This window comes from Anopheles ziemanni, chromosome X, assembly GCF_943734765.1.
Source record: "Anopheles ziemanni chromosome X, idAnoZiCoDA_A2_x.2, whole genome shotgun sequence".
NCBI lineage: Eukaryota > Metazoa > Arthropoda > Insecta > Diptera > Culicidae > Anopheles > Anopheles ziemanni.
Window position 1 is genome coordinate 17,601,831 of NC_080707.1, and position 72,089 is coordinate 17,673,919.

The 72,089-nt window shown below is 41.4% G+C and overlaps 2 protein-coding genes and 1 pseudogene across 2 annotated transcripts in view; 1 reads left to right on the top strand and 2 right to left on the bottom strand.

Annotated features, from left to right (window-relative positions):
* Positions 1-25,227: 25,227 nt before the first annotated feature.
* Positions 25,228-27,772, bottom strand: LOC131291212 (uncharacterized; annotated as a pseudogene).
* A 1,491-nt stretch (positions 27,773-29,263) lies between these two features.
* Positions 29,264-30,220, top strand: LOC131291213 (uncharacterized). Its single transcript, XM_058320401.1, has one exon. It carries the CDS (start codon positions 29,264-29,266, stop codon positions 30,218-30,220), a length of 957 nt encoding a protein of 318 aa, XP_058176384.1.
* A 38,485-nt stretch (positions 30,221-68,705) lies between these two features.
* The window catches only part of LOC131291214 (uncharacterized), a 12,787-nt gene continuing 9,403 nt past the window's right edge, over positions 68,706-72,089 (bottom strand). Inside the window, exons 4-7 of the mRNA XM_058320403.1 lie at positions 70,957-71,243; positions 70,263-70,887; positions 69,363-69,539; positions 68,706-68,760 (exon numbers count right to left, since the gene is read on the bottom strand). Of these exons, the coding sequence (XP_058176386.1) occupies positions 68,706-68,760; positions 69,363-69,539; positions 70,263-70,887; positions 70,957-71,243 (1,144 nt within the window). The remainder of the gene's footprint in view (positions 68,761-69,362; positions 69,540-70,262; positions 70,888-70,956; positions 71,244-72,089) is intronic.

The window sequence follows — 72,089 nt, forward strand, 5'->3', positions numbered from 1 at the left end:
CTTTTACAGGTAAAGGTACAAACAGAACAAAATGTTAGTGTAGGGTACATTATTAATAGGAATTTGGGGTATAAAAAGATGGGTTTGTGAGCTGTAGAACAAGAAAAAACGACCTAATACATTCAAAGCAAACCAACCAAATTTCATTCTTTGCCATTGACTTGGCTTGTCTTTACCCTTTTACGTGATGTTCAACCACTACCCTGCTTCACATTTTTACGATACGATCATCGATCTATATTTCATTGAATGAGAATTTCATATATTTCTTACCACACATGATGCTGCATATGGCATAATGGAGACGCCTAGTAGGTGATAAACTATAAGCTTCACATATAAAGTACAGAATAACGTAAAGATGCGCGCGTATGCGCAAAAAAAACTATCATTTATTGTTACAAAACATTCTAGACTATCAGTGGGTATGCATCAGTGGGTATACAATCTTTCACAATCCTTAGCGATGGCGTAAGGTTAAAAACAGAAAATTGAAAAAATTTCCAGGAGTTTTGCGAAACAATGCTTAATATTTTGTGACATTCAATTTCAATTTACTTATACTGTCAACAATTACAAAGCATGATAATATACCTTTCCACAACTGTACTTGAAATTCGATTCCGGCCATTATTATAGGAGTTTCAGACCTTCAAAGTTGATGGATTTTTTTCAATTTTTCACGCAATTTTTTTCACAAATCTTGACTTTGACGGGCTATTTCTCAGAACCTGGAAGAACAGAGGCTCTATTTTTTGGGTAATTTCTTAGTTTCATCTTGTAGTTTATGAAAATATATTTCATTTTTCTGAAATCCAAAAATGAATTTTTGATTTTTATCCCGGCTTCGCTCCATCGTGCACTACCAACGATCCTTGATGCGGTAGTGCGCAGGTTTGAACATTTCTGTGGCGGAACGCATCTGGGTGACGGGTGGATCCTGACGGCGGCAGATTGCGTGATTTCGTTGTAAGTAGAGTGTTACGATTGCTGATGGTTGATGCATCAAGCTTTGTCTGCTCGTCGGTTAAAAAAAGTTACTTCAATAACAAGGTCAAGTAACACGTTCTTCCATTTATTTGCTTTAATATAAAGATGTATTTTTTTAACAAAATATACCGGTGGACTAATTTTAAGAATAAAGGGGAACTGGGTATACTAACTGATAGAAGCTGGTGATTGATTTGGTTGTTAATATAAAAAATAATAAACTTTTACTGTATCAGTTAATTTGTGAAGCATCTCCAAAAAGTTCATTGATAGACAAAAATAGTATATTTTAGAATCATGATGGAATTTAAAACTGTTATTATATTTCCATGCCATTATATTGATGAAACATGACAACTTTACTCCATGGATGAAAATAATGCGCTGCACCTGTCGTTCCAACCAGGCGTTACCAAACAAAAACACTCGTTCTCTTTTCATCGTTTTTCTTCTTTTATATTAATTGATACGATGTATTTGCTTAAAATTTCTACCCGCTCTGTTGGTCATAGTTCTTAATCCAACAACTATTTCGTTTTGAAAGAAGTTATGCAGCATTCAATCCGTTGATAAAATTATTCTCATGTTTTCGAAGTCGTGAAACAATGTGGTAAAACGATTCTTATTGTTGTTATTTGCCTGTAATTACCATCTGTAACCGTAAACTGCTGGAATCAGTTTGAATATATAAGGTGAGCAGGACAAAGCCTAGGGTTATGGCTGATTCGCACGTCGGCAAGTGGGAAGTGCAAGTGGCAAGTTGCCGGGTACCTACCCCGTGCGAATCAGGACCTAGCAAGTAGCTGGGCCCCGCTAGGCGAGGTCGCATGCAAGTTGTCCTCCACTTGTGTCATCAGGCCTCGGGCCCCCGCTAGGCAATTTCGAGCAAATCGTCCTCAAAAACGTCCTCCATGACACAAACATCGAGCAGTTTTGTATGGTGAGGAGGACAAGGAGGACGATTGCTCGAAAAACGTCCTCCTTTTGTTTCATCCCCATACAAAAATGGAGGACGTTTGTTCGCGCGGAGGACGTTTTGAGGACGATATTTCGAGCTGCCTAGCGGGCCTGGGTAAAGGGAGGACGTTTTTATATGGGAGCTTGCACGCGGTAGAACGATGGAGGACGTTCGAGCAGTCGAATAAAAAAGCAAATGGGGATAAATAAACAAAATAAACAAGTCAGACTCCTATTCGAAAAATTATGGAAAATTTATTGAATATTCACTGGACACTTACAAATTCAATCGGATATATTAAATACACACTTTGCAAAGATAGACTTACCAGAATGATGGCACAACTCATTACAATCACCAACACCAACCACTGTTAGCCGGTCTTCGACCAAGCCAGTAGCAAACACATTTTGCACTTTGAAAAGCTTCGAGGTGATGGATTCGCTAGAAGAGGGATCGAAGGATAAAAAAGTACATGTTAATTTACAGGAAAAGGTGTAAAAAGGATTGCCCGGTTGCGTTTTGCTTGACCTTATTTCTTTCTACCGTTAATTACGTTTGTCGGCAACGATACGATGTAGGAATTATAGGAACACATCGGGTGTAGGAATATCCGGGGCACAGTGTAAGTAAGCTTTCGTCTGTCCGGCGAATCATCTAAAAATGTATTTAGATTTCATTATACTGTACAAAAACTGGTACGGACTGAACAACGACATGCTTGTGCTTACCCTCTTTAGCAAGACCAGGATTGGCGACACCGGTTGCACCAAAACTTCCGACTCCGTCTTTGCTGCATCAGATGAAGATTCCCCGCTCACTCCGTCGACTTCCTGAAATGCTGCTTTTGCAGCAATTACTTTAGGTGCGCAACCGTGTTAGCCCGGCTAGCTCTTGACTACAAATGGCGCTTTGAACTTGTCAAATTTTCACCGAATCGTTGAGCAATTCTAGTACCTACACAAGGAAACACACAAGTGTACAGACACGGGCTACCATGTTTCACACACCATGTTGGATCGAAGCAGTACGTTCATAACACAGAAGAGGAAGATAGCAAAAAATAGCCTGGGCGTGTAAGGGAGAAAGCATGCACCGAGTCTTGTACACAACATCCAAAGTATAGGTCAGGGGTGGTTGCGGATGAAGGAAAGTACTCGAAATCGCCTAGCGGAGCATCGCTCGATTCTGACAGAAAAATCGGTTTTTGATCGCGTACCGTACATTACACTACTCTACATTAGGCGTACCATACCAAAAACTAGGTACGGTCAGCTCCAGTGTACCATACCAAATGCAACCCTGCACTTCTGGGTTGGCTGACGATGGTGTGCTCGAAAGACCTCAATGAAGTGCTCGACTTTTCATATTGGTAAGAACCCAATGGGTTTGTATTCTTTGGTATGCCGATGTCGGTATCACAGTTAGGTCAATAGCTGAATTTCTTTTCGCACGGTCTAGGCTTATAAACGTTTCCTCCCTGTTGTGCACTAGCATGAGGTTCGTTTCGTTGATCTCTTCCAGTAAGAATTTTCCCCTCGCGTCCGAGTATGTGTTGCCCCATGTCGTATGGTGGGCATTAAAATCCCCGGTTGAAACTGCTGTCTTGTAAGTTGTCCTATCCACGCTGGATACTATTTGTCGTATAGTTTTCTTGAATACTACTATCGGGGTTTTGGGGCTCACATACACGGACCAAACCACCATGTTTAACTCCCATACATAGCCATTTGCAACTTGTTGGACGTTGCTGCCCCTAGAAGCCTTTCCGTCTTGTAGCATTTTTTTATGGCTATGGCCGTTCCTCCATACCCATCATCTCGGTTCTCTGTTATTAACGAGTATCCTGGTAGTGACTCCTCTTTTCTCCTCCTCTCTCCTTCCTCCTTTTTCTGCCTCCATCCCTGTATGTTAGCTTGCAGAATGCTTATAGCATTGTAATTCTGCCCCCCGCTCCTCATCCGCGATGTGGATATCCTCCACATCCGTCATACGCGTCTCCTCAATTATACTCCCTTCTGGAGAGGAAGCTAGAAATTCTATGGTTACTGTTTCTTCAACTTGTATAATTGTTTGTGTATCGTTCTCACTTTCGTATTGTGTTTTTTCCTTCGTTTTTTCTGTGTTATTGTTTATGTTCATTGTTTTCTGTGTTTGTGGTTCTCTATTGGCTGTGTGGCTATTTGTATCTGTTTTGAGCGTGTTGTAATTTTTGTGTGTGCCGTGGTTTGTGTTCTCTGTAATCTGTGTTTGTGGTTCGATATTTACTGTTTGATTATTCTTGTTTTTTGTGTGAGAGAAGATTTGATTATTCTTGTTTTTTCTTCTCGTCAGAGAAGAACCACAACGTGCCTGGCTGCGCCGGGTGCTTCAGCCAGCTCAGCAAGTGCTTAGCGTTGGCAAGCCACTTTTCGCGCGTTTTTGCTGTTATGAGCTGTCCCCTACGTCGCTTGTACGACGCGTACCGCAGGTCCTCATTTAACGCCACCTTGACGGTGCTCGGGCCACGCCAACGTCTCGCGCCAGGGCCCGGATGCCGACGCCGGGATCGGCCGTCGCCCGCTGCTGCAATCCGGCCAGGAACGCGTCGGTCCGCACACAATCCGACCGCCTGCTATGCTGTTTGCGAACAATAACACTATCCACGTCTTCACCACACTCCTCGAGCTGTACGCGTATTGTTTTTACGGTGTTCAGCGAACACATCGCCGCCTTCCGAATTTCGGCATTCGTATGGCCGGCACGAACCATCATAACACACGTTACGCGCTTGTACAATTCGGACGGGTTCCACATATTTACGGAGCTAGACATTTTTTACACTTGTTCGCACAACTTTTAGCAATCGAATGACATATCAATCATTTCGATACGTCAACTCAACCCTGAGATATAAACCCAAAGGCCAGGTGTCAAATTAAGGCACACCCTGTCAGTATGTGTCTTACGGCTGCATTTGGCACAAGTTCTCTCGCCTCTGCACCATTTCTTAGTGTGGCCCAATTTCATGCAGTTAGTCATTGGCCTTGGTATGTACAGTTCCACTTTTACTGGGTACAGCCCAAAATCAACCTTTCTTGGCACTCGAGCAAGCTTGAATGTTAGGATGGTTAGGATGGGATTTCGCTAGGATAAAAGGATTCTCGTTAGCTAGGTCTTTGCCAGGTGTCGTAGATTCCATCAGCATAAACTGTTCGTTCTCGTACACAGCCTCATCATCGCTGATGTGTAATGCCTGTTTCCTTTTTTTCTTTTCCTTTCTTGGCTCTGCCAATAAGGCATAGCCGATTTTTAGGAGTGTCCTCCCTCCGGGGTCCTCCACCCCTATCACCTTCCTCGGCCACCCACTGAGATCGTTCGCTCTACCTCTTTTCTGTCGTATTTTCCTCTTTGTCCTCTCAACCCTCATCCACACGTCCAAAAAGTCCTTTTGTCTTCTCGTCTAGAAAAAACCTTTGTACACGAATCGATAGCACTTTATACACGTCCGGTCGCTTTGAAGCCCTCCTGTCGACTGAAACTAAATAACACGGTTAAAAGACCGCATATGTCAAAAAGTGGGGATTTCGAAAATTCTAAATAAAAAATTGTCCCTCCTTTTTTCGAACACCCACGTCTCTGTCCTTCGTTATTGCTCTGACTGCTACGTGTTGTTGTAGAGTTTCCTTTTCTGAAAGCATGTAGATTTTCATATATGTATTAGTTAATTTTTATTACATACCTGCATGTGTATCAAACCATCGACTGCATATTTCGTGTTCAGCTCCCCTAACCGCTAGACCATTCGATTGGACAATTCTGTTTAGTCAGTTGTCATTTATAAATGGAACAAGTGCATGCAATTCAGTATGTAGAACATTTTGTTACAAGTTTTTTATTCTGAGTATGTATTTTTTAAATACATATTCCAAACGCTCGCACGACTACAAAACAATAAATTCCAATACTTTCCAACAGCCTTCCAACAGCCAGATCTTTTATTTATTTTCAATCCAGTAATACAAAAACACCATTGTTACATTTACATGATGCAAATCTTTCAGTCCGTTGTCCGAAATGTGCTCCTGCTGGAATGGATTGTTGGCCAAATTTTTCGATGCGGCCTGAGCCACGGTCTAACTATCACTGTGTTAGGCCGCTAACCCAACTAACAATTGACAAGCATCTTTGGAACATTCTGTCTGATCTTTAGAACGTTTTTCCACCTTCCAATAAACCGCTACATTAGGAAGTGTAACCCAGCCGTTTGAGTTTTGACAACTCATGGAGGCGGCCATTTTTACCGACGGTCAAACCCGGTGAAAAAGTATAGCGATAGAAATAAAAAAAACGGTGATTTTAAAATAGTTTGTAGTTTCACTTGACGATCTTGCATCTCCCACTCTTTGGGATCAGCCACTGTATTTCCACCGGTCTCGCTTGTAATTAAGGTGCATCTATTATTGTACAACCTATTAGAGGGGAATATGGATCGTTTGTTCCCAATCTTTTTATAACTAGTATTGTTGTTATACTCACTTGTGTTGGTGTTTGCTGCTTCTGAGGCTCGAACTGCTTCGGACAAGAAGAGGTATGTTGTTGTCGGCTCACCAAATCACATGAGCCACGCTCCGCTTCGACGATTGGTAGCTTAAAAGTCAATATCTATCAACAAACATTTTCAACAGGTGATGACTTATTTCTTGGCACAACGAAAAGCACCAGTCGGCTGTAAAAGTAGCCGCAATGTATCTGTATGTACCTGTATGCTGATGCACGGCTTTTGCTTTGATTCAGTATGTGCTGCCAAAAAACGATTAAGTCTTTCTTTTTTATCAAGGTTTTCCAGGTGCGTCTTGTGGACCAACATTTGGATGCTTGCTATGGGTATTTCCGTGGAGATTTATGTCGGCGTATCACTTGGTGGAACATCGTTTTCATTGTGTGTTTCATTGATTTGGCTACTTTTCGTACTGAATGGTGCTTTTCGTTATTCCATGGTCAGTCATCACCTGTTGAAAAAGTTTCATGATGTGATATTAGTTTTTTTAAGATAGGTTTTGTGATTTCCATTTTGTTCATTTGTTTCTCTAGTGTTTTTGTATACAAATAATCGACATCTCTTTTATCTGTAAAATTATTTCGGTGTTGAACGAATGGAACGAAAAATCAATATTTTGTGTATGTTGGATGCACAGATATGTTACATGTCTATATTATTCTTTCGATAGATTGATCATTTCTTAAACTTACTCCGCCAATGTATGAGATAAACATACGAATAAATAGTGACCCTCATCATCTACTTGGATGGACGCAAGCCCTCTTATTTCCCTGGCATCCCTTTAAAAACAAATGTGTGCGAATTCGGATTATATTCGGTAGTACACTAACAACTTCCATGTTTCCCATTGAAGTTTGTCACAGCTGAAAAACGACGTAACAAAGATGAGTAAAATAACGGTTAGAGAGAAAGAAAGTCTTACCTTTAATAAATGCTCGTGCCGGAGCAGCAGCTATAATTCCACGAACTATTATCTCATGTTGCATTTCGATGATGTCTTAGAAACTCTTCGACCCTTAGCGGCTTCGTCGAGCCGCTGAAGATTGCCACCGAGTCACTTGCTCATGGATGTTCATAATAATTGACCAAATGTCCGGGCCGCGTCTGTGTAGTGGCAACCCATCGATAGATAAATTTAGAGATATCGCAGCAGGTAAAGTCACATTGCTAGAAATAAATAATAATTCAACAACACGATACATGTATTAGCGCATTCGACTAGTATTTCAATCATCTTACCTGAATCGTTTGGACAAACTTCACAGGATGCCTTTGTACCAATATCGACCACCGTTCACTGCTAAAATGTTCGCGACGGTCCTATTAGTTTTCAAAAGAGTACTAGCGTCCTTCGGCAGCTGATTCTGTCGTAAAATATTCAACATTTGTTCACAATCGAATGAGACAGATTTTGAACAACTGCCAAAAACCTTATACATTCCTCCATCGTCGTGTTGCCTTACTTCGAAGTACTTCCACCAAATTTTCCTACTCTGCTCACTTTATCCAGTACACCATCGATTCTTGAGACTTCGTCTTGACCCTGATCGTCTCTAGAACGGGTTTCTTCTTCTGAACCAATCTCTAGCTAACCCACACTAGTACTAGGAACTTCTAAAATAAGTAATCGTACATTTAATTTCGCATTCACATTTGGAGCAGCACAAGCACAAACACTAACGGTCCGTTCCACAAGAACGTTGTCTTTCCTGATCAAATCTTTTGGCATTCCCTTAGTACAAACTACCAGAACGCTGAAGCTGCCCTAGAAAATTGTTTTCGTATGCCATTTTCACTAGCTATGGACACCACTTTTAATAAAATTAAAATTTACGAAGTGCTGGAAGCTTGAAACGTTGCTTCCGATTTTGTTTACTAATTTTTGTGATGCAGTGGAAAGGGAGGCACAATGGGATTGCTTCCTTGAGTCGTGCGTACTCGCTCTCGCACATGGTATAAACATTGAATGTTCCAAAGATGACAGCTCGTGGTTACCTGGGAATAGACGGCGCGCGTCCGACGCGTCCGCGTCCTGAATGTTATCGAACATCACTCAAAATGGGAACTAATTGACGTTTAACGAATTGTCATTTACCCGCGTGGGACGCGCATCGTCTAGGTGACCACCCGCCATTTTGAACGCGCGTCGTCAACTTAACCGTCTACCCGGGTGGTTTTTGGAATTTTGTTTTTAAATAACTTGCTAGAAAAACTTATGTTCTATCGTATTGCTAAAGAACAATTTTTTTCCTAGGAATATGAATAAGTTTTATTCGCGGTTTTTGGTTGATACCCCGTTCGAACGTTCAATCGGACTACCCGGGTAGTCCATACAGTTTGTATGGTAGATTTCGTTTTCCTGTACTTCACACCAAATAACTTTTTATTGAGATGTTGGATCGATATGAAATTTTCGGTGAACATACTCCAGAGGGCTTTCCAAAATATTGTGTAACTTTTATAATTTTAAAAATTCATTAAGTATATTAATTTGAGGTTCCAAAAAATTTTACCCTTCATATCTATAACCCAAACCTGTGTAGCTCCAACATTTTTGGACGGCCATACACACTAAATGGGTGCCTGGTGAGTATGATGAGTGTCGAAGCACCCGTCACTCACCATACTCACTACCATACTCACTACCATATTCGCATCGTGGAAAGAGCCCTTGAAGGGCTCACGCTATGTAGTCACACCATGAAAAGAATTGAGCAACAGTTTGACAGATGTCACATAAGACTAGTGGTGGGAAAACTAAATCCCTACATGGATTTGAATCGAAAGATTTAAATCCATGTAGAGATCCGGGTCTTCGAATCCGAATCCCAATCCGTCATATCATACATGCTCATCTAATGCCGAGTTTTCATATGATATGTTTAATTCAATGAATGATTTACATAAGAATATCAGTATAGTCGACATTATTCTTCACATTGTATTCAAAAATCACGAACAATCTAGTCCTTTTTGGGAATATGCAGACTAACTGATTTACCCGAGTTTATTCCAAGAAGAGTAGCATTTGTTATGTTTCAAAAACAATTATGACAGCGTTATCATTCAAATTGAATCCATCGTGGGACACTGAAACAGTGAAGCAAGTCCTTTTGATATGGCTCAGATATGGCTGATATAATGTACAAGCTGACCCAACGAACTTCGCCTCGTCCCACATTACCAATACGTTAATATTGGAATAACAAAGTATTGAAACTCAAGGGAAGCCCCATATATTCGGTGCATGAAGATGTCGACACATAACAACAGATCCATCTTTAAGTCGCGGCATATCCGACAAATCCAAAGAATGTTTTAAAATTCCAGTTTTTCCATTTTATTGTTCAAAATTTCCTTTTCAAAAGCGATGTGAAATACCTTCGAAGATTTCATTTTCATACGTACCTCACAAACAACGGGACTTTTTATGGCTTCATCGATATAATCTTTCTATTAAGTATAGACGCTTTAGTCCTCTCCTTCAATGCCAAAAAACGGTATATCCCATCAGGCGACGTACTTGCAAACTTGTTTGATAGATTTCCCTGAACTTAAATACTCAAAATTCATAAGTGTTTAGCAAGAAAGCTCTTTCTGTCACTCAACAAAATACATTCAACGCCTATCAGAACCAAATATACCTGATCTAGGCGGTAGCTTGTTGATTAACCGATATGAAATTATTCGATGATCTGTGAATTCGGATTCATGATTTGTCACAATTTTAATCGGTATGGGTAAGAAGGAAAAAATCTCAGAACTTCTTTAAGATTGGCCAAGCGGTTTATTAGTTTAAATTATACATCGTTTATTTGATTTGATTGTATGGCCGCGTCCACACTGCATCGTAGCGTAGCGATTTTGACACTCCGTCGTAGTGTCAACTATTTTTTATGGCCGTGGCTAAGGCCTCTCGACCAACATTTACACTACGACGGAGGGTCAAAATCCCTACACTACTATGCCGTGTGGACGCGGGGTATGGAAAATGCACTTTACACAAATCTTTCCATTTTCCGGCTTTTCCTTAGACAATATCAAAGTTGTCTTTTCTTTAAAACTTCCATGAATAAAAACGAACAAATAATCTGATTACATCGTCAAGATTGGCTCAGCCGATTTTGAGTTATAGCGTTAAAAACAAACACTCATTTTTATAACTTTCCATTTTTTATGGAAAAAAGCATTTATCGAGTTTTCTGGGTTTCTGGCTTTTTCTGGAAAAAAGCAGTTTTTACCGAATTTTCCCATTTCCCGGCTTTTCCTTGGGAATTTTCAATTTCAAATTTTCATCAATTTTTTTTTTCCTACACCTTCCTTGGGTAAAAAGGAACAAATCATAGGAAGACGTCATCAAGATTGGTCAAGCCGATTTTGAGTTTTAGCATCACGAACATACAAACATTCATTTTTATAGATATAGAGAAGAGAAAAGAAGAAGAAGCTTTAAAGCTAGATTGCACCGGCAGGTAAGTAAACCAAATCCCCAAATCCGAATCCCAATCCAAGAAACAGTCGGAACAGTTTAAGCAGTGGATAGTGTTCCTTTGGAACTGTGGTCTTTGTGTACAAAATTTTGAAAGGCCTGGTACCAACATATTTGCAGGAAAAGATAGTAGTTAGGTCTCACACTCGTAATGCCGGTGAGCCAAGACTTTCCGGCTATCTGTCTGGAAACGCCCGAAATTCGTTATTTTTCAAAGGAGTACCGGCCTGCTACACGAGCCGCAAACTCCAACCGCAAACTCAAAAACCATATAAGTTTACGTCAAAATCTTTGCAGTTCGTGTAGCCGCGTTTTGCGGTACCAATTCTGTGAGCCATGCTACACGAGCCGCAAACTCAAAAAACTTTGCGGCGCAAAGAGGTTTTTGTTTTTGATTTTTCAGTTAACTCAAAAATCTTCTTTCAAAGCAAACAAGATCTTATTTCAATGCACACAAAAAGTAAAAGATGGATAATCTGTTGATGAATGAAGTGTGGCTAACTACCCTATCGCGGGGCATCGAGTTGAGTACCCAAAACTAGCAACAACGCAACAATTGTTACAACATACAATTGTAAATGTATGCTTGTGTTTACATTAATGTTTTTGACTTTCTAGAATGCTTACCCATGTAATGATTCCCCAAAATATGCCATAGGGCGCATTTACACTTAAGTTATTATTTACATTTATAAATTTTAATACAATAGTTGAATTAAAAACCGGATTAAAAGCATGAATTAATTCGTCAGTATATTTATTTACTATATTAAAACTTCTTCTCGTCGAACAAACCGGCGTTACTTGTTTTTACTTTAATGCTGTTGACTTTCTAGAATAACAAAAATATGCTATATGCATTTACATTAAAATTATTATTTACATTCTTTCATTTTAACACAATAGTTAAAAAAAAAACGAATTAAAAACATGAATTAGTACGCCAGTATATTTATTTACTATATCAAAACTCCTTCTCGTCGAACAAACCACGACAATGACCATTTTTACATACGAATAACGGTCTTTTTGTAATGTCGCAGAAAGTTGCGACGAAAACGTTGGCCAGATTGTCCAACGCTGCGACCCAGTGCCGGCGGGAGTTTCTGCGACACTTTTGACATGCAAGATGGCCGACTTGGGCTACTTTTGATTACTTTGACACTTCCGGTGAGCACAAATCGGTCGCAGAAACCCCGGTCGCAGAATTGTCGCAGCGCCGTGTGGACGGATGGTCAGATGGGATTCGAACCTTGAGATTTCGCCAAACGGGATTCGAGTCTTTTAACCGTCACCCGTTCAACCGCCTACCCGGGTAGTTTTTTGAGTTTTGTTTTGTTCTAACTTTTGATTGGATTGACGTATCGGCATGAAATTTTCAGAATGCCTAGAAAAACTCATTTTCTATCGTTTTGCTTAAGAAAAAAAATTTTCCAAGGAATTTAAATAATTTTTATTTGCGTTTTTCGGTTGATACCCCTCAAACGTTCAACCGGACTACCCGGGTAGTCCATACATTTTGTATGGGAGATTGCATTTTTCTGTACTTAAGACTTAATAACTTTTTATCCAGACGTCGGATTGATTTGAAATTTTCAGTGAAGATACTTGAGGGTGTTTTCTAAAATATTCTATAATTTTTGTAATTTTAAAAATTCATTAAGTATGTTTATTCGGGGTTCCAAAAAATTTCACCCTTGACATCTTCAACCACCTACCTATTTTATACCATATATTATAAATGAGGGTTTGCTTTTTTGCATTCTAAGGTGTTTAATTTTGTTCCTAGAAACTAAATAGGGATGCTTGAGGGATAGTAACATTAACCGAACACATTTTCAAAATTTTGGGTGATCTTAAAAATTCAAAGAGTTCTTTTATTTGCCGTACAAATCCATAATCTTAAGTAACTATGTCTTACGTCTACGTTTGAAATCTAAATCTTATACTAAACACAGTTATAACATACAGTTTTGTTGTAGGAATGCTCTACACAAACTGGTTTTTGGCATATTTCGCATGCTTTTCGAGTCGATCTTTTCATTGTGCACAAATGACATGCACCTTTGTGCTTAATTCTCCCTGTTGCATCTCGAGTTTCCTGGTTTTGTATGGAAGTGTTTTGTTCTGACAAAGAAGGTTGGCCTAGCATACATTCTATTGCACTACGTGGTCCGAAATGTTTCATTAGCTGAACGTTTTCCGCACGTTTTTGAATTTCCGGCATGGATAATTGTTCGCTGAGTTGTAAAAGAAATGGTCTTCTGTTATTTTTTTTGTTTATATGTGGATTATTTTGTGAATATATAATAAATGCCGCGAATGCTGCTATATCTAGGATATTGAAAAAAAATGCAAGAGGCCATCTTTTAGTCTTTCTCTTTGTAGTATATTCGTTCAGATTTTTATCCAAATTGTCCACCCCTCCTTTGTACTTATTATAGTCATATATCATTGTTGGTTTTTGTTTTGGGCCTTGAACTTCTTTATCATAGTGTATTGTGGACAAAAGTACAACACACCTATTTTTTTTGGGAATATATGAGCACATTGTAACGTTTTCGCTAAATCCAAATAATGTTGATTCAACTTCTCTGCCATATGGGTTAGAAAAGCTAGCTGGAATAAAAGTACGTTTTTTGTTTACTGTACCCAATAAAGCTAATTTATAATCTAACATCAATGAAATTGCCAAATTAAAACTAGTAAAAAAATTGTCACAAATAACGCTACGGCCACTACCTCGAAACATATTACATAACTGTTTCACAACACGTTCCCCTTGATTATGTTCTCGCTGACCAGATGGACCCAAGCCCGTATAAATTTCTCCATTGAGAGGAAAAGACGAAATGGCATCGCACACCCACCACACTTTAATTCCGTATTTGGCAGGCTTGGACGGCATATATTGGGTAAACCCAGTACCACCGCGATAGGGAAATAGCTGTTCGTCTACTGTAACATTAGATCCTGCGACATAACTGGCTTGGAGGTTTTTAATAAGCATTTTGAAAATATTCGATATTGCCGCAGATTTATCGCTTTTCTTACGTTCAGCGCGCGTTATCCCATTATCAAAACGAATGAAGCGACTTATTTCTTTAAAACGGTTAAGACTCATTGCTGCTCTGAAAAGAGGATGAGAGGTAGTTTTCCACATATCATCTGGACACACATTATTGGAATGAGTAACTCCAGCCAGTAATAAAATTCCTAAATATGCATCAAATTCAGCTGCACTAATCGGTTTCATTGCCCGAACTGTTGTTGATGGGTTTTGGGAATTCATTTGCTCAACATATTGCCTGTATTTCCTGTTTGACTCTCTAACAATTATATCGCAAATTTCAGGAGAAATTAAAAGTTTGAAAGTGTGTAAAATACTCAGACCATGAGTTTTACGTGTTGGACCTGAAGATGGAGACCGAAGAATGTTGTGTGCTAAAGTTTTTCTATGTATTGATGGTTCACTTGACCAAATAGTGTGATCTTTTGCAATGTATCCATTTGTGGCTTCTTGATATTCACTGTTCATCTCAAAATCATTTTCACTGTCAGTTTCGATTGGATTATACTCAGGTATTTGTAGCTCTTCGCCATCAGAATTTTCTTTGTTGTCCCAGACGAAAACAGTATGCTGCTCTTCCTCAGCTATTTGAGAACCAAAACATTCATCATACTCTTCATCATCACTACTTTCCAATAAAGAAAGGATTCTTTTTTCGTAGAGTTCTCTATCGTTTTCACTAAGGTTTTGAACTTCCTCGATAGTCAGCCATTCGATGTCGTCCATTTTTCGTTATTTTCTAAAAAATAATATTTTCTTTTTATATTTATTCAAATTTACATCTACATTGTTACAAAACTTACTTTGTTTGCTTTAATTCTAGAATAGCTCAATGATGAATAATAGATGTATCAGAAATCAGTTTTCAAAACACACAAGTGAACTTCGTCCTTACTCGTTCGAGTGATGCAAACCAACTAACCCGCAAATGAAGGAAAACTATTGAGCAACGATTTATTAGCGGCACAAGTTTGATCGTGTTTGAAAATTTCTTCGAATTCGATAATGCGTAGACTCTTTTCACCACGCATACTACGCTATATATGGCATCACTTTGCATGCTATTTACAACAAACCGACACTGTACGTATGTATAAGAGTAAGAGTAGTGAAAAAACTACTTTCCTGAAATTATGAAATAATTCTGCATCTTGGCTTAAAATTAAACACCTTAGAATGCAAAAAAGCAAACCCTCATTTATAATATATGGTATAAAATAGGTAGGTGGTTGAAGATGTCAAGGGTGAAATTTTTTGGAACCCCGAATAAACATACTTAATGAATTTTTAAAATTACAAAAATTATAGAATATTTTAGAAAACACCCTCAAGTATCTTCACTGAAAATTTCAAATCGATCCGACGTCTGGATAAAAAGTTATTAAGTCTTAAGTACAGAAAAATGCAATCTCCCATACAAAATGTATGGACTACCCGGGTAGTCCGGTTGAACGTCTACGTATGTAGGTTTGGTTGAACGGGTGACGGTTAAATTCGTGTAGGGATCGAATCTTCGAATCTTCCGAATCCCGATTCTGCCAACACTAGTTCATCTGTCATTCGGCATTTCAGCGCCATTTGGAATCTGGAACTCGAAGCTTATTGTGTTGCCGAAAATCGTTTTCAACTATGTCTGATCCCACGTGCTTCAAATTTACCACGACTAATAACAGTTTTACGTTAGACAATGGGAAAGATGCTCGTTCGTTGCTGCAAACATTCGGACCAACGTACCAGGTTTTCGTTGCACCCTACGCCCCTGACGTTGTGAACGTGAAATACAAGAAAGCGAGGTAAGATCGTTGATCGATGCGGCTAACCTTACTTGGTTGATACTACAAAAGATTTACACGGAATTCACAGTTCTGCCAAGAATGCGAAGAGGGCATTGGCGGATGATCCAAGCGTTGTTTCTATAGAACCAATGGACAACTGGCCCTTTCATAACCGAAGTGTCCGCACCTTGTCGAGTGAGCAGGTTTGTATTTCCGAAGAATTGAAACTATGGTAATCTTGCTTATTTTGTACTTTGTTTTTTATTCATGCTAGAAATCAAAATCCAGCTCAAAATCGTCTGATCCCGTGTCGCGAGATAGCATCATGAGGGAAGATTTGCTGGACGGATGCGTGAAATGCCGTAAGATTGATGCGGGTTTCATGTGCGGCATTTGTTTTGCTTCGTACTGCAGCCAACAATGCCGCGATGCTGATTTTGCCAAACATCGCAAAATCTGTATGGCGTAAGTAATGGAAACCACCTTCCAATCTAATTTCCGATTTATGTGTATTTCTCTTAAAATGTGAACTTGAATGTTTAAAGTGAATAATAACCCAGTTCGAAGTCACGCAAATGGAGGTTTGGGTAGTGAAGTAGGAAAGCCTAATCTCCAAGAACACCAAAAACCCGACACAACTAAACTGTGGTTTCCTAGCTGAATTCCCCACTTTCACACATCGTTTGCATTCAGGAAATAATTGTTACTGTTGCAAATCGTTTTACGCGAAAGTAAATTTTGGTCGCTTGTGGATGCGCCACAAATTTAGTGCTTTATTTGGCGATCGATTTGCAACTTGAATGGAGCCTTCCTTTACAATTCTCCCGCTTTTATACTCCTACCTTGGGTAGGCGTAATCCTTAATCGGTGTAATCGGTGTAACTACACCGTAGTTTGCGCCGGCTTGTTGACGAATGTCAGCAGTATCAACCCTACCTTGTTTCCATTCGTGACAATTACCATTTTCTTAGTTGTTAGGGATTCTATGGACATTGGAAACTTTTTAAAAATATGTTGTAATGTTTCTCATTGCCAGACCCTTGTTAATAAAACATCGACCGCACCCAAGTTTGTACTCCGATGGAGCTGCTAATGTGGCCGTGTCGAATGGTCCCAAGAAAAACCCGACGACAGAGAAACGCGTACCGCAAAAAAATATCGAAAACGAGCCACAAGTAAAGCAGCAGCCGCAGCAAGAGCAACTCCAAAAAACAAAACAGGATTTGAAAGAGCTACAGAACAAACCGCAAGCTCCGAATCCTCCGGAAAAAAAGTCGAATCGTGCTGCCGTGCCGGAGAATACAAAGAAAGCGGTGCATCAACAACTACAACAGCGAGAGCAGAACCAGGGGCCCAATCCTACAAAAGCATCCAATGCTTCTCCGCAACAACCATCCTCGACGCTATTGAAGAGAATTCAAAAGAAGGCAGCGACGACGAAGCGGACCATTGCGTTCGATCCTTTCCCGCCGGTTGGCAGCAAGGTGGCCATTTCGTCCGTTTCGAAGAAATGGCTGCACATTCACGAGGTGTACGGTGGGAATGATGATCCGTTCCTGAGTTACATAACGCGTTGCATGAAGCATGCGGATGAGATAGATGAGGAACTGCTGCAACCACCGCAAGAGGGTGACATTGTGTTCGCTCCGTTTGACGGTTATTTCTACCGTGCCGTCGTCACGAAGGTCGAAGGATACAATGGTACCGTGGTGTTCCCTGATTTTGGAAACTTGGTAACCCTCCCTTGGCGCCAGATGAAGGAAATTCGCGACGCTTCTGTGAAGTATGCCAACTGCCTAACGCATGCCGTTGTTCTTCGTGAAGGAGCGCCGTTTACAAAGGCTGTGAAACATTTCCTCAACGAGCTGGTCGAGGCGCACCAGTTTGAGTTAATGCTTGTGGAGGACGGTCCCACGTCGGGTGTTAAAACGGTGGAGTTGCGTCACGTCGAGTCACAGTATCTTTTGGGCGCCAAAGTGCGTTCCATGACAACCCCACGGCAGTGAAAACGATCAAGCTCGAGGCAACGGATCAGTTTAATCGGAACGAATACTTAGGAGAGCCCGAACATAACTATGGATGTTTGGTAAACTTCGAAGGCGCCTGGATCCGGGCGGTCAAGCTAACTGCGGACTGTGAAAATCAATTCTTTTTGATAGACCTGGGACTCTTCTCCCAGCTTGACAAATCGTGCCCCAAGCGCCGATACACCTCAGGGCTCACAAGGAAGCTTTTCTGTTCGGAATATCATATAGAAAGTAAGTAGTGATTCTTCTCATTCTCATTCAGATTCTTTAACCTGAAGGTATACTTTATGGAATAATTTTTCGTTCTTATCTGTTTTTTTTAGATACTGGATTTCTTTATGAAGGTTAAAGCAAAGGTGTACTTGGATGAAGAATCTGAACTATTTCGTATGAAAATCATTTCTATCATTAATCGTTAAACGCAGAAAACATAAAGCATTTTAGTGACATAGATGATGTGATGAAGAATCTGAACTATTTCGTATGAAAATCATTTCAATCATTAAACGTTAAACGCAGAAATCGTAAAGCATTTTAATGACATAATTTTCTTTGTTTCAAATGTTTATCGTTAAACTTTAAATTTGATTCATTTACATAGAATTTAATATTTGCTCCAAATTTGATTACAAATTTAATTTTTGCAAGAATCTTCCATCTTTCTTTTTTCAAATCTTATGAACCCCGTGAAGGTTCGTTAGTAAGGATGTTAAATGAAATAACTATTAAGAACTTCATAAGTATTACGCGATTATAGAACGGCTTGATGCTTTTTGCAACACTTGAATCATGTAGCAGCAGCGAAAATCAAAGGGAATGAAGTAAGTAATTTAACAGCTAGCAAAAATAGTTATTCTTATTTTTGTATAACATTGCTTAGAATTTACTAAAGTTTAATTTGTTTCTTTTAGCTCTGTTAGCACACTTCAGACAATCTTTTGGCGGCTTTCGGTAAGTAGGATTTTTGAATTCTGATTCCCTTGTTTTTATAAGAAGCGAAAATTTGGAAAAGTAATGAAGAGTGAAAATTCATTCATTATGGTCAGTGTGCTTTTCAAAGCAGTATGTAAATTTTAATCATTGTATAAGCATCGGAAAGCTGCGGGTAATCAAGTCAATGAAAATTATTACTTTGTACGGTCAATTCGTAGAGCTTGTAGAGAAAATGCATGGTTGCACTCTGCTGCTTCCGAGATTAAGTTTGCAAGTTTGAATTGTCATTGAAGTGCTTAGATAAGTGACTTGCCTGATTCGTTACAATGTCATATTTTATGAGCGATTTGTTTTCCTAGTTTCACTTCCATGCGACGCGCATAATATCAGCAGAAAAGTTAAAAAGTTTTGATAATATCAAAAGAAAAGTATTTCATGTACACCATGTTTGCCCGTCTGATTTCTTTTTCTGAAGCCTAATTAACCAGTTTTTGCTTTGTATCAGCTGTGATAAAACTTCCTAAATAAAACTATGATAAATTTTGGTTTCATTTGTCTTAAGGTTTCATCATTTCAATTGTTTGTCTTTGTTTCAGAGTTTTTTAACCGTGATTTGTGAATAAGTTGCTAAGCTGCAGTATTACTCAGCTATAAGATGTAGAATAATTAGTTTATCTGAAATCTAGATCAAGCACAGACTTACTTACTAAAAAGGGTTGTTACAGTAAAAGGATCGAACTAATTGATGGTTCATATCCGCCTATTCCCTTTTTTAAATCGCCTTCTAAATACAAATACAAACAAAACTTGTTTTTTTTTTCTGTTTCAGCTTCTGGTTTTTAATTGGTTTGATGTGATATTGGTCTAGTGATCTTACTTTTGCTTATAGGTTTTCATATGGATTTTCTACGTTTTGTTTCTCTGGGCAGTTTATTTTGTCCTACCTTATTTTAAGGTATTTCAGTGCTGAAATGTGATGTAAGTATTATACAGTCATATTGTATATTAGTATATCTTAATAAAGGTTAGGAATTTCTATTTTCTAGATTATATAACTGTATAACGTGGACAAGTGTTTATTTTCCGTCAGTGTGATGCAGTTATGTTTAGGTTCATGGATGAACAAAACAAATATCGCATGGAGCGATGAAAACAAATATCGCGAAAACAAACGGTGAGTGGGATTTGTTTTTTATATTTTTTTATCAATCTTTGATACGCTGATAAACATTTGACTATGGTTTTGTCGAACATTACTCGTATGATGTTAACATGTATTTAACGCCTGTTCAAGTTGCTATTATAACAATGATGCACTTAATTCGCTTTTATTTCCTGAGACATAGGAAATTTTTCATCATTGTCAACTTATTCGAGACCGCCATCTGGATTTATCCAAAATTATGATCTAGTTTAATATCCCGTTGCTTGATTTGCTTTGAATTGCAATTGTATAGTATCGCCAATTGTTAGAGCTGATGAAAGTTGCATTGATTTTTTCCAAATTCAGCAGTGCAACGACTTTTTTGTCGTTTTACTTGAACTTAATTTGCTCTTAAATGTTGCCCGAATGCATCTTTGTGATCTTTTTGATCGCCCTTTTGAACACGCTATAATTTTGTAATTTTTGACGATTCTTCCAATCCGTAACCGGCTATGCACTTATGAATCATTCCGCAAATTTTGGTATGCACCTCTGCATCAGTTCGTGTACTTTTTCATATAGGTAGTAGCATACATTTTATTCCGCGCGATTGTTTCTTCTAACTGGCGTTTCACTTTAAGGCACGCCAACACTCCTACAATTGTGCTTAAACCGAGCAAAACAATGAGGCATCACTTAGTTATTTTGCCCATTGGCTTTTCGTTCTCATATATATACAGACTGTGTGTATTTATTATTATTTAAAATAACTGAGCGACAGCTTGCCAGATGTCAAATGTCACCTTTGGTTTCCGTTCATTTTCATCCGCAAAGCCGTGCAAGTGTAACTTCCAGGAAAAGTGATAGTGAAGAACGGTGTGTGAATTAAGTTTGTCACGGGAAATGGCGCACACTATTTGGCATTATTGAAAACAAGCTTATACTAATAGTTCCGTGCATTCTAACACGTGTGTGTGCTTTTGTAACTGGATTACAAGATAATTGAGTGGAAAAACATAGTTCATTTACTATTGCCGCTAGCTACGAAAGTTGATTGTGGTTACTGTGATTGCTTTGTACACGATTTGAAGCTTTGAGATTGGTAACAAGAGAGAAGATTGGTTTATGTCTTGTTGAATCATATTAGTACAACCTAATTTTTTCGTTCCTCAAAGTATGTGTACTTGAGAAACGAATGGACAGGATGTCTATCTGCATTGTTCACGTTTCTTTGAAAACAGATGCATTGTCCATTCTGTTTCAAAACAGAAATGACCGTTTGATCATTTTAGTGAGTGTATGGTAAGTATAGAAATAAAATGTGTATGAGTATGATGTAATACATTCTTTTTTATTTTTCTCCGTTGTAACACTTGGATAACTTGCGCTTTTTACCTAAAACTAGCTGCTCTCACCGAGGTTCGCCGCGAGTACGTTCACGAGCATAGCAACTAGCAATGGTAACGAGCAATTACACGAGCATTCCAAAGAAAAATAAGGCCGATATTAATCGGTTACGAACGAACAATCGAAATGGTAACGACGTATCGAACAAATAAAACAAATGTTCTATTTACACTAGAGCTACCGCGATTTTTACGCTTGAAACCTTAGCGCAAATTATTTTCAATATTAAAAAGAAAATTTTATGTTTGAATACATAAACATGAACATTCCATTGGATGCGTGAAAGTTACGCATTAACATTTGGTGGAATTGTTCAGCCTTAAGAAATAAATTTGATTGAAAAAGTACCTGACCAGTCAAAATGGCTGGTAAGGTAGTTCTAGTGTTAAGCAAGCCGTGCATCGGTGTGCACGGATATGTTCGTCTGCCCGTCAACATTGTGCAGTCAAATACAGATGAAGATCTTCGTCTCCAATCAACAAAGTGTTAAGCTTAAGCAAGGGGTTTAAAAAAGTAGACAATGATGCAATTGTTGATTATTGTACAAGCAGAATGGATACGAGGCAGTTCTGTTTAATCCACGAATAAGATGCTTTTTGCAACACTTCAATCATGTAGCAGCAGCGGAAATCAAAGGGAATGAAGTAAGTAATTTAACTTTATTCTTATTTCTGTATAACATTGCTTAAAATTTACAAAAGTTTAATTTGTTTCTTTTAGCTCTGTTAGCACATTTCATGCAATCTTTTGGCGGCTTTCGGTAAGTAGGATTTTTGAATTTTGATAACCTTGTTTTTTATAAGGAGCGAAAATTTGGAAAAGTAATGAAGAGGAAAATTCATTCATTTTGCTCAGTATGCAACAGCTTGACAGATGTCAAATAAGACACCTTTGGTTTCCGCTCCTTTTCATCCGCAAAGCTGGAGTTAACGATTCTGGATTTCGGGGTTGAAATCAGGTTCTTAGAGTTCTGTGTCTTTACGACGTTTATTATTCGACTGGTGTACTGAGAGTGATGTCGCTTACAATTTATGTCCTATTTATAAGTTACATTCTATCAGGAACGGAGTAACGAGGGAAAGGGAAGGATTCATCTTATCACAGTTGGAAATAAATTGTCTACTCCCTTCTCGAGCTCTTTTGGTGCCCTCGCACAGCATGCACCTACACGGTCGAGCTGTGTGGGGGCGAGCATCTGGCTATCGAGCCTTTTCCTCCTACTATATGTTGCCCTTATTGGGCCGCATTTTCAAGTTCTCGCCCACGCTGGGCTTGGCCTTCTTCCCGTCTTTGCCTCCGATAAGCCCGCTGGCGGGCATTTCGTTGGTTTCGTCGGGCGTTGCTGAGTCGCATCTCAGCGTCCTGAAGTGCTGCTGCTGTTGCACCCTGCCGATCCGGCGCTGCGTCGTGATGCCTAAGTAGCGCCACGTTACGCGCCATCGTCGCCGCGTAGATCCCGGGTGGCATCCGACGCTGGCGTCTTCGGAGCCGCCTGATTTTGGCGAGGAGCTGCCCCGCTCTTCGCCGGAAGTCGCGCCTTGTTGTCTCGTCCATGGCCTGGATTCTGGCCCGTAGTGTCGGGTCGCGTCCAAATCGGCCCGTCCTGGAGCGATCCTGGGCCGTTGCCCGCGCCGTCGCACTACGCCTAGCGGCGGCCGTCTCGCGTTCTGCTGCTGCGCTGCGCTCGGCGTTCCAAATCCGCTGGAGCTCGGACATAATCAGCCTAGCCGCCTCATCTATGCGGTCCCACGACTCCTGGCTGTGAAGCAGGTGCTCGTTGATGTTTTCTGCCGTCACGGCCAGAAGCAGTCGCTCCCGCACCTCCGCGAACCGTGGACACTGAATAAGGACATGCTCAGGCGTCTCGTCGGTGCCTGAGCAGGCCGGGCAACCCGGGGATCGGGTGAACTTCCTGGAGCACAAGTACTGACGGAAAAATCCATGCCCCGTCAGCACCTGGGACAAGTGGAAGTTCACCCGTCCATGTTTCCGGGCTACCCACCGCTCCACGTCCGGGATCATCTGATGGCTCCAACGAACGAATCTGCTCGAGCGGACTGGGTCCCGTGCCAATGCGTCCCAGTCCCGTTGCCACCTCCGGAACGTTTCCGCTCGCTCCTCCTTTCGGATCACTGCGGGAGCACCGCCTGTCGTTCGTCTCCGCTCATGGCAGCGATGGTCCTCTTGTATAAGGTCCACGATTGGCGGCAAGCCAGCTACGACGGTGGCGACGTCGTACTTAACAGTACGGAAAGTACTAGCCACCATCTTTGCTGACCGGTTGTGGACCTTATTTAACTTGCGCCGATTAGTCTGCAGCTCCGTTGCCTTCCACCACACCGGGGCAGCGTATCGCATGATGGAAGTTGCCACACTGGCCATGGTGCGGCGTCGAACGCTAGACGGTCCACCGTGGTTCTTCAGGAGGTATCCTATCGCCCTGTTGATTTTAGTAGCCTTCTCGGTGACGGCCTGCACGTGGAAATTCCACGACAGGTGGTCCTCCACTTGGACGCCGAGGTATCGTATGTGGCGCCGCGAACGAAGTATCGTCCCCCCGATGCGTACCGGCACCCTCGGGTGGCCCCGCCGCAGACTGCTGATCATCACTATCTCCGTCTTTTGCAGCGCCAGAGACAGCTGGTGTTCTGCCATCCACCGCTGCACGAGAATGACGGATTGGGTAGCCAGCGATGATGCTTCCCTTGGCGTCCGGCCGGGAACCGTAAGCACTAAATCGTCGGCGAATCCCACTATCTCCACCCCGGGGGGTAGCTGCAAGGACAAGACACCGTCATACATGACATTCCACAGGGAAGGCCCCAGAACGGAGCCCTGTGGAACGCCTGCAGTGATGTGTCGGGTCACCGTCCCGGCGCTCGTTGTGTAGTGGAGTACCCTGCCGCGGAAGTAGCTCCCAATGATGTTCAGGAGCGAGCCCGGAACACCCTTCTCCTGAAGCGCCTCTCCTATCCTGGTCCAGCTGGCCGAGTTAAAGGCGTTGCGCACGTCCAACGCGACCACCATGCAGCAACGTCGGTCTCGCTTGTTGGTGCGGTTGAAGGTCATCGCGCGTGCCCCGGCCTTCACCACCTCCTGGATCGCTTCCACCGTTGATCTCCCCTTACGGAAACCGTATTGCCGGGGAGAAAGGCGTGGACCGTCTGGCAGTGGGGCCTCCAGATGGTCGTTCAGGCGATCAGGGACTATGCGTTCGAACACTTTACCGACAGTGTCGAGCATACATAGGGGCCTAAAGGATGACGCTTGGCCCGGTGGTTTCCCCGCCTTGGGCAGCAGGACCAGTCGCTGGGTCTTCCACTGTTCCGGAAAGCATCCGCTATCGAGGAGGTCCTGGAAGATGCGGCGAAACGTCCCCGGGAACTCACGGATGGCAGCTGCCACTGCCCCATTCGGAATTCCATCCGGACCCGGAGAATCCTTCCCAGGTACACTGCTATGTGTCCTGGGTGCCGGATGCATCTCAGGTATTCTTGTAGGCAGGATATTCTAATACCCGAGTGTCTGGAGCCGTGTCGCCTGGACGGTGCAGGATGTCGACGGTGACCATCCCGTGCTGGAATAACCCGAGCGTCTGGAGCCATGTCGCCTAGCCGGTGGAGGATGGCGACGGTGACGGGTAGCCGTCCTGTAGCCTGTGGTGGAATAAGCCGTGCGTCTGGAGCCGTGTTGGGTAGTCGGTGAAGGATGGCGATGGTGGGAGGTAGCCGTCCTATAACTTGCCCTCTCTAAAATTTGAGGCTCCGTACGAAAAAGTTCCATCATTGTCAGCGGCTGGTAAGATGAACTCTTGGATTCGCTGGACGCTAGAGATGTTGGATGTACTTGATGAGTGTTGACGATCAATTCGGTTTTCTTGTTGTTCCGAATTCAAATCAAGTAGCATACTGACATGACGATGATGCACAGAAGTGGCATACCTATTAGGCTTGGAAGCGACCATGCCGTCCATGTGATGCTGTCTGTCTCCAGCCGTATCTGCCTCATCTCGCTGCGTAGCTCGAGATGTAGGGAGTGAAGATGTTCTAGGCTCAGGTTTAACATCTTCTGTGGCTCGATGTGTACGCCGTAGATTGGCAAGCTCAATGGCGATCCCGGGAACTCCGTACGAGAAATGATCCAGTTAGGTTCCTCCTTTCAATTCCACATGTGGAGTCCAGTATGAAATCAACGGCCGAATTGATTATAATGTGTGTAGCATCTAAGTTGATTACCTCTTTTTCGGCGGTATCAACGAAGAAATTACATGCTGGATTCCTGCTTTAAATGATTTTGGGAACACATGACGAGTTGTCTTCCTTAAGGTCATCCATCTTATAGATCATTTTTTCCAATGTTGTTACCATGAATGCTTGCTTATCGGAGGATAGGTAGAGGGAGTGTGGAACATGTATTTTCTTATCTCTATTCGTAACCGAATACACTTGAATTTTTTTTATGATTCAATCCTTAGCTTCGAACTGCTAATTATGAACAAAATTTCGTTATTATCCGTCACTATCTTCGTGTTTATAAATGAACGCGCCTCGGTTGTAGTATGAATAGTTAGATTCTGTTTTCGCACGTTTCTTACAATCATATCCATTTCTTTTCTATTCAAAATACGAGGGATTGTTACTCCCAACTTCACTAAGACAATGCTGTCTGTAATTAAACTTAATTTTCGGACAGGATTTTCAAATTTAATAGAATATTTAGAGAAAAAAATTCTATTTAGGTATCTCTCGTGATTCTCAACTTGACTCGAATACGATCTAAGGTGTCCGTGAGCTGCTGTGAGTGGTCCCTATTAATTTTAACTTGTGCTGTTGCGTCCTGCAACAGGTTTTCGGTCAACTCTTTTTCTTTCTCCTTCTTTCTTCTCCAAAACACGTTTTTTAAGCAGTGGTATTCTTTATTTTTGTTCTAGAGTCCCAAACGCTAAAATTTACGTGTTCCTTTTTCAACTTATTTTGATCGAAAAAGCCATTGTCCCGGCTGGAGCCCCTTTTATCATTTTATCAGCCGCGCCCGTCAGCTGGTCGTCAATTTTCTTTCTGGTCTTTCTTGGATGGACCCTACGGTCTTTGACCAGCTAGCGGACGCAGCTTCTCACCACTACTACTGCTTTCTGTTGACGGCTCCAACCGATTCAATTTAAACTTGCCTATCGGACCGTTGTTTTCACAACATGTGCATTGTTATTGTTTATGAGCTCATTTATGGAAGAATTTATTAATCTTAAATCATTCGCAGCAGGTGTACCTGCTATAAATTTCCATACCGTACCTAGTGTTTCCCATCTTTTAGTTCTTCGTATAGGGAACATGTTTTTCAACATTTCGTACGCGTTCGTTAATTCTTCTTCGATAATCGTTGTGAATTGTGTTTCAATTAGGGAACTAAACAGGAGAACTAGGCAGGATCCTGCGAATAAATAATTAAACCTTTTTAATTTTAATGTCATTCTTATGTACTCTTCTTCCTTGCTTTGTTGTAACTGTGGTTCTATTTATCTTATCAATATCCATTTTCTTATACGGTTTGGCATGTTTTAATCTTCTTTTCGTTTTCATATAAGCCATCGCCTGGTCTGGTACAATAGATTATTGTTTATCCCTTTTGTAATATTTTACATCTTTTTCTTGTTATATCTTAATATTCTCTAAAACTTTTCCTAATATTTTGGGATTATTATTTGTTGGTGTTATAATTTTAAATGGTGTAAACTTCGTGCAAGAATGAATTGAGCTGTTATATTTGAATAACGCTAGCTCCATGATTTCGATCGTAGTAATGCTTGGATTCTCGGATTTTGTGATCCGATAAATTTCCAAAAGGGTTGAATGGAATCGCTCAACAATGCCATTCATCTCACTTCTGCCTGTTGCTGTTACATAAGATTCTAAATTGTAAATGTTTAACAGATTTGTCATTTCCCCAGAATTAAATGATTTTTCGCCGTCCATTACCAACATCTTGGGTGGTTTTATTTTCATTATCATGGCTTTCAAAGCGGGAATGATATCCACTGTGGCTCTAGATTCTATTTTCCTTGCCTGTGCATACTTTGAAAATTTATCTATGCACGTGAGGAAGTAGTGATTCTCTAAGAAAATAATGTCTATGTGCATTATTTCTAAAGGTTCCTTGGGTAATGGGGTTTTTTAAATTGGTTGTTTTAAAGGGTTTCCGTCATTTTTACATTCATTACATAAGCGACAGTTCTTTATAAATTGTTTCACTTTACTTTATTTTCTTAAAATTTTAGCTTTGTTTCCCTCCAATCCGCGATGGGCTTTATTATGTTCATCGTTTATAATATCCATCTGTCTGGTACTAGATTCTACATCCTCTAGTTTTCTTTGAGTGAAACGTATTTTCAAAATATTTGTTGGCTGAAGTTTTTCTTGTATACTTCCTGTATCTTACTCATTAAGGATTCTGAAGTGAAAAATCCGTTCAACTTCGATGGATTAAAATGGTCTTTTAATAGTTTTAGTATATTTAGTTCATCTGTGTTTTGTATTTTTACTGATATCCGTTTAAAATTTGGGAATGGGTGAGATATTTCTACATTATCTTGTCCTTCTTTTAAAATGACTTGGTGCCTAAAGGCATTCAAAGGAGCCTCTGTTGAAGGAATGTAAAAGGTATCGCTCTCTTCTGCAGAATGTTGCGTAGCGGTCATTGAATATACTGCTCGACTTAAGGCATCTGCAACAACGTTCGTTTTTCCAGGCTTACAGCATTTTCCGGCTTTTTACAGCATTTTCCGGCTTTTTATTCCAAAGTCCCATCAAAACAATAACAAGTAGCAGGTTTCATCTGACAAGTTGCGCTCTATAATGGCAACAACGCATCATCGATGGCATGGCAACATTACCGTTCTACAAAGCCACATTCATTATCTAACATGTTTCATTTTCATTTCAAAAATGATATTAAATGTATGTTTGATCCACTATCTATAAAAAATGGAAATTCTTCCGACACTGTCCGCCAAATGATGTATGGGAGGAATGGTTTTACCAATTTGCGGAATGGTCTAAAAAATTCGTTTCAGCATATCCATGGGTATACGCTTCGTCCCTTGGTGGCTGCATATTGGACCGTTGTGGCTGATATTTCTGATTATAATCAGCTTCGGGCCTTGCTGGTGGACCTGTATTAGAACCTAAATCTATCAGATAAGCTGATATTTGCTGTGAAGAAGCAGGCATAGCTCTTTTCTGATCCGGTTGATTTGTAAAATTTGTTCTTAAGGATGGATCCACCTCCATTGGTTCTGGGTATTGTAGATTTCGGGAAGGATTTTAATTTCCATGATTTGTGTTATTATAAGGCTGCGTATAATAATTTTGAGCCAAGTTATTTGGAGGAAAAACATATCTTTGATTTGAAAAATTTCCCGTCTGTGGATACATATTAGGGTAAGTGCACCCATAGTGGAGCTAGTACCAATAGTGGTTGTAGTGGAATAAAATCCTAGTTGTACGCCGATATATATACGTTACGGCCCCGGACGTTATATACGAGTAGTTGTAAGATAGTGTAAGATATAAGTGTGCGTAATGATAAGATTAGATTGTACTTAGTCGATAAGCATCCCAAAAAATATAGTTCAGTTGATTCTCGAAGCTCGAACGAGCAAGGACCATCTCATAACTGGCGCAGCCGATAACCGTTCCATCTGGAACCCTGCATAACGTTATCCTATCCCGGATTATTCCATCCCTGAGAGCATATCAGAGGACTTGCGGAGGAAGCAGCAGATCCAGAAGAAACGCCCCGACCATCGGGTTACAAAACGACACCAAACAGCGAAAGCAACTTAATACTCAGAACGCTCCAGAGCACGCGCTGCAGCACCAAAAGAAGCAGAGCAAATATTCTAGCCGTGAGTAAAGTGCGTTTAGTGGAAATAATGGAACCAAACTATACTCAGGAAGAGTTGCTGGAACACATTCGGCAACTCACTAACACGCAAAACGAACTCGTCAGGGAAATGAATAGCCTGAAAGCGAGGTCAAGCGAGTCTATTATAAATTTTAGAACGCCGGACAGCATCCGCTATCTACCCACTTACGAAGGTAAAAAACACGAAACCCGCGCGTGGATCGAGGACGTAGAGAGTGCGCTCCAACTCTTTGACGAGTATAAGAATAGTGCAATTTACGACCAAATAGTTAGGGCAGTGAAAAGCAAAATAACCGGAGAAGCTAGAGAAGCAATCATTGCCGCCGAGAATGTTAGCACGTGGCCCGAGATAAAGGAAGTATTGCAAAACTTCTTTGACGATAAAAGGGATTTAGCTTCCCATTTGCAAACCCTTTTCTACGAAAAGCAGGGAAATAAGACCTTGCTAGAATATTATAATAACTTAAAAAGTGTTTCATCTAAAATAAGGGCAATCACCGCAGTGACCGAAGAATATAAAAATTCTATTGAAGGGGTCCATCATTTAATTGGAGTTATCACACTCACACGCTTCATCGATGGCCTTGAGGGATCGTTATCCTCGTACGTTAGGTGTAGCAAACCGAAAAATATAGACGAAGCGTATTCAATATCCGCAGAATATACTAACGCTGCATACCGAAAAAAGTTAGAACGCATACCGATACAGGATCGAAAACAAAAGCCGGATACATACGAGCTACCGTCAACGTCGTACGGATCGCGTAAGATACGACAAAGTCCAAAGCCTTTACCTGGAAGGTACGAGCCCCTACAGATTACGGCTAGTGATGCCTCAATGAGAACCGTGAATTCTAAAATGCAGATAAATAATAACGATGTAGAACAATTTGCAAACACAAACGATACGGAACTGGATGAGCTAAATTTTCGCATGGATCAGAAAAAAAAGGAAGAACTTTGATAAACAATAATTTTATTCCCTATTTAGAAATATTCACAACTAAGGGAGTTCTTAAATTTTTGATTGATACAGGCGCCAACAAAAATTATATATCAACTGCTCACGTGAATCTACAGAACTGCAAAACTGAAAAAGATATATTCGTGACAAACGCCAAAGGCAAACACACCATTACAAAGTCAGCATCTTTCGACGTATTCAATATAAATAAGAAGATTAAATTCTATATTTTCGATTTTCATAATTTTTTTGACGGCCTAATAGGGTATGAAACTTTACGAGACATACACGCTTCACTGGATATAAGCAAAAACACTCTCAAAATAGGAAGGAAAATATTGCATCTCGAGAAAAAGCACCTCTCACAAGAGACATGCACTCTTAACGCCCAAGAAAGTCAACTTATTCCAATACTGACAGAAACGGAAGGCGACTTCATTGTAAACGATGAAATAAATCTTAAGGAATTGCCAATCCTTCCCGGCATTTATAACAGTAAGGAAGGTAGAGCTATAGTAGCAGTTAGAAACAATTCTAACGATAACATAGAGATTATCTACAAACCGGGAAAGGAAAACGTAGTAGCGGATGCTCTATCTCGAATTAAACCCAATGAAATCGATACGAGTAAATCCGCTACTAACGAATTTAACGTTAACGAGAGCGATATAATGACAGTTCACTCGGCAGATACGAGCGATGATCATTATATGCGCACAAGCGAAAGGCCAGTAAATTCGTTTAAAACCCAAATTATTCTCAAAATAGGTGCAACAAATTCGGAACAATATGAAGAAATTTTTCCCACATATCATAGATTCACGATTTGCAGATCGAATTATAGAGAATCCGATCTGGTAAATATTATTAAAGAAAAGGCCAATGCAAAAGGGATTAGCTGTATCCATTGTCCACTATCTTTGGTTCAATTGATACACGAAACATATCGCAAACATTTTTCCCAAAAAAACGCTTTCAAAATGGTTTACTCTCCCCGTTTGCTCACCGACATAGCAATGGCTTGCAAGCAAGACAATATCATAAAAATGGTACACGAGAGAGCCCACAGAGGAATAAAAGAAAACGTCGCTCAAATCCTCGGAACATATTTTTTCCCCAATATGAAAAAAAAAGTTAGAATTTTTATAAATAACTGCATAATATGCAAGCGATGTAAATATGACCGAAAACCGCCTTAACTAACAATTAATCACCTAAGGTAAAGTCGAACGAGGACGCTCGAAAGCAACAGGGGAAGCGTTACGGCCCCGGACGTTATATACGAGTAGTTGTAAGATAGTGTAAGATATAAGTGTGCGTAATGATAAGATTAGATTGTACTTAGTCGATAAGCATCCCAAAAAATATAGTTCAGTTGATTCTCGAAGCTCGAACGAGCAAGGACCATCTCATAACTTATACAATAGCGTTATTTGTTCTTCTATGAAATGTTCTTTGATCTTCTGCGAAGTGTTAAAAAGATGAACCATCTCATTCCGTAATATAGAAGCTCCAAAATTCATATTTTCTAAACAGGTTGTCCCAACATGCTACATTCCTTAAGAATCTATAACGTATATCATGATTTCCTTAAGGCTATAAATCACTACAAAATCATTAAAACCATATGATTTCGCTACTTACATAATCCAATATAATTGATTTATACGAACTTAGTGCATTTTAGCATAATTTTATTATATTTTTATAGTTTTTACTATAGTGCCACTATAGGCACAAAAACCCAAGTAGTTCCTATAGTAGCCATAGGTTTTTTCACAAGTATATTTCAGTTTTATTCCGGTTTTGGCTAATATAATCCGGTAAATTTAGTGATTTTATTCTGTTTCTACAAAATAAACAAAGCGGAACTGGAGATAAGGCTCAGCAGAAGAAGCAGAGGAAAGAAAAAGAAAGCGGGCGAAGGATACGCTATAAAGCATATACTATAGTTTTAGCTGTAATATTCAGAGCATTTTTTATGAATTTAAATTGAACATATTTCGATAAAACAATACAGTCTTTTCAATGACAACGCATTGGTCAAGGAGTATTTTACCGTTCTGTTTGAAATATGCTTCAAAAATAAGTTATAGTCAAAATATATCCAAGTTTTTCGTACTACCACCACTATAGGAACACGATACCACAACTATAGGAACCATACCACCATAATAGGAGCAACCGACTAGTAAGAAAAATACGCTTTTTTTCGTGTATTTTGTATGGTTTACGGTAAAAATAGATGTTTTTCTGAAGAAAAGTCATGTTTCGATCATAATTGATTCAAATATGTAGAATATTGTGTTGTTAACACTCATAAATTACACCTATTTGGTATTTACAGTACTAAGTGCACCACTATTGGTACAGTTACCCTATACCCATTGTTTCTGTTTTGGGGAAAACGACCTTGTCTAGATTGTCCTTTGTGAAAATTATTTCGTGGGTACTGCTGGGGTGGTACCATGTTGTTTTGGTTACTGTGGCTGTGCGAGGCCTGGTTAGGTATAATGCAGTGAGCTTCATACATGCAGCACCTTTGGAACGCATCTGCCAAGCTCTTTGGCTTATCGTTATTCAAAAGGAAGTTATTAAAAAATGTTGCATCTAAACCTTTACATACTGCCATTATTGCTTGATCTGCATATAGTGCTAAAAAGTGCGGTCCAGAAAGGGCATAGGCTGTATCCGTTTGTAATAATATCCGGATAGCTTCGTAAACCTCATGAATCCTTACGAAGAAGCTATGGATTGATTCATTCTTGTAACGATGTATGAGCTGTAGATCCCGGCATAAAATTTCTAAACTTCTCCTATCTTTATAGTGCAGAAGAAAATTAGATTTGATTGTCTCCCAGTCGCTTAGAACAGCGTTGGTACCCAAAAGTTTTGCCGCTTCTCCTACAATTTTCCTTGCTATTGATCTTAAGAAATTTTTTTTCGATTGGAAAAGACTTCAATCGAATATAATATTTTAACAACTTCTTCAACCTGGCATACCCATATGATAACATTACCAGTTCCATTGAAGCTTGGTATGCTCTGAACGAATTCAGGCACCCTTCCGGTCTCCAAAAACTCGCTTCAAGTCATGGGGTTATCGTTATTTTGATTCATTCTATGTGAATTAACACTTTGACGGTCGGACAATTTACGGTGCCGCAACGCTTTACGACCGGCACGTTTGCACTACTTCCTCCGTATCTGGCCGCCCTGTTTGATCATTCTTTTTCAATCTTTATTAGAATTTACCTACGAACAGTTGTGAAGTTTGTTTACTTTCCATTTGATATTTGTTTACGTCCAGTAGTCTGTGGTGCGTGTCAAGAGACAGCGTTGACAGCACACCAAAATGATGTGATCGGATGCAAACTGAAACGGAGCTATTACATCTATAGATGTACCCGGCCGTCAGAGTGTTAAAAAGCTCCTGTCTCCAATAGCGACTTGTTTTCATATGAGTGGGATAACATGTAATAATCAAGGTACGTTGCGTTTCTTTGTATGTTTAAAATAATTTCGGGTTGCTTAAATTAATCGACTCACAGTAACCAGAGGAGATAGACCACCATTTATAATCTGGCCTCGTGAACTCGGTGTGATATTGCCGACACGTTGGAGTGGTCCCGTTCGATGTTTCTACTAATTGTCCTCGGCGTTCTTCTCGATGTAATCGCTGAAGTGCAGGTGGCGGTGAAAAAGCGCAGGATAGATTTAACTTAACTTTCACTGTTTTTTTAGTGTACTGCCACTTCACTGTCCGAATGTCCAACCTATTCGGGCGCCAGTTAACGTTCCTGGATTTCGGGGGTGAAATCAATCACAACGAGGTTCTTAGAGTTCTGTGTCTTTTCGACGTTTATTATTCGACTGGTGTACTGAGAGTGATGTCGCTTACAATTTATGTCCTATTTATAAGTTACATTCTATCAGGAACGGAGTAACGAGGGAAAGGGAAGGATTCATCTTCAGTTACACTGCTATGTGTCCTGGGTGCCGGATGCATCTCAGGTATTCTTGTAGGCAGGATATTCTAATACCCGAGTGTCTGGAGCCGTGTCGCCTAGCCGGTGGAGGATGGCGACGGTGACGGGTAGCCGTCCTGTAGCCTGTGGTGGAATAAGCAGTGCGTCTGGAGCCGTGTTGGGTAGTTGGTGAAATGATAAATAAATAAAATGATTCGCAATGAAGCAATCGATGAAGCTGGAACGCGCTTCAAAGTTCAAACATTAAAAGTGTTCAGTGTTTCTCCTATTCGAGATGAAAAAACTACTACACAACGTTACGGAGCTGTCCGATAGGCTCAGCTGTTGGGACGACCCGTTGGTTCTGTTCCAGTTCAGCGACACGCTGGAAGTGTGCAAGAAACGTTCGCGGGCGATGGCAAGCTGCGGCCAATCTACGTCGACAAGCAAACGGAGCAACAATACAAAACAAAACCCTATAGACACATGCTTCTGCTGCCGCTCAGCTCCATCCCTTAGGAGTTTAGTTAAGGGTTTGGCTATTTTATAAAAATCCTTTATAAACCTCCGATAGTATCCCATCATTCCTAAGAATCCTCTGACCTGCTTAAGATTTTTGGGTTCAGGGAATTTTTTTATTGCTTCTATTTTTTTCTCGTTTGGTTTTATGCCTCTGTCTCTAATGATGTAACCAAGAAATTCGACTGATTTATGCAGGAATTCTGTTTTGTCCAACTGGACTTTGAGGTTGGCTTGGTGAACGGTTTTTAGGACGATTTCTAAGTTTTCCAGGTGTTCTTCGAGGGGTGTTACCTACGACTATTACGTCATCGATACAAACGAAACATCGTTTACCGATGTGGTCTCGCAATACCTTTGAAAAATTGCGGGCGCGTTTTTTCAACCCAAATGGCATACGAACGAATTCATATTTACCATAATTGACTGAGAATGCTGTCTTCTCGATGTCTTCTTCTTTCATTTTGATTTGGTGGAATCCTAACGCGAAATCGAGAGTAGCAAAATAACTATTGCCGCCTAGTTGGTCTATGGTGTTAGCTATTTCGGGCATGGGGTATTTATCTGAAATTTTTTTTTTTCATTAATCTTACGGTAGTCTATTACTAGTCGGAATTTTTTTTCACCTGAAGAGTCCATTTTTTTGGGGACAACCCACACAGGTGAATTCCATGCTAACCTAGATGGTCTTATTATGCCATCGTGAAGCAGCTTTTCTAATTGCTTCTCTACTTCTGCCTTGTATGCTAGTGGGTATGGATATGTTGTTGTGAGTATGTGGATAGTTGAACAAGTTAGCTTCCTGTCAGGATTATAGAAAACTGGTTTGTGTTTATGTTTATGTTTATTTGTTTATCTTATTGCTTGCCTCTAGGGCTATGCAAATACTGCTTAAGATTAACACAGGTATAATAATACTTTACTACATTGACTTAGACAAATTGAAGACGGCCAGAATGGTACTTGGTTCGATATCTCGCGTCAGCCAGAGCGTGAATAAGGTAAGGAAATAAATGGAAGGAAAACTTCTAGGAAGGAAGTGCATGTGCTGCAAGGAAAGAGCGGAAGGCAGAAATGGAGTGCTGGAAATCGAAGTGGTCAGAGCAAGCATTGAACTGTCGCAGACATTCAAGCAGGGGATCGTCACTACCATAACGAGTACGGCGGTTGGGAAGAGCCAATGGGGGACGAGTTCTTAAGGATCGGGAAGGGACATAGAGTGGAATTTGTTGGAGTAAGGAGGGCGCATCAGTTGTACCCAATAGAAGGCCAGCAATCAGTAAAGCCTGAGTATGTGCCCGCCTGGTCTCCAACGAAGGAAGGCCCGGAATTTGACACCTTACCTCGTAGGGCGGGAGAGGAATGTCATGGTTCGGTATAATGCGGCGAGCTGCAATACGGGTAAAAAGTTGTTGCACCCTTTCAATCCTAGCGATCCAGGTAACCTCCTTCGGACTCCATACTACGCTCGCATACTCTAGTATTGGGCGAACTAGGCCACAATACATTTTTTTCAAACATTGAGGATCCGTCAGTTCTTGAGCGAGGCGGCGGACAAACCCCAATGTTCTTAATGCCGAGCTAATCACCTGCGCGTGATGTTTATGCAAGAAGAGTCTAGAGTCCAATATGACGCCCAGATCCCGAATTTCAGACACCTTTTGGATAGCGTGTCCGTTTAGAGTGTATTGTCCCATGTGCGGTAGTTTAGAGCGAGAGAAAGAGATAATAGAAAGAGTTTTAAGTCATTTGCAAAGAGAAGATGACCATTAGAGGGAAGAATTTGACAGACATCATTAATAAAGAGAGAGAAGATAAGAGGGCTTAGAACACTACCCTGAGGAACACCTGAAGGACATCCAAAAGCTGCTGAACAAGCATCGTCGATCTTGACAACACCAGTACGTTGGGACAAGTATGACGTAAACCAGGTGCATAGGCTGGGCGTAAATCCCAGTTTTGCCAGCTTGGCCAGTAGATCGGATGGCAGACACGATCAAACGCAGCCTTAAAGTCAGTGTATATGGCATCCACTTGACCACCACGATCAAGTTTCTCCAATGCAGCTGATACGAACCAAATTAGGTTCGTGACAGTAGAGCGGCCTGGCATGAAACCATGTTGCTCGTGGCTAATATAAGCTTTGCAATCATGCAGTAGTGATGGATTTAGACTATAATTAGACACTACTGTGTGCGACCCTTTTTTAAATCGTGGCATAATCCAGCTAACCTTCCAGATTGCAGGAAAGCTACCTTGTGAAATAGAGAGAGTAAAAATTTTGGAAAGTAAAGGAGCCAGAATATGGCGGCATTTCATTAACACAGCAGCTGGAATGCCGTCTGGGCCAGGAGAGTAAGATTGGCGCAGTTTGGACAATGATTTCAGGACTTCGTGTTCCGTGATTACCGGACAAGAAACAGAGATAGCATTCTCAGGTGTGAGAGCTAGACCAGTCGAAAAACCGCCAACAGGCGCAACAAAGGCGGATGCAAAATGGGCAGCAAAAAGGGAAGCCTTATCATACGCGGTGGAGGCTGAGTTCTCACCCAAAGTCAACAGACGGCAGAACATGTGACCTTCTACGGGAATTAACGAAGCGCCAAAAGGAGTGAGGGTTGGCATGGAAGCGGATTTGTAGCCTCGCTTTGTAGACCCGATACCTAGCCCTGTTGTATATACGACAAGCTGAAGCAGCATGTATTTGTATAAACGTTTGCTATATTCAGATGGTCGACGACGAAGGGAGCGAAGATAGCGGTTCTTATCCCTTTCAAGTACTTTAAGTCTTCTATCAGCCCACAGCGGTTTAAGAGGAGGGGAATAGGTGGTGGGGGTACAGGAATGGACGGCTGACACGATCTGGTCGACAAAACGCTCAGCGATATGGTCAACTGAGGAACTATCGGCCAAGAAGGTCCAGTCCAACCGAGCGAGCATATCACACAATCTGCCATAGTCAGTCCTACTAAAGTTACAATAATTGGTGGGAGGAGGGCCCTGTCTAGCTAAATTACGAGTTTGCGGTACAAGAAAACTAAAATTAAGTGGCGGGTGATGAGGGTCCGCGCTTGTTATAGTAGATTCGCACATAGAAATTTTTGAGCACAATGGTGCATTGTCAGCGTCCATCAAGACAAAATCTAGGACATGGTTCGAGCAGTTTAAAACCCCGCATAATTGAACAAGGTTGTTAAAGTTCAAGCAGTCAACAAAGCAGGAGCCCGCCGCTGAGTTTGTGTGCGGTTCAAATATTTGGCCGTGTGAACCATGCGTATTCCACGAAATAGAAGGCTGATTAAAATCGCCCAGCAAGAGTATACAATCATTGGTGCGTAATTTGCTTAATACTTCGCTCACACTGTCACGTAAAATGTTTATTATTCGCATATCGGAGCTTGACCCCGGCGGAATGTAGACAGCACCAATGTACACAAAAGAGTTCGGGAACGCCAGCCTTACCCACACAGCTTCTAGGCTAGTAACACTAGTAGAGACTAAACTTGACGCATATTTAGACGAGCATACAATCATCACCAGGCCAGGCCATGTCAGCACGACGTGCTCAACTGCGAGCGGGCCATTGAAGAAGAAGAAGAAGAAGAAGACAATCATCAACCCTCCGCCTCGAGTGTGAATGCTAGTGTTAAACGAACGATCACAGCGAAAGCATTCGAAGCTTTCATCCAGAAACAAATTATTAGGGATATTGTCATCTAGCCACGTTTCAGTGAAGACTCCCACATCAAAGTCAGCTTCCTACAGTGCGAGACGAAAATCGACTAGTTTGGTTCTAAGGCCCCGAAGGTTTTGGTATGTAAAATATAGTTTCGATAACTTAGGCGCAGCGCAAGGACCACAACGTGAATTAGCTCGCTGAGTTTGATATTGGACGAAAGAAATCATCTACTTTCGGCTGATTTGGGCTAGTTTCACCACCAGCTGGACCTCGCCTCCTTTTACGCGGAGGGGCCACGGTTGCACGTGTAGCCTGCGACCAGGTACGGGGGGAGACGTAGTGATTCCTGGCGTTGACGCTGAAGACGTGCGTAGCGGAGTGTAGAAGTGTCCGGTTAGTGTAGTGAGGAGCGGTGTGGTAGTAGTGACCGTTTTGCATGGTGAGATGCGAGTGAGAGTGAGAGTGGTGAGTCAAGTAGTGCTGGTTGGTTTATACGATTCTCCTGGCGAACGTATTGTACAAACTCTCTGACTCGCAACCCAACAGGAGAGAACGCTTTCTCCCGACAGGACGTGGGGATTCGCACCTTGAAAGAGAGGGATCGGCGGGACGCCGGATCAATTCCCTTACCCAGGAGCGAGAAAGCGATCACATCATCGGTGTTTTTTTTTTTTGCGTAGGGTTCGCACCATTTATTTCCTTACAATACTAGTTTTTTAATATCACAAAATTACAATAAAGGTGCTAATCCCTATGGAGCTCCAATTGCCTCGCCAAACGCACTCCTTAGCGGCATAGTTTGGTGGGGCGAGCATCGTGCCGGCCACGGCCCTACTAACGGAGTTTCTCTCCTGCCTAATGTGGCGTTTTTTCCTCACTACGTTCTGTGGACAATCTATTAACAAAGCCTCACCTTCTACGCCGACGCTGCAGTCGTCTTACCTCCTGCAGCGCTGCATCGGCGGCGGTGAGGTCTCTCCGGGCAGCGAGAAGCTCCTCCTCCGTAACTGCTTCGTGCTCCCGGAGTAGCGCCTCGTTCCTTCCCTCCAGTAGCTCGTGGTTCGCACGTCTAGTTGTGCTGTTCCGTAACCGCCGGATGCGCAGCTGAATGTTGCGCAGCACCCTGGACCACTCCGACCTTGCCGCACACATCATCGGTGTCGAGCCGTCCTTGCACTGATGCAATTAATTGGGCCGTGTGACCATCGGTGCAATGCCCACTACATGCAGCCAGAAACGCGAAGGCCTTCTGTCCTGGGTGGCAATCAGAATCGGCGAGGAAGCAGTGTTTGATCCTGCAATAATATCGCGATCAATATTACGGCATCTTCCGACGATTGCTGCGAATGAGGCCGAGGACCGGGCCTGCTGGGTGGTCACAATGGCTTCATTATTTACGCCTTCGGTGATGGTCCTACGGGCCCGCGGAGTAGCGACCAGAGGATGGGATGGATCAGGTTGTACGCAGTCTCGCCTGAATTGCGCTGGACAGCCAAGGCTCGACGAAGGCATCAACGCGCGCACTTCCGCGGCCAGTGGTTCGATGATAGCCTCCTTAAGCGACGCAGCAATTGCGCTTATTGCGGTAGTGAATCCCGCCTGCAAGCCCACCTCTTTCAACGCTTTGGCCCTAGGGTTGGATAGGGCCTTGGTGCAGCCGGGACAGCTCCAGTGCACATCGACTTGCTGCTTGAGGACCACAACGATGTCTTCTGGTAAGGAGGGATGGTTTAGATTTGGTCAGGATTTTGAGAAGCAAAGCTGTCTCAGTGTAGTAGTAGTAGTAGTAGTAGTATACATTTATTTCCATTCTTTACATTTCATACCTCATTTGAGGGTTTTCGATTTTTTTTTATAGATAATGGGTTCGAAATATTCGTTCCGCATTGAGGTTGAGGTTTACTAGCTGTTTGCTGTATATCATACTACTGTGTCCAAAAAGTAAGGTGACTTTGGTGCTTAAACTGGGTGCGTCAATGGTATTGGTGGATTGTTATTTTTTTATTGTTGCTATATGTGTTTTTGATTTTTACAGCAAATTTCATGTAAAAATATTCATCAGGATAGGAGATACGATTTATTTTGTGCGCTACTACACGTATGACCCTCGTTTGGCAAGTTTTTTAGTTCTGGATTATTCCTGGCACGGTATTTATTCGATTGATTGATTGTTTTACAGTCTGAAGCATAGTTACAAGTCTCGTCTACAGTAATAATGCACTTCGTCTTGTCAATTTAGTCGGATAGCGCTGTTTCACTCACTTCAACGCGACGCCTTTTTTCAAAAAAATTCAACGATTTTGGTACCAGTCGAGTTCCAGGCCCAAAACCACCTCTAAAATTGTATTTACTGATACTTTCGATAATTTAATATTATCGGTGAAGTCTCTTATCATTAATCGACAATAATTTAACATTGATTCCCTAATATTTTGAACGTGAGCTTCGTCAAATGAGGAATCGTTGAGGATAATGTGTCCCATGACGCCCTTTTGGCCATTGTGGCCCTGGCGGCCATTTTGGAATTCACTAATCCCCTAGCAAACATTTTTTTTTCGACATTACTGCATCGCCAAAAGCTATTTCAACGAATCCGCAGCTTAAAATTAGTAACGCATACAAAATTTGAAGCAAATTCTTTGCTCCCCAAATGTGGCAAACGAGGGTCATACGTGTAGTAGGCCACAAAAAAAATCATATCTCTTATCCTGATGAATATTTTTACATGAAATTTGCTGTAAAAATCAAAAACACATATAGCAACAGTAAAAAAATAACAATCCGCCAATACCTTGGACGCGCACAGTTTGCGTACCAAAGTCACCTTACTTTTTGGACACAGTAGTATTTAAGTAACTGTTATGGGAGGATTGATGTGTATGAGGGAAAAAGAAATTGATGGAATGAAAAACCCTCGAGTGGAGTAATAGTTAAATTAAATCTAAACCTACGCTAACATCTATTCTAAATAATTCAATAATTTCTACATAATAAATTAACACTTACTGACTAATAATCTAGATATGATGGTCTATGGATTGAAGTTCCCTTATCATTTGATAGGTGCTGGTTGCACATCTATCAAAGAATCTGGTTTTGTGGTTAGCTAAGAATGTTATCCTTTCCTGAGTTTTCCTGGTTGGCCTGGGGAAAGACCTTTTTCCTGGTTCCGCTTTGAGTCACTTCGTCATGCGCTCGGTTCGACGCGCGGTTCTCACGCTTTCTCTAGGTGTCGTATGACACATGGTTATGCTCCGTTAGCGCCTCGAAGGTCGGCGTTGTATTCTTTCTAATTTATGACTCACTAGCTTGAAGCCCCGGCGTAGCCTCGGGGAGGGATAATGCGATTAAAGTTTTTATTTTTGGTTCTTTTTTTTGGATTTTCTAAGCTATATTCCGACGGCCTACAGACATATTAGTACGTGTGATATCACGCGGCAATTTTCTTTCATCAATAGTCTAGGTGGCAAAGTGCATGGGTATTATTCCGGAGGATCGAAGTTCGAATCTAGTCTCGGTAAACTTTTTTTGTTGACGGTTGTAAATTTTTTTTTTCATGATTTAGATATTCTATGTAATTTTTCAAATCCGATCATTTTTTGATGCATACATTTCAAATTATCATTACCATCAATAAATTAAAAGCTTGGTGGTTCAATTCATTAACATATCCATTTGTACCAGTATTTTCCCATTGCAATCGACTCGCATAACGGGTGTACTGGTAGTGGTGCACGAATCTTGTCTCAGAGGTTTGGTGTTCGAATCCAGGTTGGGATAGTTTTTTCTAGTTCGAAATAAAATTTTTCTTCAAAATCAACGTTTGCCATTCAAGTAGCGATAATTCCTCACTATTTCTAACTTGTGCTTCGCTCTTGGTAAAGCCGTGTTCGAGTCCCGTTTCCACTTTAGAGTCAAATTGTAAAAGCATGCTTCACGTGCATTGTAAAAATATAGGGTTTATTGCCTCATCTCATCACGGGACTTTGAGACTGACACTTATAAAAATAAAGATAAGCTTTAAGAGTGGGTTGACATTGACTTTCGTTGCATGTTATGCAACATTGTAACCTAAGTCAAGGTTCTTCCTTCTATGGGTTACAAGTGGTTGGTGACTGTAACATTGTAACAGTTACATGGTTTGTGTTTTGGGTTCTGGGTTCTGGCTTTCGTCATAACTTTCCTTTGTACATTGTGTTACAAAGTGTGGTTTAAGAACGTTGTGTGGTTCTAGCGTGTTGTGTTGTGTTGTTACAAAGTGTGATAAGTGTGATGAGATGTGGATTTGAAATATAGTGTGTGATATGATAAGGATACGTGGGAATTGTGTGTTGTTCGTAGCGTATGCTACACTGGTAAAGTGGTCCGATGAAAGTTTAGTTAATGTTTTAAGACTGGAGACTTCAGAAAAGTTGGTTAGTACTATATCTATTGTGGAAGGGTTAAGGGTAGGGTCAGCCGGAAAGTAGGTTGGGGTGTCAGGGTAGTGTATGGAGAAAAGTCCTTTGTGTAACTCTTCGGACAAACATTTTCCCAACGAGTTCGTGGATGCACAATTCCACATGGTGTGCCTGGCATTTAAATCACCGCAAATTAGGAAATGTTCACTTATGTTTGTTAATTTTTTTATGTCGTTTCTGAATTTAGTTACACATGTGTTTGCTCTGGGCTGGTAGGCTGCTATTACACTAAGTAAGCCCATTGTCGCCCTTATTTGGATTCCTATCGCTTCAACTGTTTCTAGTTCGAATGCTCTCATTAAGCTATATTTGATGGTATTTTTAACTATGATTAGAACCCCTCGTTTGGTACTTGTCAGTCTGTCAAATCTGCAGCAGTTGTAATTATTTATAGTGAATCGATGCTCGGGTTTTAAAAAAGTTTCAACAATAATCATCACATCTATCTTACTATGTTGTAGGGAATAAAGTTTAAGTTTTTTTAAAACTCTAACACCAGCAGCAGTGCGTTAACTGGCGCCCGAATAGGGACCGCGCTATGTGAAATTAAGTACAAGTGAAGGTGAAAGTAACTACGCTAGAGTGATAGTTACCACCGAATCCCAAACTTAACACGTTGCGTACCAAAGTTAACACGTTGCGTACCAAGCGTTTTAGCACAATTTTTAGTACAATTTTTCAAATTACAATTTGTTTATAATATTTGTTAAACCGATTATTTTCGAAGGCCAAGCAAAAACTTAGCTTCCCAAAAATTTATAGAAAATATTACGGCTAAACCTCAAACGGTGGTCGCAGTGATGAGCGTGAGCCAGCCGTTAATTTCGGCTACGCAATCAATCTAAGGGTGCGGTATGAGGGGGGCCCGAGGGCCACCGTTTGAGGTTTAGCCAATATTACAATTATTTTTATGTTGCATTTTCATTTATTTATGGGTCAAAAACTTTTTTGTACTAAAACTGCTGTCACCCATATTTGGGTGACGCGGTACGGAACGTGTTAAAAAGACCGGCCCCAGATAGTTTCTGCGTAAGACCACTTACCTCCAAAGTACCGTGATTTCGACAGGGAAGATCGGGCCTTCGATGGGTCGAAAGCAGCTTCCGGGGTACACCTTGCCACCTACAGCTACTTGAGTTGCCTACCCAGAACACCGTTAACCCCCACCTAATATCCGCTAAACCGCCTCGAAAACCGCGAAACCGCAGCAAAAATCACGTTTTCGAGCAGTTCTAGCAGTATAAATAGGCTCCAGGGGGTGGAGGGGTGAGGGGGTGGGTGGAAGCACTTCCACTCGAATTTGCTCGAACTCGCCGTTTGCTCAAGGGCCGAGTTTTTGCCACTTCGGGCCGCATGGAAAATCGGCACCACTTTTGCCAAAAAGTGTTTCACTCACCGTTTGCACAAAACTTAACCGATTCTCACGCGGTTTTCGCCTAAAATTTTTAAAAATTTTTCTCCGTCGAACGACACCTCACTTGCCCGGGAAATCGTGAAAAACTTTTCCACTAATTTCCCGGCTGACAGCTTGCCAAAAAGATTTTCACTGTTTTCTCCGTCAGTTTTCCACCAAATCGATGGCGGTTTCTTTCTAAAATTATGTCTGAATATTCTGCGTCGATTGACATTCACTTTTTCCGGAAAATCGGAAAATTTTTGGAAACCAATTTTCCGCACACGAAAAGTTTTCCGCGTGTAGTTTCCGCAATTTTCACCCGATCGCGCCCGTTCTTTCACTAAACTTCCACAAATAATTTTCTGCATCCACCGATACCCATATTGCAGGGAAATTCGAAAATTTTTTGGTCGACCATTTTTTCCCATGGTCGTGACGTCACGCCTCGTGGGAACGGCACGCACTTTCCGGATCTCTAATTCCGGCTAGAAACCACCGATTTTCATGCGGTTTTCGCTGAAAAACCACTAATCTGCACCGCCGCCACCAATTTCGGACAAGTAACACTCGAACATGTCCCTTGGCTTTGCCTTAGTTGCATCGTGGATTGTGTTATTGTAAATATCGATTGCAATGTTAATGTGGTTAATAAGCGTTAGGTCATTGAATTTTAACTTGGTTGTTCGGTAAATTTCGATAAGGGTAGAGTGGAAACGTTCAACGATACCGTTTGCGTTTGAATTGCTGGCGAAGTGCATTTCGATGCCTAGGTCGTCCAGGAATCCAGTAAGATCGATGGATCTAAAGCTCGGTTCTTGATCGCATACTATTGTCGGTCTTCCATATTGCCTTATGTGTTCGGAAATTGCGTTTTTTATATCAACAATTGTTCTTGTTGCCAAAGGGATCGCGTTGGCGAATTTGGAAAACGAGTCAACAACAGTGAGCCATTTCTGGCTTTTCAGAAAGAAGATGTCAATGTGGACGCGTTCGAAGGGTTTTTGGCCAAAAGTGCTTGAGCGGATTAATTTTGCGGGTCTCCTGTTGTATTTAGCTTTTTTGCAAATACTGCAGGAGTTGATGAAGATTTTTATTTTTCGCTCTAGTTGGGGAAAAAAGATTTTTTTGAGGATTTGGCTTTTATTCTCCTTTACTCCACGATGACCGAAATTGTGGGTTTCTTTTACAATTTCGTCTTGCTCGTTATCCATCCTTATGTCTTCTAAGAGTGTGTCTGAAAAGAAAACTTTGAAGATTTTGTTAAATGAAAAATGTTTTTTAAATGTTTCTTGTACCAGTTGGGCGATCTCTCTCGGGACTTTGATGCAATTTTGCCCTCCTGGATTTAGTTTTTGTTTGAAAATTTCGACTATGTTGTTTTCGTTGTATCGACTTTTAACCACTGTGTGTCTGTGATATGTTGGGAATATTTTTTCGTACGCCGTTGTCTCTATGTTTGTAATTTTGAAGATTATTTGGTTTCTGAAAATGTTAATGGGTCTTTCTGTGTATCGTATGAAACAGTCGTCACTTGTGTCAGCGGTGTGGACAGTTGTGTCTCCTGATTCTGATGATTCGTCTGAAGGTTGATCATTGAAATTAATTTCCTCGGGTTTTACTCTTGAGAGGGCGTCGGCAACGACGTTTTGTTTGCCCGATTTGTAAATAATTTCATAATCAAATTCCTCTAGTTTCAATCTCCATCTGATTATTTTATTATTTGCATTAGTAAGGCTGCACGTTAGCGGTTGGTGGTCTGTGTATAATTTGAATTTCCTGCCGTAGAGATAGTGCCTAAATTCTTTTAGTGCCCACACTATAGCTAGTAATTCTTTCTCTATTTTCGAATATCTTTCTTCTGTTTTATTTAGCGTTCTTGAGGCGTAGGCTACAGGCCTGTCTTTGCCGATCGGGTTGAATAAGGATTGGGTCTAGCGTTAGGATTTTCTTACATTTTTCAAAGCATGTTATTATCTCTGGAGTTATTATAGTTTCCGTATCTTTCCGTAGCAGGTTGCTCAATGGTTTCAACATTCCAACAAGTCTTTGATAAATCTCCTGTAGTATCCTAGGATACCCAAAAATAGTCTTAAGGGGACGGGAAACGAAGCGTAATCGCTAGCGTAATCGTGGTATTCTGCTGGTCAATCTGTCAAAAAGAATTTTGGCTCGTCTACCCTATAATCGCATGCGTAATCTTGTCAGAACGTAAACAAACGAATCAATAGTTCATTCATCCGTGATTAGTTATCAAATTTCTATGATTATTTAGCGTAGTTTTTGTATTTATTACAATAAACAACAAAATAATAGCAGTAGCTTCAACAAATGTTGCCATTTTTACCAAATCGCAAAACATAAACAAAGCAAAGATGACGCTTGGCCTGAATATCGACGATACACGAGAGACCAGCGATTACGCTTCGTTTACCGTGCCCTTTATATCTTTTTCGGTGCGGGGTACTGGCCAAGAACTAATTGCTTCTATTTTGTCACTATTGGGTTTAACTCCATTGTCTGTGACGGTATGTCCTATAAATTGGACTTCCTTCCTAACCCCTTTCACAATAACGGTCCGTCCGTTGTCCCGACGGCGGTATCCCGGATAGCCATTCTCGGTAGCGTGCGAGATCACTGAAGGATTTCGGGTATCGTTTCGAGCATACTCCGTCCTTCATACACGGAGACTGCTGATTAAAACTCCCACACGGTCCGTGCATCATGCATTGCGTTACGGTGTGGTAAAGCTGTTCGTTCGCTGGATCCGGAATTTCTGCCGAAACGAACTTGCGCATGGGGTAGTCCACGCTTCTGAAATTTGATGACGTAAACTTTTGCGACTTCAACACCAAGTGCACCCTTGTTTAGATCATCTAGTATCGCGTTTTTCTTTGCATGAAAAACTCTGGCTGTGAGATCTGGACGTTCGGACGCGTGTTGACCGGATAGTAGGAGTTGGGTTATTTCGGACCACTTGGGATTGCAGGTGATGGTGATAAATAAGTCCGGTTTACCAAAGGCACGTACGATGGCCATTGCATCCTGGTACTGTGCCCGCATGTACCGGTCGCTGTCAACGTAGGATGGCGCCAAAATCACTCGTCGTCCCGTGCTATGTTGATTGCGGCTGTTTTCGGCTTGTGGTGGAGCTGGTTCAATAGTGATGCTGGACTTCTGATTAACCCGAACGATGGCCTGCTCGGGATTTTGTTGTTGGCGGCACTGTGTGTCGACGTTGGGCAGGGGTTGGTCACCAGCAACAATATCCCAGACACCCTGATAAAGTTCTGCCCGAAGCTGTCGTTGGTTATTACGCTGGTACATCAGTCGTTGAGATTCGACTTTGCAGTACATATTGACACAATACTGTTGGAAAAGCCGACCTGCTCGATGGAACAGCGTATTATCTGTCGGTCGCCAACACATCCGGTATGCAGCATGCTCTCGTGGGGAGATTTGCCTGCTAGATACTTCAGGATCTGCCAGCTGACCGTTCCATTGTTCTGTCCGCACCGTTGTGCCTCGACGCATTTTTAGCAACCCAATTGTCCAACCCACTTCAGCGTATGGGTGCAATAGTGGATATTGCATTGCATCTCTTTCGGGGTGTTGCTCAAAAATTGGGATCAAATATCTGGTACTTCGTGACTGCACCATCAGCTCTCGAGCTGGTGCAGTTTGATCCTCAACAAAAAGCCCTCCAATCTCGGCTACCGTAGGTCGATTGTACCGACGTTGGTCGACACCTGCGATTCGCGAGTGCAGGCAGATTCGAATATTCTCGCCAGCACCTTCCGACATTCGCTCATAGGCATGCTTAAACATCGCCGCCAACGTGTTGTGGTCCGTAAGCATACGCTGCAGCGTCGACATAATGGATCGATTCAATCCTTCACGAAAGGACATTCTTGCCTCCAGTATGGCGTTATTGGTCGACGTCACTACTGTCGTAAAAATACAACTGAGCGAATATTGGCGCATGGTTGGGTAGATGCGTTAGGGAACCAATACGGTGGCAGAGCGCTCCCTGAATTTGATAATTGTAAACGCCACCGCCGGCAACGGTCACGTCTCGTCTTACGGGATCGTTTAGTTTGACCGATGCACCCATTGAAATGAATGCAAATGCATTGTTGTACTTTCTGATGTGTTTCATAAATAATGTATCATCGTACAACTGCCGTAGTTCTGGAGAAGGTTGGTCAAATGGGGCTAGCTGTATTTGTCCACTATTGCAGCAAACTGTAGGTGCTTCTCCTGGCCACTTGGGCGAACTACAGAAAGCGCAGTTCCGTTGGGCTTCCAGCTGATGCAGTGCGGGATGGTTATAACCCTCATGGTAACCCAACCCAATGCGCAGAGTGTCGGTACCATGTCTAGCAATGAGCCGTCGCTGGCGCGCAGCTTCCGTGTCCCGGCGGTGTCGTAAATCCTCCGGATTGTAGTGCACCATGATAGGCTGGTGTAGTGGGACCTGAGCCGAAGTTGTGGTTAAGGTCGGAGCCAGATTTTGGGATTCGGTAGGAGCCAGGGTTGGGGCTAGAGTTGGTTCTAGGGTTTGGACCGGTATTGAAACCGGGGCTCGGGCATGAATTGGAGTAATACCGGTCACCGAGGCCGAAGTACGCGTAAAACATTCGGCCGGGGCCGTGGTTGGTGTACTAACTGTGGGCGGAGCCGCACCCACCTGAGGAAGTGTAGAGATTCAACCACATTACTTAGAATGTCTAAAAGTGTAACATAAAAATACAACTACTACTGACCTGACGATTACGGCGGAAGTTGGCCCGAATCGGCCCGAATCGCTTCTTCGGCGGCATTCCGAAGCGTTGTAGGGGTGTTATCCATTGTTGCGGCGCGTTCTAGCAATCAGGCCCCGCGAAGGTAGACCTCCTAGCTTGCTATTCCGCGTGGTAACGGTTTTTTAAATAAAGTAGGGGAAAGGATTACTGGTATCTGCCGTGACAAAATTGTCGAAGTCTCTGACTCTCTATTACCATCAAGCTAGTTGCCTCAAGCTTATGACGGAGGCCTATGCAACAGATGGGGAGAGTTGATCGTTTCGATCTTTCGGATTGGGTAGCAGAATACCAGCGAGTGTAGCGGTCAAAATAACCTACGAAGTGAATCGTCTGAGTTTCAACTTAACACTGATTTATTCTAGGAATTGTTTCTGTTTATATACCAGAATTTCTTCGTGGTATTTGTGCTTGTACAATAGTCGGATTGCTTACATGTATGTGCGTGGTAAAGAGGATCGGTGATCCTTTTTTGGGTTTTTTACCGACCGGTTTTTCCCTGAATATTCTACCCACTTTTTTATGCGTTGTATCGCCAAAACATTCTGTTACCGGCGCGCCGCGCCCTTTGCCTGCTTTCTTGTTTATTTGGGTTCCGGATCGCGAGAGGTAACGAGAATTTACATGTTGGGTTCGTTTCGTGGCGCCGATCGATAATTGTGGTTTCTGATCTACCCTAAAATGATGCGAAATTGTCCTATGCGTTTGTTGTCTATTATTCTAGGCATCTCGTTTCCTGTACGTCGTGTCCTGCTCGGAAAGTTTTATTTGGACCAACGATCATACCGGGTACTGAGATGTTACAGTTTATGGTGGGTTTTTCCTATGTTGTGGTTCGACTTAAGGGGGTAGCGTTATAATGTTTTTGGGTTTTATGGTGCAGTTCCGTTCGGCTTCAAACTGGCCGTTTCTATTTTGTTGTTTGAATCTTTTCCGTTGAGCACCTCGTTGGTGCAGCAACATCCATACTTCCGGAAGAATTGAAAGTCATAAGTTGCCAAAAAGTCCGAGGGGTTAGCGCCGGTTAGAAAATCGGCCCATGAGCGCCGGGGCTCACCACCTCGACAGCGTGGGTTCGAATCCCAACCGAGACCGGACCGTCCCCTGTACGAGAAGACTGACTATCCACGTACAACAGGGAAACAAGTCTCGAAAGCCCTTAACGGGGCATGACCATGTGGTCGTTACGCCAAGAAGAAGAAGAAGTTGCCAAAAATTGGGCATGCCTTCTATTTACTTTTCTTCTAACATATTGCTCACGGGAGTCGGAGATATCCCGAGTCCTGGGTTGACTTTAAGTTCTTGTCAAAGGACGGACCTCTCAGCCATCAAACTGCGACCCACGAACGCCGTCCCAACCACCAACCATATACACATACATATTCACACGCACGCAAATAACTTAACAAAAGCAACAACTACGCCGTTACCATTAACCACTATGCATCACTATGATAATTGCTATTGCACTTCAGTTTCAACTTTCCAAAAATGACCCATCTATCCACTGTTAAAGTTCCCGGTGCCAGCATCATCTTTCGGATACTTTGCAGGCCGCAACAAAGCGTGCACCGAACTTAATTTTTCGAACACTACGTTTCCTAGAAGCCAATGCGTTCTCATGTAATCGGTGTGATTATTCTTGAACTATGTTTTATCGCAATTGGAATCCCCCACCCCCCCCACACACACACACGCACACACGCACACAAACACACGCAAATACGGTCACACTAACTTTTCAAAGACTACAACCACCAAGTTAACCGCTAACTAAACTAACCTGGACTTCAACCTGAAAAAAGAACCTGCTAAGAAATCGGAAAAATATTAGGTTACAATCTATAATAGTTTGTAAAGCAATGGAAATGGGTTTTGACAAGGAATTATCGTTGTTGTCGTCAATTTTGGGCTTCGGCGTTGATTTGTTTGGAGCGCTTGTAGGTATCGTGTTGCCTCTCGCAAAAAAGGAGGGATCTGATCTTTGTACAGTCCAACGCACCGACGGTTGACCGACGTAGAGCAGAGTGACAGATAAAAATAGTACCAAGCAACGCTATGACCTGTCAGTTGTAAAAAATCGCGTATTGCGAATTCGCGTATATCGAGTATAGCGTACTGCGGGTACTTACTGTAGATACTCAGCATAAGTTAAAACCAATGCAAATGTTAAATTTACTTCAACGTTTATTATATAGACAAAACCGAGTAAACCGGTGCGGGAACAGCTTATTTAAAATCGTGTACAAATTAATTTATGCACAATACAGTTTTATACATTTTGATGAATTTTGATGAAACATTCCTTTATTTTACATCTTTACCAACGGTCGGTTCAAACAGTGGGAACCGTCAAAATTAAAGCGCTACGTCGGCCCCGTGCACAGTGGTTCAGCTAGAGCGGCGGTCCGGTCTTCCAAATTGTTTACAGTTTTACGTTGTTTCAGATCCGCATAAGATGATTTTGGATGTTGAATGAATGAAAAAAAAAACAATTTTTATTTGATTATGTTAGAGAATCATCTTCTTATACAAATAATTCTTTTACTTCCGACGGATAGATTTTCTTTGTGTTTTGGTTTAATCTGGATTGTAGTGAAATAGAATTTACATGTGGATCACTTGTATGTATTGCTCGCATGAAAATATCTTCTAAGTTTTTCTCCCTGGAGCATTTTCGGGCATGGTTTTCCCTGTCGTTACGAAAAAACTTATGGCGAGCTTCAGCAGCTTCTTCACCCATTGAACCTAATGGTACTGGAGAGTGACGAAGCAACTCACCTACATGTGCCAATACCTTATGCACTGTCGAGGGCATATTATGTACATTTTATACGTATCAGTACAGTAGTTCTGTATTTTCACTGCATTGAGTGGTCTTTGGCAGTCTATCGCTATAACTGTTCATCTCCACTTAGCGAACTCATAGGAAACTCTGGTGAAACTCCTGTCAAAGTTTTATAGAGTTTCGAGTTTCCCGAGTTCGCTAGGTGGACACGCGTTTGTCTTCTTCGCTTCTTCTTAATCCGTCAGTTATGAAACGTCAGAACGAGGGACTTTGCTAGTGCTGTCAAGAGTTTCCTACCAGTTTCCTACGAGTTTCCCAGCTGTTGCGGGAACTGAGTTCGTCAGTTCGTCGGAGGAGAGTTCGCTAAGTGGAGATGAACAGTATAGGGTAGGTGAGCCAAAATTCTTTTTGACATATTGACCAGCAGAATAACACGATTACGCTAGCGATTACGCTTCGTTTCTCGTCCCCTTAAGAATATTTCTAAATCGTTTAATTAATTCTATATCTATGTCTAAGGCTTTACTTGCTAACGCAGGATTTGAAAAAATTCTACGACACACGTTTCCAGTCGTTGTCGTTCCTGCTGATCCTGACCGCACTTGATCAACTTTCACGCCAAATGAATTGTAAAGTTTTTTAGAACAACTAATTTCCTAGCATTAAAAACTGCTCTATGTTCCTTTGTGATTTGCCATTTTTTTAAATCAATACGGTATGAAATATGCAGAAGGCATTCGAGAAAACGTATCCAACAGTGTAAGGGTGAAATATCGTAAATCAGTGCAGATTCTTGTGCTGTAAATCCTTGTTCTAATAACGATATATCGCACATCTTTTTTGGTTTGCAATGACATATTGGGCAGCACGATGTGGGAATGACAGTTATATAAGAAATAATTTTACCATCTATCATACTTAATACAAAATTAAATTTTACTTTTCCACATATATTTCCGTCATTTATTTTGAAGTGGAAGGGTGTCAAATTACTTATTTCTTGTTCAATGTCTGTTTTAGTGCGTAAAACTAATTCTTTTGTTTCATTCATATATACCATTCCAAGCGACCGGTAAAATCTATAACATTGTGGAGTTAAATTTAACCAAACAATTTTATCATTTCTCTCCTTATATTCTTGAAAAGATAGATTGATTGGACTTATTGATATAATAAATACGCATGTGTCACTAGCTAAACTATTTTGAAAATGTAGGTGATACTGTGAATGTCCAGAATAGGTTGTTTTCTACTTTTTTATACTAGAGCAAACGGCATGGAGTACGCTCTGTGTACAATTTGGTTTTAATACTAAATTAGCTTCAAGTCCTTCTATCGTTTGTTTATGATTTCCATCTGTTAGATTTGGAATTTTTTTTTCTTTTCTACTAGCCATTTATCCGCATCAATTCGATTTCAATTAAAACTTTTTCTCCAATCAGGAAATAATACGTCTAACGCATCACGACCTAGTAGAGAGTTCCCTTTGTTTTCCGTCGGGATTATTGTTATTTCTAACATGACCGTTCTGTTGCTCGCGATAACATCAACACTTATTTTGCCTAACGGTGTCAATCTTTGACCTGATGCCGTAATCAATGTTAAATCTGTTTGTTCTAATTCTAGATTAGAAATTTTTTCTCGATACAAGTTCTCCGGCATGACTGTATTACACACGCCGCAATCAATCTCAAACGCAATGTCCGTGTCTGTTACAAATGGTTTGTAGAAATCCTGTAACGATAGCAGCTTAACGTAACGGGCTGAGTACCAACGGATTATTATGCCCGTGGAACTCACGGGCAAAAGGATATAAAGGAGGGCCACAGACGTGGCAGACTCAGTGTGAAAAAATAGACCAATAAAGGACTAATTTTTAGTTTATTCCACTAGCGAAATTCTTAAACAATTCCTTTGTTTTTCTCACTCACGTTGCAGTTGCAACAGTGTCATTAACTTTTAACACGCGCACTTCTGGAGTACTTATCACATTGATCTGTGCTATGTGGGTTAGTGATCTATCCCGCTCCACAAACCACTAAGACTTCAGAGGAAACTAAATCAAATAAAGTTCAATAATATGAATAGTCCATGTACAATAACTAAAGTCACACCTGCAGAAAGAGTGTTTTGTTACGTACCACATACAGTAACAGCAAAAGTCAATCCTATAAAAGGGAATGAGAGACACACCTCAACTATGGAAGAGTAAAAAAGTCAGTCTAAAATCGTAGGAAATCAAGTCGAATATGAAGAAGAAAAATCTGTGTTTTACAGAAATCACTTTAAAGAGCACATGAGATGGATCCCTGCAATTGTCAAAAAGAAAATAAGCGGGTTAAGATATTTAATCAGTCTGAATGGAATAATACGAATGGTACATAAGAACCAATTGAGGAAAAATAAAAACCAGATGAGTTGAAAGGATGTCATAATACCATCAGAGGTAAATATTTCATACAAAAGGAAAAGGAGTGAATCAAGTCCTCCACCATTAAGACGATCGAAAAGATTAGAAGGACAACCACGAGTTAAGTATCCTAGATAGGAAGTAAACTCCGTTTAAGGGGGAGAATGTAGTGTATTAGAAATATAAGTAATACGTAGGCTGCCTTTTAAGTTTCGGGATTTGAAAAAAAACTGGTGATGCAATCTACCAACTAACAATTTTATCGTTAAGTTTAACGTTTTCGAGGTTATACATACTCAGAACGTTTTGAAATACGAGCGTTATTTGTGTTGTTTAAAAAATGTGAAAAGTGTCAATGTCCGCCAAATTGTAGAATTGGGTCGTGGACATTTTCGTGCGATTATTTTTTGCAACTTTCGACGTGAATTGACACAGCAGTAGCGCATGAATGAACTTAATTCAACTTTTGGTGATGAAGGTCTATCAAGGACCAGTATTTATCGATGGTATGGTGAATTCAATCGTAGCCGGAGTACACTCCAAGATGAATTTCGTGAAGGTCGTCCAAAATCAGTTGTTGTTCCGAAAAACATTGATGCTGTGCGTGAACGGATATTGCAAGATCATCATGTGACTTACCGTGAGATAGAGACAACCTTAGGTATTACTGGGACCAGCATATACTTAATATTGCATGAATATTTAACTGCCAAAAAAATTTGCTCGAGTTGGATTCCACACAATTTGTCAGTCTCTCACAAAAAGACTCGTGTCCATTGGTCGGAAGAAATGCTCGAAAAATACGATTGCGGTGCTTCAAAACTCGTCTTTAGTGTTGGGTCAAGTATAGCTTTTCAGTGAGCGGAGCGAAGGCTCACGCTCACCGCGGTGAGCGATGAGCGAGGGGTAGCTCCATAGTGAGCGAATTACGATTCGACGAGCGCGCGAGCGTAAGGAGCCCGCGAGCTCAAAGAGCCGGCGAGCGCAAGGAGCCGGCGAGCGCAAGGAGCCGGCGAGCGCAAGGAGCCCGCGAGCGTAAGGAGCCCGCGAGCGCAAGGAGCCCGCGAGCGAAAGGAGCCCGGGCGCTTTCTGCCAAAAACATGCTGCAGACACCGGCAGTCGTGGTACCGTTATAAACTGGCGAAGTAGGCGTGTATCGAGTTACTCGAGTCTTTTGTCCACCGTGTGCGCATGTATCGATCTACGCTTGGTTTTTTTTCGTGTAACGGTAACGACGAAACGATCGAGAAAAGGAAATGCTAAATTAATGCAATGGTATTCGGGTATCGGTTCGCCTGGTGATCGGTGATGAAAATGTATTTGCCCATCGCTTCGTGTACTTCATGTGCTCGTGTGCTCTTTACGCTCGCGGGCTCCTTTCGCTCGCGGGCTCCTTGGGCTCGCGGGCTCCTTGCGCTCGCGGGCTCCTTACGTTCGCGGGCTCCTTGCGCTCGCGGGCTCCTTACGTTCGCGGGCTTCTTTCGCTAGCGCGATATTTGAAGAGCGAATCGCTCGCTGCGGAGCTGCCTGATTTTAAGTAAGGAGCGCGCTCAGTAAGGTGAGCGGAGCGTTTAAGGTAGCTCTTTCGCTCGCGACCCAACACTACTCGTCTTTAATATCGTGACAGGTGATGAGTCGTGGATTTACGCGACTGAGCCCGTAACTAAACTGCAATCGACTGTATGGGTGTTTCAAGATGAGCCGAATCCAACCAAAGTTGTTCACGCACGAAGCACTTCCAAGCAAATGGTCGCATGTTTTTTCGAAAAAACTGGATATATCGCAACCAAACCTCTAGAACAACGCAGAACAGTCTATTCTGAGTGGCACACAACAATATGTTTGCCAGTTGTCTTCCAAGAAATCAGGAAATTCAACCGCTGTCGACGGATCACCCGTCACCACGACAATGCGAGCTCTCACACATCGGCTCAAACAACTGCATTTTTGAGTACTCAAAACATCGATTTGATGAGTCATCCGCCATATAATCCTGGATCTAGCACCAAATGACTTCTTTTAATTCCCGTACGTAAAAAATAAACTGAGAGGTCAATGTTTTTCAACACCTGAAGAAGCGAAGATCTCTCAAAAAAGACTCGTGTCGATTGAAAATTTAAACATTTTTTTAACAACACAAATAGCGTTCGTATGTCTAAAAGTTCTGAGAACGGATATCCTCAAAAAAGTCAAACTTTACGATAAAATTGTTAATGAACAGATTGCATCACCAGTTTTTCCATATCCCGAAACTTAAAAGGCAACCCTCGTACTAGCTCGCACCGGAAAGCCACCCTTTACCACTTTGACCAATTATAACACAAGTTGAAATCATCTAGCCGAGTCAACTATTTCGGCAACCGTCACAAACACTTTCATAAAAACCGTGTAAAATCGTTCAAAAAGTTAGTATAAATAAAGAACCGATAGTTGGACAAAAGAGCCAGTTCATCGGAGATAATGATAAATTAAACCTCGTGTCTATTTATTGATTTCTCCCGGAACGTCGAAGTCCTCCTACCCGAGGTAAGGCCCGACGCTTTTCAACGTGCCGTACCGTGTATTTGGGAAACACCTTACCGTCCGTCCACACGGCGCTGCGACAATTCTGCGACCGGGGTTTCTGCGACCGATTTGTGCTCACCGGAAGTGTCAAAGTAATCAAAAGTAGCCGAAGTCGGCCATCTTGCATGTCAAAAGTGTCGCGGAAACTCCCGCCGGCACGTTTTCGTCGCAACTTTCTGCGACATTACAAAAAGACCGTTATTTGTATGTAAAAATGGTCATTGTCGTGGTTTGTTCGACGAGAAGGAGTTTTGATATAGTAAATAAATATACTGGCGTGCTAATTCATGTTTTTAATGCGTTTTTTTTTAACTATTGTGTTAAAATGAAAGAATGTAAATAATAACTTTAATGTAAATGCATATAGCATATTTTTATTATTCTAGAAAGTCAACAGCATTAAAGTAAAAACAAGTAACGCCGGTTTGTTCGACGAGAAGAAGTTTTAATATAGTAAATAAATAAATTATAATTTTTATTGTTACATTAAAGTTTTTAAAAACTAAAACTAAATTTAAACCTAAAGAGTACGTCTAGTACTGTTCCTGTCTAGATGCTAACTGTAACTGACTGCCGTTGAGTTCGCCATCGCGTTGGTCGCTGCTGTCGTCGAGGAGTATTGCTGACGTGGCATCGGCATCGTGGTTGGGAGAATCGTGGAGACTCGACTGCTTGATAATGGCTTCCAAGTACTTGGAAACACCGAAAATGTACTTTGGAGATGCTGGAAAATCACTCCCAAGTACTTGGAAATACCGAAAGTGTACTTTGGAGATGCTGGAAAATCACTCCCAAGTACTTGGAAACACCGAAAATTAACTTTGGAGATGACTGAAAATCACTCCCAAGTACTTGGAAACACCGAAAATGTACTTTGGAGATGCTGGAAAATCACTCCCAAGTACTTGGAAACACCGAAAATGTACTTTGGAGATGCTTGAAAATCACTCCCAAGTACTTGGAAACACCAAAAATGTACTTTGGAAATGCTTGAAAATCACTCCCAAGTACTTGGAAACACCGAAAGTGCTCGTTGGATACGTTCAAAAAGACCAAAGAAGCTAGGCGAAATGCTTAGAGGAATGCTTAGCTCGATAGCTCAATTCGGACCAAAACAACGAAAATGCTCTTTTTCTAAAAAAACCAGATTTAACGTAGGACGAACGACAAAAAAGTTATGAGCGTTCAAAGTTGGACATTTTTTGACGTTTTTTCAAAGCAAAATTGCAGGTTTCAAGTATTTTCTTCCAAACGAAGTACTTAAATAAGCAAGCTGTGTATACATTTACATGTAGAACATAGAATCATCTTGCAAAAAGCTCAAAAATCGATCCCAAGTACTTGGAAATACCAAAAATGTACTTTGGAGATGCTTAAAAATCGCTCTCAAGTACATGGAAAGGCCGATAATGTACCTTGGAGATGCTTGAAAATCACTCCTTAGTACTTGGAAAGATCGATAATGTACCTTGGAGATGCTTGAAAATCACTCCCAAGTACTTGGAAAGATCGATAATGTACCTTGGAGATGCTTGAAAATAACTCCCAAGTACTTGGAAAGATCGATAATGTACCTTGGAGATGCTTGAAAATCACTCCCAAGTACTTGGAAACACCAAAAATGTACTTTTGAAATGCTTGAAAATCACTCCCAAGTACTTGGAAACACCGAAAGTGCTCGTTGGATACGTTCAAAAAGACCAAAGAAGCTAGGCGAAATGCTTAGAGGAATGCCTAGCTCGATAGCTCAATTCGGACCGAAACAACGAAAATGCTCTTTTTCTGAAAAAACCTCCAACTTTAAACGTGAATAGCTCGAAAACTAGAAGAGATAAAAGGACGCCGTTTTCAGCAAAAGAAAGGAAATTTGACGTAGGACCGTCAACATGGGGGTCAGATTTAACGTAGGACGAAAGACAAAAAAGTTATGAGCGTTCAAAGTTGGGCAATTTTTGACGTTTTTTCAAAGCAAAATTTTAGGTTTCAAGTATTTTATTTATTCATTTATTTATTTCCTTATAAAGTATGTGGCCAACATCACGGCCTGGACACTGAGCTTAATACTAAGGACTAACTCTAGCATAAAGAAGCAGCAATTCATTTTTAAAGCGTAACATAGAGGAGTTAAAGTCAAAGTACTCATAGTAATTATTAAAGTTTGGCATCATCACTAACAGAGGTTCGTTATGGCTGTATAATCGCCTACGTAGTTGAGGTGCTAAAAATTGTCTATTTCTTATAATTCTTGCAGGAGCATATATGTTAATTCTGGCCAGCAAATCAGGGGCGTCAATCTCTCCTGTCAAAAGTTTACCAATGAATACGCATTGCGCAACTTTACGCCTGTGGTCAAGGGATTGTAAACCTAATAACAAGCAACGTGTACGATAGTCAAGTCGAAACGATACAGATCGAGAGAAAAGTCGTAACGCGACACAAGTAAGCCGACGCTGAACTGCCTCTATTCTATGTGTCCAGTAATCGGTAGACGGAAACCAAATGACGCTATTGAACTCTAAAATTGAGCGGACCAGACTGACATATAACGCTTTTACACATGTAGGATCTGTGAATTCCTGACACTGCTTGCAAACAAATCCTAGCAACTTCGTAGCTTTATCTATTATTTTCTTGTAGTGCACATTGAACGTTAACTTACTGTCTAGGTAAACTCCGAGATCGCGGACCTCGGTTACGCGAGCAATATCGATTTTGTAATTATGAACGACAGGTTTGTCTATTCTATGATAAGTTAACACACAACACTTTTGAGTTGAAATACTTAGGTCGTTTAGATGGCACCAATCACTAAAGTTATCACAGAATGTTTGCAAAGTATCGCAGTCCATTTCAGTCTCAATTGGCAGATAAATCCGTAGGTCATCCGCATACATTACGCAAGCCTTTTCGGGAATCACAGTAGTCACGTCATTAAAAAATATTGAAAACAGCAGAGGACCAAGATTGCTCCCTTGTGGTACGCCAGAAGTACCTTCAAACACATTGGAGCACACATCACCTATCTGCACGGAGTAGCGACGATCGTGGAGATAAGAGCTGAACCACTCAACCAGCGATGGTGACACACCCAGCCTCTGCAGTTTAGCCAGCAGTAATGAATGATTCACACGGTCAAAGGCCGCTTTTAGGTCCGTGTATACAGCATCCAGTTGGAGTCCGCACGCGAAAGTTTCATGGCACACGGTGACAAATTCAAGTAGATTTGTTGTTACAGATCTTCGCGGATAGAAACCATGTTGGCGCCTGCTGATGACATCCCGGAAGCAATTCAGGAAATCACGAGGGACAATCACCTCGAATACTTTTGAGCAGGCGCACAGAGAAGTTATGCCTCTGTAGTTCTCAGCATGCTTTTTGTCGCCTTTCTTATGAATAGGAAACATCCAAGAAAATTTCCACGCAAAAGGGAACGTACCCTGTTCAAGCGACATGGAAAATATCTTGGACAGAGGCATTGCGAGAGAGGCATTCCCTTTTTTTCATATCGTTGACGGTACACCATCAGGTCCTGGCCTCAATGATTGCTTTATCGTATTAATCGCTTTTTTTACCGATTCGACCGACACATCAATATCAGATGGAGTAAAGTTGACTAATTCACGCGGAACATTTGCAACAGCGGCATTCAAACGAGGCATGTCGTAACTAACTCCACTTGAGAACTGATTTCTAAAACGGTCTGCAAAGAGATTACAGGACTCTTGGTCATAAGCGGAAACTGAGCCATTGTACGTTATGAGCTGAGGTATTCGGGTATTAACGCGCCTCGAGTTTACATAGCTCCAGAATTGGCGTGGGTTACTTCTCAGGTTCTCCTGAATCCTTCTCACATACTGATCATGCAATATTTTGTTCAGTCGTCGATACAGGTTATGTGCCATAATGTGTCTCATTTTTGCATAGTGGGTCATTTTTTTTCTATAGCTACGATAGCAAGAAGCTTTCACACGTTTTAGTTCCTGAAGCTGGCGCGTTGACCACGGAGGACCACGCCTCCTGATTCGTTGGGAACAGCAGCGTGTGAGATAACCCATCAATATGTTATTAAATTTATCAACAGCCAGGTTTACATCGGGTACTGACTCAATCATGGTCCAGTCAGTGCTCTCGAGAAGCTCCTTTAGTCGTGCGAAGTTGGTCTTTTCAAAATTAAATCGATGAGCATAGTCATGTGTGTCTATTCGTGGGGGAACTGGCGGCTCAGCTTCAGGCGATGGGTAGTGTAGCAGTAGTTCAAGCGGTGGATGGTAGGTATCAGCGTTTACTACAGGAAAAGGTGATTCGGTCAGTGAGTAACCAAAGTTAACCACGTTATTGCACACAAAAGCAAGATCCAGCATGCAGTTGCTACTATTGCGGATTTGATTTATCTGGTTGAGTCCTGCATAGTTTGTTGCGTCTGTTATTGCTTGGCATCCTGGTGTGACACGTGATGCAGTATAGTTCAGGTGGGGCAAGCCATAATTATCGGTAACCCACGATAGAGAGGGGAAGTTGAAATCTCCAAGCACAACGTACATGTTGGAGTTCTGGTCATTGTGTCTATTGTTACCAGTTATTGTGTCTAACGAGTTTGTTAAAGACTCTATCACTGTCGGTTTGTTGTTCTGATCTGGAGGGAGGTATACAGTTCCGATAGTAACAGTGGATCGTCGCAAGTATATGTTCACCCATATTTGTTCTATATTATCTGGTGAAGAACAAAGCGATGATCGATGCTTAGATGCAACAGCAATCAAAACACCACCACCCCTGAGTTTGTTACTATTTTTGACGTTGCGATCTAGTCTGTAAATAGTGTAGTTGTCGTCGAACAGCAAAGCAGACGGAATGGCCTCATCGAGCCAGGTTTCGGTGAGTGCAATGACATCGTAGTTAGAGGTGGTTGAATATGCATACACAGCTGAGCATTTTGATCGCAGTCCACGAACGTTTTGGTAAAATATAGAGAGGTCATTCCACTTGCTAAACAGACGGCGGTGGTCGGAGAGAAGGTGAAAGAGAATCAGCAGACGAGGATGTTGTGCTTGGCATAATCGCACTATTCGAGTTCAGTTCTTCTTGTAGGCTGGAGTGGTTAACATCACGTGTGCTCGCAGGATGAAAAGTGCTTTGAGGTCGCTCTCTCTGCTCAAATTCACGGTAGACAAAGTCACTAGGCCACGTGGAAGGAGACAGTGCCTTTTCTCGAAGTATTGATGGCACTCCAATCTTGAAGGAAATGTGGCGCATCGTCGATAAATCTCGGTTACGCGCATATAAAGTATGAACAATAGTATCTTCAATCCCCAAGTGCTCGTCGACAATTTTTTTCATATCATCGGCTGTGACATCTCGGTGCACGCGAGTAATAAAAAGCCAGGTTAAGTTGCCCGGTGGTGGAACAAAACGGACGTGCGAATTTGTTGTGATCCCTCTCCCTGAGCCATGCAAAAGCGTCTTGGGACGCGGGATGGGGAAGTGTGCTGGCGATGTGGAATCCTGTGTATCGCTTAGTGGATCAATATTGGTGACGTGTTTTGCTTTGACGTGCCCGCTCTCCGCCATGTACGTTTTAGTTGGCTTCGCAGCAGGAGGGCGCGGGTGTGCAGGGATCGGGGGTTTCGCCGCGTTGAGGACAGATGACCAAGACGGCTTGGTGTGTGTGAATCTCTTATCCAGCTCCGTAAGAAGATCTCCGTTCATTTGTTTAAGTAGCTGAGTCAGTGCTTGTAAATCGTTACTTTCGTAATTGCGGCAACTCTCACACATCCACTTAAGACCGCGATTACGGGCCAATTCCTTCGTGCAAGTGCCGTTTAATTTGAGACATTCAGCGTGGAACATAGCATTACAGTTGAGAAATAGCGATTTACCGCAGCAAACAACCGGATCCTTAATGATGACGGAGCTACAAATAGGGCAAACAGCATCCATGGTGATAAGTACGAGCTGATGATTGTGAAGTACGATGTGTTGATGTGTTTGTTGGAAATCAATACACTGGTATAGTTGAGCGGGAACTTGATGCTGGTGTAGTAGTGGCTGGTTGCTGGTCAACAGGACGGCGTCAGGCGACGCCAAGTAGGTAAACAGTCGATTTCACAGCAGCAAAGTTCGCCAAAATTAACGACTAAACGCGATCGGCGCATCCGAGCAAGTTCGCGAAGTACTACAACGACTGTTCACAAAATCAAAACCGATCCAATAGACTGATGGAGAATATGAAAAATACTGTAAAAAGCTGTTACAAACGGAGCACGAAATTCCTCTACTATTGACGGGCCAATCCGAGGGGAGCGATTTTCTTCCAAACGAAGTACTTAAATAAGCAATTTGTGTATATATTTACATGTAGAACATAGAATCATCTTGCAAAAAGCTCAAAAATCGATCCCAAGTACTTGGAAATACCAAAAATGTACTTTGGAGATGCTTAAAAATCGCTCTCAAGTACTTGGAAAGGCCGATAATGTACCTTGGAGATGCTTGAAAATCACTCCCAACTACTTGGAAAGATCGATAATGTACCTTGGAGATGCTTGAAAATCACTCCCAAGTACTTGGAAACACCAAAAATGTACATTTGAAATGCTTGAAAATCACTCCCAAGTACTTGGAAACACCGAAAGTGCTCGTTGGATACGTTCAAAAAGACCAAAGAAGCTAGGCGAAATGCTTAGAGGAATGCCTAGCTCGATAGCTCAATTCGGACCGAAACAACGAAAATGCTCTTTTTCTGAAAAAACCTCCAACTTTAAACGTGAATAGCTCGAAAACTAGAAGAGATAAAAGGACGCCGTTTTCAGCAAAAGAAAGGAAATTTGACGTAGGACCGTCAACATGGGGGTCAGATTTAACGTAGGACGAAAGACAAAAAAGTTATGAGCGTTCAAAGTTGGGCATTTTTTGACGTTTTTTCAAAGCAAAATTTTAGGTTTCAAGTATTTTCTTCCAAACGAAGTACTTAAATAAGCAAGCTGTGTATATATTTACATGTAGAACATAGAATCATCTTGCCAAAAGCTCAAAAATCGATCCCAAGTACTTGGAAATACCAAAAATGTGGCTCGAAGAGCGAAGCGTGAAAAACAACGTACAGGGTTTACCATTTGATAGGACAATATAAATATACAAAAATAATCAGATGATACCACAAACGCAGTACATGATTCCACAAACGTGACAGATGACAAGCCAAGTGAGGCATGCAAAGTGATTACTATCCAGGTGGGTTCATCCCGAACAAATCGCCTTGATTTTTTTTAGAAAAATAAAGGAAAAATTTGACAATCGTTCCGGATTTTGTTTATATTTACAATTTGCCAGTTGTTGTTTCCAAAGTTCTTTCCGATAGCGTAAAAATGCCGTATTTATCCTGTTAAGCTGTTTTTTGCAAAAATAACTCATGGAATGGGAAAATATGCGATATAATGAAGATAATGTCGTTTTAACAAACACGTTTCATGTAGCATTGTAGCAACAAAGTTTTAACATATGTGCCTTTGGACGACCAAACCGCTTTACCCATCTCGTCCAACCTCATTTACTAGATGACTTTGCAATATATCGTAGATGGAACTGTGTCCTCAGTAAAGTTGTGGCTAATGAGGGCAGAGTCTCCCGGTAACCGTATCGACTGGCAGCTTGCTAACGCGTCGTAATCCTTTTGTTGGTAAATAAAACCAGGAACGATTGTCAAAAATTAATTTCAAAATGGCTGCCACGACCAGGCCTTTGAGCTCACCTCCCTTAGGACCCACCTTGGAGGCATGTATACAACAATCGTGAAGTACAAAATCGCGCGTATAAACGCAAGTCAACGCGGGTCAACAAGTCTGTCGAATCACAGTGCATTCGTTTATACGCGCGATTGACAGACCATCAGTACCGGCTTGTGCTATCATCTCCTACAATTGTGATATCATCTGCCACGATTGTTGTATACATGCCTCACTTAGCTTGTCATCTGTCACGTTTGTGGAATCATCTACTGCCCCAGCCAGCAATATCTGTCAAAAACATAGGCGAGGGCGAGTAGAAGGAAAATCCCCGCCGCAAGCGGACTGTCGATGTTTGAATGTGTGCATGGGACGGCGATGAATTCAGTGCAAGAGGAGCTTTCGATATGGGCATTATACGAGACGCCATATTGTGCTGAGCAAGAGGCCTCTCAACAGATGCAGCTAAGAAGTCATACCCCGAATCATCCCGGCATTCTGACACTGAGCTGATCCGGAAGCAGAGCGGTACAGTCGATGGAAAAGGCATCTCCCGGATTTTACACGGAGACAGGATGGACATTGTAGGGATCGAGCATAGGGTAACAGAAAGATAAGGAATAGTAAAAGTAAAAAGAAGGCAGAGCGTAATGGAATCATAGTACGCCCCAACGGCATGCATATCAGGCAAGATCGAGTTCAAATTCAAAATTAGGCGAAAAGCAGGGTGTCAGAAAATTCGAATAAGGCGAATAAGCGAGAGAAGCGAGAAGGAAAGAGAAGGATTAGGAACACGCGAGCCCCACTTGGGCTCGTCAGTCTTGTGGTATGTGTCGTAAAGAGAAGTTATCGATGGAGGATTACTTGAGGTAAACAGAAATAAAACGGTAGAAAATTGGACAAGGTGCAGCAGTTGTGTTTGAAAAGAACGGATGGGGCTCAACAGTCACGACAGACATCTTAAGTGTAAACGTATTGTTACCGTAACGAATAGTAAAATTGTAATTGTAATTGTTGTTATTTGAAATTCAATGTATATTTATTGAAATAAACGAATATGTGCATTGAAATTATGAATTTATTATTGACATAAACTGAATAATAAAAAAATAAAAAAATGACTGCCTCTACTGCTTATGTGTGCGTGAAGCAGGTGTTTACATGTGTGCGTGCACCCATCGGCTTGGATTGACGGTCTTTCGTGCTTCCGTTAGACCCGATTGCGGACCGTCACCAAAAATTGACAGATATTGCTGGCTGGGGCGTTTGTGGTATCATCTGATTATTTTGTGCTATCAAATGGAAAACCCTGTATAATTGCCACGTGCCTTAGCGCATCTATCATCTACATATGGTTTACAAAATCTAAATCATCATCCTCGTCATCTTCGTCGAGATCTGTTCCTGCAGGGTGATTTACTATCTCCTCCTCTAGTAAATTGGTTGAACCCTCTGGAATATACTCGACCTCCTCTGTTGGCCTGACTCCTAAAAAATAAAATAAAGTTTACTTTCGTAACCCGAAATAATTATTTAACTTAAAGTTTCACTACAGAACATAGTATACTAACCTACATCCAGATCCGGCCACTTAATATGTGATGCTGTTAGGTCCATTTCACCAAGTTCTTCATCACACATTCGCTCCAGTTCCTCCACCTCTCGCTTTCGTTTCACATAGAAAATGCTATTGTTTTTCGACGATGACGGCTCCATAATTAGTTTTTGAAATTTGTAAACACTTTGTCAATATTTTATAACCACTTCTACTTACAAACGCACCAGTAGTATAAAGATATTCAAGGTTATGTGATAAATTTTACAATAAATAAAATGTCAAAACCATTCTTACAAAGCTAACTTTATGCTATTATTATCCCCCCGTAGGCAGAGTCTCTTACACTCTCTCGATTTCATCATGTCATCCCTTTCCAACATTCGAAAAAAAATTTCTTTCTCTCTTTTCTGGGTGTTAGTTTTTGGACGCGATCAGTTTTGCCCTGGTACACCAACCCAGTCACTTGAACACGCGGGTTTTGGATACTAAATTGGATATTACACATAGAAAAATTGGATATCCAATTGAGCCCCTAAACAATCGCTCAAATCAAGATTTTTGGGTGTCGCGGTCGAAGCGCGCCGCGTTATACACACACATGAGCACTTGCCATCACCCGATTTTTGCGGTGTTGCGGTGTGTTTAGGGTGATGCCCGATTGATGACGTCACAAACGCGTTGCATAAAAAAAAATCTGTGTCGTATTTTTTTTGCCCGTGTTCTCTCTCTCTTCGATTATTTCTCCTGCTTTGTACTTTAGCTCCGTGCTCCGTGCTGACTCAGAGAGTCTAGACAGCTGTCTGCTTCTCGTTTGCTCTAACACGCGCGGGTATATCGTGCCTGTGGGCCTGTGACGGTGGCGTGAAAGGAAGCGTCATATCCATATTATTCTAATTGATGTGCAAAGTGCAAAGTGATAACTCGAGTTTGTTTTCTGTGCGACGAAGACGAAACAACTTTTTACGGTGAAATTGTTCCTGAAAGAAGGCAAGTAGAATTGATTGTTGTTATTTGATGGTTTATATTTACCCATGGAACGAAGTGTTTTCCAGTTGTGCTATCGGCTGCTCTTCTGCATGACCGGTTGGTGATTCAATATAAATAACGAAATGTTTGAATGTAAGCATAGTTCAGTTTACACCTTCAAGTGCTACGCAATCTAATATCTAATAATTTTTCGAATCTAGTGCCATTACATCGATTCGTGCTTTCTTTTCCGCTTTGGTTAAAAAGTTTTCCGCATTTAAATTGACAATAATTTTACTAGAGCCAAAGTTTAAAAATTTTCGCTATACAGAACGAAAGAACGGTCGTTCTCAAATCCACCAATCATTTCGGATTTGTCACAGGTCGTTGACTTGTATCAGCTGATACCAGTGAATCCTAGCAGTGCATAGATACCAGATAGTAGAGTGAGAACGATTGCTCCTAACTCTCTCATCCTTATCAGGAGTTTCCCTCTAGCGGCAATTTGTTCGACTGGTCAACTGTCATCGAACCGTTCGTGATCGATCAAACAGCATCCAAGATCGATTAAGTTACATTATGAGGTTTTTATTATTATTTATTTATTCAAACCATGCTCTTATTATAGATAATTGCGTTCGAAATTACACATATCATTTCCATCATCATCACCATCAAACTATCATCAACTAACTGAAGCAATGGATCCACAAACGGGTATGAACATAAAAGTTATTTGTTATTCTTTTTAATATTTGTTTGTTTTACAGCCGTGTATATTAATGAGCAGAATGTTTCGGAAAATGATCAGCTTATGATCATAGAAATTCCATCGGGCAAGTTAAATTGCATAGCCGTTAGCACATAGTTCTGAGTATGTGTTTAATTTTAATTTGTTTTTTGCTATTTTAGACAATCCACAATCACTACAAAACCCGCGTACATTCCAACCGAGCTCATCTGCTAGTGAAGTTCGTAAGTAAAGAAATTTAAATTGATGTTGACTGCTATTTTTACTTTTGCATTCATTTGCTTTACCTACCTACACTTTGTGCTCTTCACAAAATCCAATTAGAATGGACTCAGGTGTTTCAATTAACAATATATTGTATTTATTTTGTCGTTGCAGCATATTCAAACAACGATACAACAATGCAAACGTTATTAAATCTGGTCAAATCTATATCTGACAAATTTGAAGAGAAGTTCACTAGACTAGAAAAGCAGAATAGAGAACTTCGACTTCAAAATGAGAGGCTCGAAGCAAAACTCGATTTAGTTCTGCGCAACACTGCGACTACCAATGTCACTTTGGACACGTTGGTGGCAGTAAGTCGGCCTAGAGAAGGCCTCATCCGTAAGGAGACGGATTTTCAATTTTCTCCTGTATCTAGTACAGAAGAACTTCTGCAGCTTGAAGACGACCTAAAGAACGTTCAATATAAAAGAAAACTGTTGGCTTGGTTGCAAAACCAAGTCACGCGCGCAGAACCTTCCAATCGTATGCACGATTCAATAGATATAATTTTTGCTAAGCCATTTTTTGCCAGCATTAATTGGTCGGGGGTCAGTAGGACACCTGGGCAAGCAAAGACAGGTTTAATTAATTTTAAAGAGGTGGTGAGTATTTTTAAGGAAATAGGGGGTAACGAGCATTTAAAAGTAGATGACAAACACGTTGCTAGCTTTTTGATGAAGAAACTTCAACATGCTGCAGCCAGAGTGCATATAAAAGATTACAAGAGGACATCCTGTCATACTAATAGAACATAAGAGGACAACATATACATGCCTATTGTTGAAGTTTCGGAAACTTAGCTCAGTTGCAGCGCCCTTAAAAAATACAAAAAAAAACTTTTTCATCGTTACTCTTTATTTTTTTATTCTTGTAGTGTATGAATGAGAGGAAAAAAAACAACCTCGTCTAGCGTCGTTAAAGGCACAGCAATTAATTTACATTTAACTTCATTCCAAGTAATCTCATCCTGGGTTTCAGCCAATCTGCACGGTACTCCCTTATAAATGTTCAACATGCTTGAATCGAATGGCTCTGGAAGCTGGATGTCCAACATGGTAGAATCAATAAATATTGCTTTTTCAGGTAACTTATTGCACAATATTTTTAAAACACCATTCGAATCTCGTTCGTTGCTAGCTGAATGGAACTTCATAATATAATTACTTTTTGTTAAAAACCAACAGTTCCTTACATTATTTTGTAACAAAAAGTTGTGGCTAACACGAAAAGTAATAACTCCTGCATGTTCGCTGCAGCGAGGATTCGATGCCTCTGCCTTTTTCATATAAAAAGACATATGGAATTTATCTAGCTCTGATAAACGGTTTATGGTTTGTTCCAGATTTTTGTAGCCGCTCCGCAGTTGACGCTTGAGATGCTGTAGCTCATTCTCAAAAGGATAAGTGGATAGCGTTGGAAGCGGACCTAAACGAGCCACCTCTTCATACACATGTTGCAGGTTATGGACGTTGCTGCCTATACAGGGTGCCCGAGGTAAATTTGACAGTTCCTAAGGGAATAGGAAAAGAATTTTTATAAAATTTATGTTAAACATTAAAAAAAAATTTTCTTCTACAAAATTTAGCTTACCATTTTTGCCGCATTTTTTTTTTTTTTGTTTACCCCCTCCGCGCCGATGGCTGCCTGCCCCCGCTTCCGGAACCGCGCGCATGCCCGGCCAACCATGTCTCTGGGGATGGCCGCAAACACGGCCACCATTCTGGCCACCAGCTCCGCTTTGGTATTGCAGGAGGCCTTGTTGGTGTTCCGCTCAACTGTGCCGCACACAAAATAATCCATAGGATTAAGGTCAGGGGAGCTGGGTGGCCAAACGTCGGCCACTTGGGCCGAACAGTGGTGAAAATGCAAATTTGCGGGAGGAAGGAGGGGTCGGAGGGGAAAATGTCCCTTAACCAAAAAGTCTTATCTCATCGAGATCTACAACATTGCCGAAGACCGCAAAGCGCTAGCTCGCAATCGAAAAATCGAGATTTTGAGAACTGGCCTATGGCCGGCACGAACTGCCCACGCTTGCCCGGGGTTCCGGAAGCGGGGGCAGGCAGCCATCGGCGCGGAGGGGGGGTAAACAAAAAAAAATGCGGCAAAAATGGTAAGCTAAACTTTGTAGAAGAAAATTTTTTTTTAACATTTAACATAAATTTGACAAAAATTCCTTTCTAAACTGTCAAATTTACCTCGGGCACCCTGTATAACGCTCTCCATAGACATGGCTATATTGGGTGACAAATCTTTCGAGCATCTGTCCGGCAAGTGACCACATCGGACGGTATACACGCGAGGATAGAATTGTTACTGCACAAAATAACAACAAAAAATGCTGGTAACATTCTTGGGGGAAATGTTCTTTCAACACCACAATGCTTGCGTAGTGCAAAAACGAGGCAAACTCCGATCCTTTCCATTTCCCAGCATAAACAACAGGGCGCAGTGGGCGATGGATTTCAGCAGGGAGTTTAATATTGCCTAACGCCTTCGAAATCTGCGAACATTGCGAAGTTGACCAACGCACTTTGCCCAGCGATCCGTCACGCCACCCAATCAGCAAACGTTTCATGACCCCAAGATCTATCAGATGTAAACGATCTGCAACAATCACATCGTTGATGATATCAAAATCCTTAAGATCTAAAAGTGGTGATATCATTTTGCAGTGTTTCGGGTACGCATTTTCTCTGAATCCCTTGTCTGTTCGTTTTGGTGCACCTACTCCTGGAAACACAACCGTACGACCTTCTCTACTGTATTGTCCTTCTACAACACATTTCATACATCCTGCGTAGCCGGTATGCCCAACAGTACCTGAAAAAGGTAACAAAATAATAGAAAACAAGTTCGTATTTACCAACTAATACCATATTTAATTTTTACCTTTCACGAACGACCTGGCCGGAGTGTCGGCGATAATAGCTCGCAGTTTGACGAACAACTTTTTCCCGTTGATGATGATTCCGTGCTCAATGAGAAAATTAATTTCATCTACCAACGGACGCAGATATTGCTCAATATTTTCGGGTTTGGACAACCCATAAAAGATGCCCGCTGCCATCACTGGCACACGGGGTAGCTCATTAATATTGAATAATATCGGCCAATACTGCAAGGTGGTGCTTTTATGAAGGGGCAGGCCATCAATTGATACGTTCAACGACAGCTGACTGCAAGACGGTGTGGTTTTCCTGTCGTAATGAAAATCAAAATTAAACTAATTATCATAGCTTAAGAAAATATTTCATATGGTAAAATATTGAAGCATAATAAAAAAACTTACCAGAACTGGTTTATCAAACATTTTTGAATGCCTTTAAACCAAAACTGTCCTCCTCCGATATTGACAATCGCTGATGCTGGGTTGGGAGTTTTTTCTAATAGGGTCTCAGCAGTTATTGGGAAACGCATTCCAGTTCTATTTAATATGCGCAGCACAAGGTTTATCGAATGCTTTGTTTGGCCTGTTGAAAGAGCCCAATACCTTACACAAACAAGCAGGGGCAACAAGTCAAAACTTTTATAGTCTTCTTCAGACCCAAAGCTCTCATCGTCACTCGATTCTAAATAATCCGTTAAGTTCGGATCTTCGGAATGAATGGATCCCTCTCCTTGATGCTCTTGTGGTTCAGACGGCAAATCGGTGCTATCCGAAGGATTAACGGCATGTAATTGTTGTGACACTGGAAAATAAAGCTTTAGCACTAATTCAATATTACAAAATCATTATTTCCACTCACTCAATCCACTTGATCCTGCTTCTTCATCGACTGGTAAATCCATCTTCAGGTACTTTGCGACCCTACGACTGAAATTGCCAGTTTTTTTCATTCTATCAAGATCGGACATTTTGGCACAATTAATTTTGCACTTTATAAACACTGGAAAACTTTGTTCACTTGTAATCAACGCAACTATCGTTTTAATTCTACCGCAAGTGACAACAAAAATCGTAGTAAACAAATGCAATGTGACGTCACTTCATAGTTTTGGCGCGAAGCCAAAGATGAGCAAAA

Coding starts and splice junctions, on each gene's coding strand:
- LOC131291213 (XM_058320401.1), top strand. CDS start 29,264: ATGGAACCAAACTATACTCAGGAAGAGTTGCTGGAACACATTCGGCAA.